The sequence below is a fragment of the Diadema setosum genome, chromosome 19 (assembly GCF_964275005.1).
Source record: "Diadema setosum chromosome 19, eeDiaSeto1, whole genome shotgun sequence".
NCBI lineage: Eukaryota > Metazoa > Echinodermata > Echinoidea > Diadematoida > Diadematidae > Diadema > Diadema setosum.
In genome coordinates this window covers 12,995,239-13,067,327 of record NC_092703.1, presented here as the reverse complement: position 1 = coordinate 13,067,327, position 72,089 = coordinate 12,995,239, and the positions used below count along the sequence as shown (strand labels likewise).

General features: G+C 38.4%; 2 protein-coding genes across 2 annotated transcripts; one reads left to right on the top strand and one right to left on the bottom strand.

The window, feature by feature from the left end:
* Positions 1–44,827: 44,827 nt before the first annotated feature.
* Positions 44,828–56,116, bottom strand: LOC140242278 (tRNA (uracil-5-)-methyltransferase homolog B-like). Its single transcript, XM_072322023.1, has 10 exons — positions 55,900–56,116; positions 54,726–54,858; positions 51,766–51,865; positions 50,884–50,954; positions 49,706–49,947; positions 47,976–48,155; positions 46,676–46,812; positions 46,375–46,494; positions 45,720–45,819; positions 44,828–44,961 (listed from the first exon to the last, which is right to left on the bottom strand). The coding sequence occupies exons 1-10, from the start codon at positions 56,076–56,078 to the stop codon at positions 44,841–44,843; spliced, it is 1,383 nt and encodes a 460-aa protein (XP_072178124.1). The 5' UTR covers positions 56,079–56,116; the 3' UTR covers positions 44,828–44,840.
* Positions 56,117–58,172: 2,056 nt separating this feature from the next.
* On the top strand, positions 58,173–69,572 carry LOC140242518 (chromatin modification-related protein MEAF6-like). The gene is made up of 6 exons (XM_072322254.1): positions 58,173–58,272; positions 59,678–59,790; positions 61,758–61,842; positions 62,774–62,807; positions 66,170–66,377; positions 67,606–69,572. The coding sequence occupies exons 1-6, from the start codon at positions 58,192–58,194 to the stop codon at positions 67,652–67,654; spliced, it is 570 nt and encodes a 189-aa protein (XP_072178355.1). The 5' UTR covers positions 58,173–58,191; the 3' UTR covers positions 67,655–69,572.
* Positions 69,573–72,089: the final 2,517 nt, after the last annotated feature.

The following is a 72,089-nucleotide window of genomic DNA, read 5'->3' as shown; positions in this document are numbered from 1 at the left end:
GTCCGTTTACATCATTACTGTCTTTGTGTGATGATAAATACATAACAATCTGCATGCTTTAGATATTGTGCTTAATAACAAAAACAGTGATATGCTACATCTAGCATTCCCCATCTCAGCGAGTGTTTTTCATTTAAGAGACACTTTTGTGAGTAATTTGAAGATATTAAGAAAGGTTTTAATGATATTCAATTCAAGTATGGTTCAAATATTGAATTTTTCAAAAAGAGGGAAATTTCTTTCTTTTTCATTCACATGCATTAAACTTCTCACAGGTGGTAAAAAAGAATGTTAAAAGAGTCTTGCCCAACAAATTGCAGCTCTTGGATATCCTGGAAGGAGTGGGACAGAAATGCAAATACTACGGAGTGTCCTAAAAAACAAGTAAAGAGGTATGAAGAAGTTTGATTTAGAATTTCATGCAGGTATACATTTCTTTTCATTTCATTTGGTCTATGCTAAAGCAAAACTGATGCATTTAATAGATTGATAATGCAGTTTTTTTTCGATTACTTTATTCTTTTAGAATTCAAATAGATCAAACAAAACCAAAGAAATTGAGCTCACATATCTAGTACTGATTTGCAAAGAACATTCATTGCGAATCTCCATTAAAACTAGTGGAAATACTCTTTAAATGAAATTATTCAGCTGAAATTTGTGTTTACTTGAGAGCACTTGAGAGCCAGAGCCAGTGTAGAACAGGTGCTAACAAGGTTGGAGGAAAGTGGACTTCGCCTAAAGCAGGACAAATGTGCCTTCTTACAAGATTCCATACAGTATTGCAGAACATCCTGTTCAGACTGTAAAGCAAGGCGTGAAGAATACTGCAGGAAAGGACCTGGAGATGACACTCCCGAGATTCTTATTCACCAACCGACTCGCACCACAGTCAACCACAGGAAAGTGTCCAAGCAAATTTTCTCTCTTGCTCAAAAGGAAAATGAGATGCCGATTGTACAATGTCAGACCCAACCTCAACAAATGGGTCAAGAAACGGCAATTTGAGGGGTATATGTACGTAAAAAAACAAAGAGAGCTTGCGGATCGCTGGCACAGCTATGAATGTGAACTGAGGAGGAATGTCAAAGAGTGCAAAGCAAAGATACAAGTATCTTTAGCATAAATTTCTGCAATTCCCTATGTCTAGGCCCCCCTAGACCTCATGCACTTCATAGTCTAACAGTGTCATGTTTAACATTTGGCCAGACTGTTGTAACCATGTGTATTATGAAAACATGATAGATTATATTTGGATTTTATGGTGGGACAGATGACATGAATGAAGGTTCATAAATTCTTATTCACCAACTGACTCGCACCACAGTCACCCACAAGAAAGTGCCCAAGTGAACTCATGTGCCAGTTTGCTGCCTTGCTGCAGACATGGCACCGTGACAACAATATTTTGCAAAGCAGCAAACAATTTTTTTGGTTTCATTGAAAAAATTGACACCTCATTTAAAGGGGGAGGATTGTAACATAAGGAGTCTGAAGTTCAGCCTAGTGTAAACATGCATACGTACATCGCATCAGCAATGCAAGCGAATCAGCGTTGTAGTGCAAGAGTGACTTCCCAATATGGCCTCTGGAAGAGTCGACAGTACATTAAACATGGCTCTTGGGTTTCATGAATTTGTGTCCGTTTACATAATTACTGTCTTTATGAGATGATAAATAACAGTCTGCATGCTTTAGATATTGTGCTTAATAATGGAAACAGTGATATGCTACATCTAGCATTCCCCATCTCAGCAAGTGTTTTTCATTTAAAAGGCACTTTTGTGAGTGATTTGAAGATACATGTATTAAGAAAGTTTTTAATGCTATTCAACTTTAAATATGATTCAAATATTTAATTTTTCAGAAGGAGGGAAATCACTTTCTTCTTCATTGACATGCATTACACATCTCACAGGTGGTAAACAAGCATCAAGAATGTTGGGAGAGTCTTGCCTAACAAGTTGCAACTCTTAATTGGATACCCGAGAAGGAGTGGAACAGAAATGCAAATACTATGGAGTGACCTAAAAAAAAAAAAAAATAGTGTGATGTACCATCGCCCCCCCCAAAGAAAAAAAAACAAATATATGTAAATCATAACCTCTCAAAATACCTCATATCATATTGCACATTTCAGTTGTGAGAATATTGGTTGAGCGAATATCACTAATTTCTGCCAGAGAGACTTTGGCAAGCATTCGCAAGCGATGAGAAATGATTGCACACCAAAGTCATGCACATTTACAGTATGAATAATAGTGAAAGGGCACCCTCTTTTGTCACATTAGGCACAGTCCTTACTGAGGGTCAATAAACTTTTCGGTAGCGTCCTCTCCTTAGGAATCCCGATCGTAGCAAAAAACAATCTTTTATCCTCATTACTCTCCCCTCTTACCTCAATTATAAGCTGAAATATGTCATTTTATATAAGATTCTGAGAGTCTATAAGATAAGGATGAAGAATGTTAATCGGGATTTAATGGCATAGTTTATTTTATATGGTATAATTCAAGAGATGCAAGAGCATCTCGCTCCGTGGCCGAGTAAAGAGCCGGGTTACGTTAAGGTTAGTGATGCGCCATTGTCGCATCGCAGAGCGAGTGACTGCGCTGTATAGATTACAATTGAGAGAGGGATGCGGTGTGTATCACCATATACTTTAATGATGAAGACCGAGGATCAAAGCTCATTTGCATAAACAAATTGGTAGTTTCCCGCTGTTTTTTTTTTTTTTTTGATCCACTCGTTTTACTCTATAATATTTTAATTGTAGGAGAGATGAGTGTGGCATTACGGTATATACAGATAGTTTAACAATTTTTGCATGGAATAGAGTGATAAATTTGCTGGATAACATATGAGAATTTTAACATTCGAAGAGTTTTTTTTTAAAGCTGGTTTATTTTATGAGGTAAACTTCTTTAGGCCGTCACTGGTCAGTTGGCAAGTCCCGATAATTATTTGCATATTAAGTGTCCATTCACAGAAAATGAAGCATTGTACTTTTAACCAATCAGAATCGATTACGGGAATATCGAAAGTCACATTGGATCCGCGGCAGGAAGTATAAATAGCGGAGAAAATTCCTCAGAAGGGTTCTGCTCTACAACTTCAAGGCCGTTTGTAGTTTCTTTTCAAGTTTGTGTCAAGCTCTTCCTGATAGAAGCGTGTTGCTGACGGCAAAAACAGTGCGTGTTTTGATAGCCATTCCAAGACTTTGCCACAAAGGCCCAAAATATTGTGATACTTGCGGAGATACTTGATAGCGTCATTTTTTAGTACCGGTATTCCTCGAGCAGAGATTCTGTGTTTTAATTCTTCTTCCATGTCATGATACTAGATTGAGAGATTGATTGTTAGGCTTTTTCGGACTGAACTTTCATAACGAAGTATGAATTCTATCAGTGTCTGCTATTGTGACTCACGCCCAAAGACATGATTTTGTAGTCACTGTAAAGAATTCCTGTGGTTGAGGTTAAACCCCCGTTTCTTTTCAGACTAGAGTTTTAACTCTCTGGTGATTGTCATAAAATCATGGCATCACATTGAATTCAGATTTAGTCCAGGACGTGACACAGTTAGGCTGACTGTTGACATTGTAGCTAAATCTTAGAAGCCTAGCCTCTTCCACATTTATTCTCATGACAAGTAGACATGTCATAAGATGGACTCTGTTAGTAAATGACAATTTACGAGTGGTATCCTTAGTCATTTCTTTTGTCTTTATTAACAACCATAACGTTATAACAGAGGTTAGCATGTTAGCTTATCCATGGAGCAGGATCTTTGACCCTGGAATAGACATGTTTTGATACCGTCATGATAGATTTATTGGCTACTCTGACATTTCGGAACCAATTGACAACAAGAACAAATTTTGATACAACGTTTTAATGGTTACTCAAATCCTGGAAACGATTAACAACAAGAACAAATTGTGGTGGCACATTTTATTGGTTAATCTGAAATTCTGGAAATGATTGGAAAATAAAAATGGTTGATATGTCATTTTGGCAGTGACATACGTGAACGAAGTTTACAGTGGAATGCAAATTATTCGAAGAATGGTGTGCCTCAGTAGTTAGTTAGTGGTAGGGTAAAACATTGTAAAACTGTCAGATGTATTTTGCGTTAGAATTTGCAGGAATTAAGTCGGTAGGTGATACTGAATGGTAAGACACAATGGCTGGTAAAGGTAAGTGGTACAAGTATTTGATTTAGCCCTTGGCTGCTGATGGTCGCCGATAACGAGAAACGGCAGCCGATCCCGAACAGGTAGCCCAATAGAAATCCTGAACAAGGTATGAGTAAATGGTCTTGCGCTGGCAATTCATCAACAATGGCATCAAGAATGGGAAGGCTTTGGCTTTGGCAAATAAATTGGATGTAATCCTGAGTAAGGAATGTTAACAACCATTGTAGATCGTATCTCAAGCCTGAACAAGGCATGACGAGATCACTAGCCATGGCGTGGCAGAGTGCAGTGGATGCAAGTGATGGCAGTTGATGAAGTTGGCAATAACCCCCCCCCTTTTTGGAACCAGGTACCCCCCCTTTTTTTTTGGAACTAGGTACTCCCCCCCTTTTTTTTTTGGAACTAGGTACTCCCCCCTCCCCTTTTTTTGGAACTAGGGACTCCCCCCCCTTTTTTGGAACTAGGGACTCCCCCCCCTTTTTTGGAACTAGGGACTCCCCCCCCCCCCCCCCCCGTTCTTCTTATTTTTTACCATGCCATATGTTTATTACACTTTGACTACTGTATGTAATACAGGTTATAAAAGCTATTAAGTAACCAGAAACTGGTTTTGGAGTAATGTTGAGTAAGATATTTGGTCAGTTAAAGTGAAACCTGAAGAGGTTAATAGTTTTTGTTTGGCATATGACCTTAGGAGTATCATGGAATTTCGACGCTCGAAGCTAGGGTGTAATGCGGGGCAGGTGGTCGGTATGGTTATGGCATGGCCATCGACGGACTGAGTGGTTGCATGTTGCATAGGATACCAGTTGAGTGGTACTACATTGTTATTGGTTTATTTTTATTAAAACCCGAAGAGGTGACAAGGAACGGTATATTCAAGGATTATTATGATATAGGATGCCTTAGCCAGGCAATCTTCTGTGAATATGCAAATATTCGCATCCAGTTATAAGTTGGCACTATTTTCTCAACACGACTGCGAGTATATAAATGCTTGATGAAGACACATGGAACGTTCAGTCCTATGTAAGCTTTCACAGCGAATACAGTACACATAGGCCTTATATCGAGTAGATTCGTCAAAAAAGAATGGGGTGCATGTCTCCTGCCACAAGACAGAGAGTCCTTAGTCTCTCTCGAGATGATTACGTTGGTGTAACTTCTATACAAGTTAAACTAGCGGAGCAAGGTATCACTGTAAGCTGGCAGGCAATATCTGCCTTCCTGAAGCAATACGAGTTAATGGGCTCCACAGGAGTGCAGAAGCGAAATCCCTGCCGTTCGAAGCTCGAAGATTTCCGTACGATAATCGACAACCTCTACAAGGAAAACGACGAGCTCAGCAGCAGGGACATTCAGCATATCCTTTTCAGAGACTATCATCTTGACGTGTCTTCATCGACCATCAGGCGGTGCAGGCGAAGCCTTGGCTGGGTCCCCTGCCGAGCTAAATTGTCACAGATCGTCCGTCGTGACAATCAATCAAAACGGGAAGCGCACTGCAAGAAGCTAATGAAAGACAAGGAATTGTTTGATGTCAATTTAAAGGACGAGTGTAGCGTACAGCTCCACCCAAATGCACAGTTGTGCTTGTGAAAGAGGGGGCAGGAGAGGAAACTGAAGGGAAGGCCAAAACATCCAGGAAAATTACATGTTTGGGCTGGAATTTCGCAGAGGGGAGCAACGGATATCCTTGTATTCTCAGGCATAATGGACTCTAATTTCTACTGTGAGGAAATTCTTCGAAAGACCCTGATCCCCTTTATAGAGGCGACATATCCCGATCATCATCGGTTTCAACAGGATAATGATCCCAAACACTGCTCAAAGTTTACGAAGGAGTTCATGAAAGTGAATGGGATTAACTGGTGGTCACCCCTCCGGAGAGTCCCGACCTCAACACCACTGAACTCGTGTTGCACCAGCTCAAGTTATGGCTTCAACGAACCGCCAAGCCGCAGACTCTGCCAGAACTCAAGGAAGCAATATACGAGTTTTGGAGAACAAAGATGACTCCAGATCTATGTGGCAGATACATCAACCACCTGCGCAGAGTCATACCTGTAGTGATTGAAAAACATGGACAGGCGTCAGGCTTTTAAGCCTTGAAACAACGGCTCTTATTAGAGCCACAAGAGATTCAAGAAAGAACAAAGATATACTCTCATGATACAACATAATATAACTTCTCTTTTCTACTTTCTTCCCTACACAATTTGTAGCATAAATTTCTGCAATTCCCTATGTCTAGGCCTCCTTAGACCTCGTGCACGTCATAGTCTAATAGTGTCATGTTTAACATTTGGCCAGACTGTTGTAACCATGTGTATTATGTAAACACGATAGATAATATTTGGATTTTACGGTGGGACAGATGTCATGAATGAAGGTTTCATAAAACTAAGCCCTTAATATGTTGTTGTATTCATATTCTCAGCTACAATGTACAAAACATACACACACATGAACACACTTTCAAATGCACAGCAGTCACAGACTATAATTATACATAAACAGATGTGCACAAAACTCATGAATTGGTGTCCGTTTACATCATTACTGTCTTTATGTGATCATAAATACATAACAATCTGCATGCTTTAGATATTGTGCTTAATAATGAAAACAGTGATATGCTACATCTAGCATTCCCCATTTCAGCAAGTGTTTGTCATTTAAAAGGCACTTTTGTGAGTGATTTGAAGATACATGAATTAGGAAAGTTTTTAATGCTATTCAACTTAAGTATGATTCAAATATTTAATTTTTCAGAAGGAGGGAAATCACTTTCTTTTTCATTCACATGCATTAAACATCTCACAGGTGGTAAAAAAGCATTGAGAATGTTAGGAGAGTCTTGCCCAACTAGTTGCAACTCTTGGATACCCGGGAAGGAGTGGAACAGTGTATACAAAGACTATGGAATGACCTTAAAAAAATTAAAAGATAGTGTGATGTACCATCCCCCCCCCCAAATACCTCATATTATATTGCAAATTTCAGATATGAGAATATTGGTTGAGCGAATATCACTTATTTCTGCCAAAGAGACTTTGGCAAGCATTCGCAAGCGATGAGAAAATGATCGTTCACCAAAGTCATGCACGTTTATGAATACAAGTGGAAGGGTGCCCTCTTTTGTCACATTAGGCACAGTCTGAGGGTCAATAAACTTTCCAGTAGCGTCCTTTCCTTAGGAATCCCGATCGTAGCGAAAACAATCCTTTATCCTCATCACTCTCCCCTCTTATCTCAATTACAAGCTGAAATATGTCCATTTATATATAGATTCTGAGAGTCTATAATATAAGGATGAAGAATGTTAATAGGGATTTAATGGCATAGTTTATCTTATACGGTATAATTCAAGAGATGCAAAAGCATCTCGCTCCGTGGCCGAGTAAAGAGCCGGGTTACATTAAGGTTAATGATGCGTCACTGTCCTATCCTAGAGCGAGTGACTGCGCTGTATAGATTACAATTGAGAGAGGGATGAGGTGTGCATCACCAAATACTTTAATGATGAAGAGGATCACAGTTCATTTGCATAAACAAAGTGGTATTTTTCCGCTGTTTTTTTTTTTATCCACTTACTGTACTCTATAATACTTTAATTGTAGGAGAGATGAGTGTGGATTAAGGTATATACAGATAAGACGATAGGGAAACAATTATTCACATGTCTCGCGAAGAAGATCGTAGAAAGGTGTACGACGTTTCGCTCGCTACTGCTGAGCTTCGTCAGGTACAATAAGACACGGTGGTGCGTGCACGCAAGTTATAGCGTGTATGCGGATGTGGTAGTGGGCACGCGGCCGCCGGAGCCGGGTCGGGCAGTGCGCCACACTGTGTCCGTTGTTTGCTGCGTTCATGTGGACCTAGTTGGCAGCACGTCGCCTCCCGCAGCGGGGCGGGCAGTGCGCCATCCTGTGGCCGTTGATTGCCGTCACGATTAGGCGGCAAGGCACGAACAGCAAGAGTTCAACCTGAACAGGACAAGGAGGAATACAAGTCCACGGTTGTCCTCCCCTATGTGGAGTCAATTGCTCCCGTTCTTTGACGCCGGCTGGCGAAACACAATATCCGAGTCGTCTACAAAGCCGACGCCACTATCAGAAATCACCTGGTTCGAGCCAAAGACCCGGTACCTCCCCTCAGGAAAGACGGAGTGATCTACCGTATACTCTGCAGAGACTGTGGAATGTGCTACATCGGAGAAACCAGCAGACCGGTAGGGGAAAGGTTATCTGAACACCGCCGAGACGTCACTAACTGCAAAACAGAGGCATCTGCAGTAGCAGAACATGCATGGAATGCCCAACATCAACCAGACTGGAAAGACGTGAAGTGCATGGACACAGCACGACACTGGTACACTCGTTGAGTGAAGGAAGCCATCCATATACGACTCAGTAAGGACAACCTAAACAGGGACGTCGGCATAGAGCTACCCGAGTCATGGATGCGTTGCATTCGTATGCACCAACACACAATGCACAAACCAAAGCCGCCGAATCGTGACGGCAATCAACGGACGCAGGATGACACACTACCCGGCTCGCCCCGGGGGACGACGTGCTGCCAACTAGGTCCGCATAGACGCTGTAAACAGCGGCCACAGGATGGCGCAATGCCCGCCCCGCTGCGGGAGGTGACGTGCTGCCAACTAGGTCCACATGAACGCAGCAAACAACGGACACAGTGTGGCGCACTGCCCGACCCGCATGCATGCACGCACCACCGTGTCTTATTGTACCTGACGAAGCTCAGCAGTAGCGAGCAAAACGTCGTACACCTTTCTACGATCTTCTTCGCGAGACAAGTGAACGCGAGACAAGTGAATAGTTGTTTCCCTATCGTCATAGTATTCACCGCGATGGTCAACATCTTCAAAAAAATCATGACATCACTTTGAATTCAGATTTAGTTCAGGACGTGTCACAGTTAGGCTGACTGTTCGACATTGTAGCTAAATCTTAGAAACCAAGACTCTTCCACGCTTATTCTCGTGACAAGTAGACATGTCGTAAGATGAACTCTGTTAGTAAATCACAATTTACGAGTGGTATCCTTTGTCATTTCTTTTGTCTTTTTTAACCACCATAACGTTACAACAGAGGTCAGCACAATAGCTCTTCCGTGGAGCAGGGTCTTTGACCCTGGAATAGACATGTTTTGATACCGTCATGATAGACTTATTGGCTACTCTGACATTTCGGAACCAATTGACAACAAGAACAAATTTTGATACAACGTTTTAACGGTTACCCAAATCCTTGAAACGATTAACAACGAGAACAAATTGTGGTAGCACATTTTATTGGCTAATATGAAATTCTGGAAATGATTGACAATACAAATGGCTTGTGACATAATATTTGGTTGATACACTGTATGTCATTTTGGAAGTGACATACGAGAACGAAGTTTACAGTGGAATGCAAATTATTCGAATAATGGTGTGCATCAGTAGTTAAAATATTGTAAAACTGTCAGATGTATTATGCATTTAGAATTTGCAGGAATTAAAGTCGGTAGGTGACACTGAATGGTAAGACACAATGGCTGGTAAAGGTAAGTGGTACAAGTATTTGATTTAGCCCCTGGCTGCTGATGGTCGCTGAACTCTTGCTCAAAAGGAAAATGAGATGCAGATTGGACAACGTCAGACCCAACCTCAACAAATTGGTCAAGAAACAGCAGTTTGAGGGGTATATGCACGTGAAGAAAAGGGAGCTTGCGGATGGCTGGCACAGCTATGAATGTGAACTGAGGAGAAATTCAAGAGTGCAAAGTAAAGATACAAGTATTTGTAGCACAAATTTCTGCAATTCCCTATGTCTAGGCATCAGTTTGCTGCCTTGCTGCAGACATGGCACCGCGACAACAATAGTTTGCAAAGTAGCAAAAAATTTTTTTTGTTTTGTTTTGATAAAAGATTGACACCTCAGGGTCACCTCATTGTAATATAAGGAGTCTGAAGCTCAGCCTATTGTAAGCACACATACAAGCAGTGCATCAGCGATGCAAGCGCATCAGTGTTGTAGTGCGCGAGTGACTTCCCAATATGATCTTTGGAAGAGCCGGTAGCACATTAAACACGGCTTTTGAATTTCATGAATTGGTGTCCGTTTATACCATTATTGTCTTTGTGTGAGGATAAATACATAACGATTTGCATGCTTTAGATATTGTGCTTAATAACGAAAACAGTGATATGCTACACATCTAGCATTCCCCATCTCAGCAAGTGTTTTTCATTTAAGAGGCACTTTTGTGAGTAATAAGATATTGAGAAAGGTTTTGATGATATTCAATTCAAGTATGGTTCAAATATTGAATTTTTCATAAGAGGGAAATTTCTGTCTTTTTCATTCACATGCATTTAACAGCATTTAAAAGTATGAAGAAGTTTGATTTACAATTTCATGCAGGTATACATTTCTTTTCATTTCATTTGGTCTATGCTAAAGCAAACCTGATGCATTTAATAGATTGACAATGCAGGTGGTTTTTTTCAATTACTTTATTCTTTAAGAATACAAATAGATCAAACAAAACCAAAGAAATTGAGCTTACTATATCTCTAGCACTGATTTACAAAGAACATTCATAGCGAATCTCTAGCGGAAATACTCTTTAAATGAAATTATTCAGCTGACATTTGTGTTTAGAAATGAATCCTCAATACAAAGAGCCCTTGAATGTGAAGTGATTGAAACACTCATATTCATGAATTCCTGGGTTTGAATATGGTGCCACTTCAAGTAAATCATGTAACCTAACTGTTACTCCAGGCCCACGTATACGCTGCATGCACATCATTGATTGATCGAGTGCATATTTGTGTACATGTGGTACCGGTACAGCTGGCCTGCATGGCCGGCAGAATGGCGTCCCAAACTCCTCGTCCAGATCAAAAAGAAAAGCCGAAGTTGCAGAACAATGGGCTTACAATGGAACAGGAAGATGACATTGTTTCCAGGTTCAGGGAGAACACCATATTATACGACACTATACATCCGGAATATCGTAATAAGTGTAAAAAGGACCGGCTGTTTCAAGAAAAAGAAGATCCAACAAAATCAGAAGAAAAAAGCCTGGCAGACTGGCGATAGTTACGAGTTCCCAACTGCAGCCAAAGAAGCCAGGAAATTTGTCAATGCATGTGGTTTCAAGGCACACAGCCGTAGACAAAGCGATGTTGGGTCCGTCTGTGGCACCATGCTCTAAGACATCCGTGAGTGTTTGTATCACACTGTTTTAGGGTTGAAAGACAAACACCTGAAACTAAAGTTGGCAAAGTCCGATTTTCATTTTGAATTGTAAACTGTCATCAGGTAGATCACTCTTTTTCCACCTAACATCACCCTGGTGTCATTAGGATTAATTTTTGATCATGTAGCATTGGTGGTTTCTTGAAAGGATTTCTGTTTCATTATTTTCAATGAAGCACCTGTATCACCATTTCTTGCACTATACAATTTCGGTAGATTTTATTTCCTTCACTTTAATAAGGACATTGTTACATGGATATTGCGCTGAATTTTATGTCACATTCTCTTTTAGGTAATGCATTGCCCTCAAGATAATTCTTTTTGGTTGATATAAGTATCTGTGAGTACATCATACATCAAAGGTTACTTTTTGATCAATCACTTAGATTCATATTCTCACCAACTGAATTCTTCTCAGATTGTAGTAAATTCTGCTGCTTTCATCCATGAGTCATTTTGATTTCCTCATCAAGTCGATAACACGACATGTACAAGTCCATGATGCATCATTCCATGTTTAGTCAATCATTAGATTTCAGGCTATATTTCATAAATGTATTCATGATGCCTTAAAAAGGGGGCGATTGGAGTATTTTTGTTTTTTGTTTTTTGGTGTGTGTATTTTCTGTTGTGAATTTGTAGTCTCTCTTACCAGTTCTCTCTCCTCTTTGTGAACACTAAGTCAGTACAATCACACAACCCAGCATGAGCAGAATCTAAAATGGAAAAAAAAAAAGAAGAAAAACACCAAATAAACCCATTACCGGTATTAGATATTGAGTTGAAAAAAGCAATTTTGTGAACAGGGCCTGGATGATTTCTCCATGTTGGATTGAACAATCATGTGTACTACCTGCGATTGCTATCATGGCTATCATCCTTCTATGTATTAAATCTAGCATATTCTCCTTGTCTGGAGAGAACCCTAACATTCCTACAGAAGGTTTTTTTTTTCCCCCATATCCAAGACGACATGCCACCATGCAAACTCATTGGAACGAATTCACGAAGGTGGAACAAAATTAAACCATGGACATTTGAAACCGTGGTCTGAGTAAACCTGGTACAAACTTAGACCACGGTTTAAACTATGGAACAATTCAAGAAGCAAGGTTTAGAAAAACCATGGTCCTAAATTATGGACAAAAATTGTACCATGGATTGTACCTTGGTACAATCCATAGTACAATTTTAGACCATGGTTTAAACCATAATTTAAAATTGTACCACGGAGAAAACACTGAACTAAGCATGCTCAGTACAATTTATCAAACTCTTACAAGTGTACTGAGCATGCTCAGTACACCCGCAGCTTACATGGTACAAAAACACACATAAACAAACCACAGATTACATAACACAAACTGCATTGTAGGGAAACTTGTGAAAATGGCCGGAGTAAAAAGCAGAGGACATAAATGGCAGATGGTGGAGAGAAATCACTTGCTGGAACTGATTGCCGAGAGAATTAGCATACTAGAAAACAAAAAAGCAGACATCAAAACAAACGAAGAGAAGAAGAAAGCATGGGAGGAAATAACAAGGTTGTTACAAGCAAAGTTTAGACAGAAATGGAGTACGACACAAATCAAAGATCAATGGAAAAGACTAAGGATAAATGCCAAGAAGGAAATGTCCTCGTTCCAGAAGGAGTGCCAAAAAACTGGAGGGGCCACCTCCAGTTCCTCCCAGTTCCACAATGATCAAGGACATGTGTCCACAAGATTTCTTGCAGATGAGCAACCCTTTCGATGATGACGCATCGGTTAACAACGAAGCGGTAACGGTGTTCGAGTTTATGTCGGGAGGTAACGGTGGCGGAGCAACGCCAACGGAATGCAACAAAAGGTCAATTATAAAATTAATTTTCTATATTAAAATCATATTGTATTCTTCAAGCTAGGTCTTTACACTCTGCCCATGATAAGAAGTAATTCAGAAAACAGCAGTACATTATAGATGGTGTTAATAAATCCACAGAATCTAGCAATAGCATTATTTATATCAAGCAAAATGATACATAACGTTCAGTTATCATCTGCACAGCTCCATCACAGCAGTGTGATCCCATGCATACTAAATCGTGTAGTGTAGAAATGACACAGCACGTACCTCAGCCGAGAGCTGCTGCCTAGTACTCTAGACTTGACAATGACATTGAAGAATGCGTCCAATTTGCAATCTAAGAAAGTTAACAGTCTTTATAAAGTTGTCCTTTTGCAATAAGGGTCTTCTCAATGCACTTACGGAAATATACCAGCAGATTTTATGCAAAAAAATTTTAATACAACTTTATCGGTAACTATGTCTACAAACACCCAGTAGTCAGAGTACGCACAAAACCAGCTTGTTAGAATGCAGCGATACTCTTTCTATGTACTAAAACTATTTGAAATTTTGGATCGGATCGATTGGGTGCACAATCACAACTTACGCATGAACGTACGCTTCACACTCATGTGATTACATTATGCAGTCTAGACTTCTACCTAGGAAATTTGATGTTTAGCTTTTAATTCAAACGCGTTCACAAGGACCAAAAACGCAAACAAAATTTTTTGCATAACTAATGTAAAGTCTAGAGTAGATGTGAACTTCATTCTTTGTACATGTAAGTCTCATAAGCTCACGTATCGTCTAGGTTGTGATCTTGCCTTAAAGCAATAGGAGGCGGGGAGGGGAGGGGTTGGTCAATTGTTTTTTCTCTCCCCCCCCCCCCCTATTCCCTAGGAATCTCATCGTAGTCTTTGTCTCAAATGTTCTAAGGATATTGTAGTTTGAAGATGTTCTTAGAGTGCACTTGAATAAAACAAATCAAATTTTCAGTCATGAATTTGTGTCGGCACTACGATAAAAGCTGATATCTTTGAAGCAAAAAATAAAAAATAAAAAAAAAATAAGCGAACCCAACATAAAACTTTGTAGTTTAATCTCTAATTAGACTGGCTATTTGTTCTGACTTCTTCCTTTTTTTCTTTTTTTTTTCAAACGGAACCAAACTTATTTTACTTTAAAGTATTAATATTTATAAGACATTGTTTTCATTATAATTTCATCTGTTCTCAAATGGCAGGCCTCTAGGAACTGTGTTGGTTGTTCCAGAAGAAGAAATTGAAGATGAACCTTTTTTTGAGGCATTGTCTTCTAACATTGAAAGAAGGTAAAAATTGAAGAAGAAAAATAAACATCTCCAAATAAAACCCACTGCAACATAGGGCCTACATACTGATATACATGTATCCGTATATATATAGACACAATTTGAGATGTCCCAGATGGAAGTTGCTGAAAAGTGAAAAAAAAAAATAAAGTGCTCTAATGCTTTCTATCATTTTGATATATTCAGGTTCTGGGATAGTTCCTCCTCCAATGGAAAAAAAGCATGCCGTATACTGCAGTATGTAAAGCATTGCAGATACTGGTATTTTCCATGGTAGGCAAGTTATTATGTAACCAGTGTAGTATCATTGCAAATAGGACTAATCATTTTCCTCTACTAATATTTCCTGATGACATTAAAGAGATAAAAATAAATGCCACACATTGGTTTGTGTAGTCCAATTCTTGGAACACTGAATGTGCATGGTTGCAATAGGAAAAAAGAAGAAGTAGCTTTCAAGAAAGAGAAGCACAACACAAACTACCATATCTCAAGAATGCATGTAGGTACAGAATACTGTATGACTATAGTAACACAATACAGTCCTGAGCTGAAATGGTTAAAGCATGCTACACGTATTTAATTTGACTTTGTCTGCTGTTGGTTTTTTTGACATATGCCATTATCAATTGAAATTTTATTTCTGCATTAGCCAATCATCAACATCTACAATGACAACATCTTTGCCTGCAAGTCACACTGGAACAGACGAATGCAGAACCCCTCTCCCATCAATCCATACACCAGTGCTCACAAGGTGAATTTGAGAGTAAAGCTGTATTAGTACATGAGAAATTAGAAACACTTTACCATCTCAAGTAGGCATATAAATGATGATGTTATTGGTAGAGAATATGATTTCAGTGACATAATGGACAACTAAGTTTGAATGGTTGAAGCAAGCTTTTTTAACATGACTTTGTCAGGCGTTGTTTTTGGCATATTACTAAACTGGCTTGAAAGGAATCCATTATTCAAGGCTCAAGCTATGTTTAACTAGCTGCTTTATATCTGTACATACATCACTTTTCAAAAACTTACTTTTCACAACTGTAGTGGGCTATCAATAATCTATATTAGGAAGGATCACCATCACAATTGACCAATATGATACACATTACTTTCTTTTAATATGGTATTCAATATATATTAATTCATGATATGAGTTAAAACTGAATAAGCTGACAAGTGTTAACCTAGCATCATGAATTATTCCGCACCTAAGCATCAATGTCTTCTCTCAGCATCAAACACAGGAAAATAGAGTTTATGTCACTTCCTTTTCTTTTAATATTTAAAATTTGATTGTTCATTGTCAACAGGTGATCAAGTTTCCTGAATCTGAAGTGCGGGAAACCCAGATAGGATTCTTCCAGCTGGCTTGATTTCCAAAGGTTGTTGGAGCAATAGATGGAATTCATGTCAGGCTCCACGGTGCCTTCCTTGGAAACGACAGACATATCTTCGTCAACCAGAAAGGGAAACATTCCACCAACGTACAAATAGTGTGACTCAAGATACAAACAGATACAAATGTTGTGGCACAATGGCCAGGAAGAACACACAACAGCAGAATCTTGAGGGTCAGTACATAACGTATGTCACATAATTCAGACGAAACTGGCTTGAAAGGAATCTATTATTCAAAGCTCAATCTTATGTTTAACTAACTGCTTTATAACTATACATAAATCACTTTTCATAACATACTTTTCACAATTGCAGTGGGCTATCAATAATCTAGATTAGTAAGGATCACCACGTAACTGACTGACATATCTTCTTTTGATATGGAATTTCATATACATTATTTTATGATATGAGTTAAAATTGAATAAGTTGACAAGTGTTAACCTAGTGTCATGAATCATTCCGCACCTCAGCATCGATTCCTCTCTTAGCATCACACAACAGAAAATAAGTTTGGTGTTATTTTTCTTGTTAAATATTCAAAATTTGAATGTTCATTGACAGCAAGTAATAAAGTTTCCTGAATCTAAGGTGGAAGTGTGGGAAACCCAGACAGGATTCTTCCAGCTGGTTGGATTTCCAAACAATGTGGGTGCAATGGAAGGAAGTCATGTTGAGCTTCACAGTGTCCCTCTTGGAGAAGATGAGTATGTATGTCAACCAGAAACATTCAATCAATGTCCAAATAGTGTGTGACTCCAGATACAAATGTTGTGGCACGATGGCCATGAACAACACACGACAGCAGAATCCCGAGGGTCAGTACATAACGTATGTCACATAATTCAGATGAAACTGGCTTGAAAGGAATCTATCATTCAAAGCTCAAGCTATGTTTAACTAATTGCTTTTTATCTGTACATACACGTATATAATATTTCAAAACATACTTTTCACAACTGCATTGGGCTATCAATAACCTAAATTAGGACAGATCACTAAGCAATTGACGGACATATATTATCTTCTTTTAATATGGAATTTGATATACTGTGACAGTGGTATCCCCCCTCAATACTTTTTTCCTTTACTCCATTTACAGGTTATACAGTTGTGTGTATGCCACATAAAGAGGTTTGATGGCAATTACATGTCTGAGTGTTGAAAAAGGCTATACTCGTAAGTACAGTGTATTACCCATACATGGCGATGTCATGACAATACGAGAACGTTGATGAGGTATTGTATACAATGGTAAACAATGTGCAAGTGTACTGATTTTAGCCGATGAAAATTTGGCTGCTAGGTATAGCTTCCATCATAGTAGAATGATGTCAACAAATAAATGTGAGTAGAAAGGGGTCAAGGTCACCTTCACACACTAGCGCGTGATTGATGCCGACGGCAAGGCCCCTGGGTATGCGTATCGCATATACACAGCATTGTTTAACACATGCGTGATTTTTAGCCAGTTACACACACGCATTGAGCTCATTTGCATATAGCTCACCCAGGAGAATTGAACTTGTACGCGTATAATCTTCGATCGCAAGGCGTACGTAGCATAAACTTCTGTGTAGAGTGAGAATATATCTCTGGCAATTGCATGAAATGCACAGAATTGCAGATTTCATTACCAAAGTGGACGTTAATTAGCCTCTTTTGTCTCAAATTGAACTTCAGAGGGATCCAAATGTCAATAATTTCGTCAGAGTCTGATTGGTTAAGTCTCTTTTTAGCAGCATGCTACTTTACTACTAGCCAATCACCGCTCCGTCTGCAAAAACTCTCAGCCAATCACAGTTAGTAGCGAAGGGGTGAGTGACTTGAGGCAAGGGTGAGCAAAAGGGGTAATGATGTTGTAACGTAACCCTGCCCCTGTTAGAGCTCATTTGCATAGAGCGTACCCTGAATGTTTTGCCTAGTAGGGTTATAATCATTGCGACGGCAATGATATGGAAGATGTTTTTGTTACAAACATCAAGAATTTGGAAATTTGGTGTCAAATGTGGAAATTTATATGCTAGAAATGTTCTAAAAATGTCTGTTTTGAGGAGTGAAACTGCAATTGCAGGATCTACTGGATTAAATCTCCCGCCTAATTATCAAACTTTTATTGGTCAGTTCTGCAGCTGAAGTGAAAGTGTGAAAAACATTAACCAATCAAAGTTCATTATAGCGATACATTTCAACCAATAAGCTTTCAGCATTAGTGAGTCCTTAGTCTCTCTCGAGATGATTACATTGGTGTAACTTCTATACAAGTTAAACTAGCGGAGCAAGGTATCACTGTAAAGCTGGCAGGTAATATCTGCCTTCCTGAAGCAATACGAGTTAATGGGCTCCACAGGAGTGCAGAAGCGAAATCCCTGCCGTTCGAAGCTCGAAGATTTCTGTACAATAATCGACAACCTCTACAAGGAAAACGACGAGCTCAGCAGCAGGGACATTCAGCATATCCTTTTCAGAGACTATCATCTTGACGTGTCTTCATCGACCATCAGGCGGTGTAGGCAAAGCCTTGGCTGGGTCCCCTGCCGAGCTAAATTGTCGCAGATCGTCCGTCGTGACAATCAATCAAAACGGGAAGCGCACTGCAAGAAGCTAATGAAAGACAAGGAATTGTTTGATGTCATTTTAAAGGACGAGTGTAGCGTACAGCTCCACCCAAATGCACAGTTGTGCTTGTGAAAGAGGGGGCAGGAGAGGAAACTGAACGGAAGGCCAAAACATCCAGGAAAATTACATGTTTGGGCCAGAATTTCGCAGAAGGGAGCAACGGATATCCTTGTATTCTCAGGCATAATGGACTCTAATTTCTACTGTGAGGAAATTCTTCGAAAGACCCTGATCCCCTTTATAGAGGTGACGCATCCCGATCATCATCGGTTTCAACAGGATAATGATTCCAAACAATGCTCAAAGTTTACGAAGGAGTTCATGAAAGCGAATGGGATTAACTGGTGGGTCACCCCTCCGGAGAGTCCCGACCTCAACACCACTGAACTCGTGTTGCACCAGCTCAAGTTATGGCTTCAATGAACCGCCAAGCCGCAGACTCTGCCAGAACTCAAGGAAGCATTATGCGAGTTTTGGAGAACAAAGATGACTCCAGATCTATGTGGCAGATACATCAACCACCTGCGCAGAGTCATACCTGTAGTGATTGAAAAACATGGACAGGCGTCAGGCTTTTAAGCCTTGAAACAACGGCTCTTTTTAGAGCCATAAGAGATTCAAGAAAGAACAAAGATATACTCTCATGATACAACATAATATAACTTCTCTTTGCTACTTTCTTCCTGACACAATTTGTAGCATAAATTTCTGCAATTCCCTATGTCTAGGCCTCCTTAGACCTTGTGCACGTCATCGTCTAATTAGTAATAGTGTTGTGTTTAACATTTGGCCAGACTGTTGTAACCATGTGTATTATGAAAACATGATAGATTATATTTGGATTTTATGGTGGGACAGATGACATGAATGAAGGTTTCATAAAACTAAGCCCTCAATCTGTTGTTGTATTTATATTCTCAGCTACAACGTACAAAACATACACACACACGCACACACTTTCAAACGCACAGCAGTCACAGACCATAATTATACACAATATACACAACATATTTCATTTTTAAGTCTTAACATCCATAAAATGTTTTCATTATAACTTTATTTGTTCTCAAATGGCACGCCTCTAGGAACTGTGTTGGTTGATGATGAAGATGATGATTCTGTTTTTGAAGAAGCGACTCTGTCTTCTGCCATTGAAAGAAGGTAAAAATTGAGGAAGAAAAATACAAATCTCCAAATCAACCCCACTGTGACATAGGGCCTACCTACTGACACACAAAATCAAGGTACAAATGAAGAATATAAATCATGCATATATACACATTGTACTGATATACAAATGTACCAGTACATGTATCCGTATATATTGACACAATTTGAGATGTCTCTGAAGTTGCTGAAAAGTGGAAAAAAAAAATGTTCTCATGCTTTTTATTATTTTGATATATTCAGGTTCAGGGACAGTTCCTCCTCCAAAGGAAAAAAACATGCCGTATCTGCAATATGTAAAGCATTACAGATACTGGTATTTTCCATGGTAGTGCAGAGCTATTCTTATGTAACCAGTGTAGTATCATTGCAAATAGGACTAATCTATTTCCTCTACTAGTATTTCCTGATGACATCAAAGAGACAAAAATAAATGCCACACATTGTTTTATGTAGTCCAATTCTCGGAACATTGAATGTGCATGGTTGCAATAGGAAACTAGAAATGTCGCTTTGGCGACTGGTATGCCTCCGCCATAATGCATGATTTTCCCAATAGGTCTAGATAGTACATGTGGACAATGTGTGATTACATTTTCACAAAATTGGCAAAATATTGAAATGACAAGTTTGTCACAAATGTGTTGAATGTTCACCTTCCTTGACCTAGGTTTAATTGGATGAATAGGACAGCATGTATCCAGGGATTTAAGGACTTTAACTCGACTTTGACCCATTCATACATTTAGGCATTGAGTAATTTTCAAGGTACAGGTGTGGAGAAAAAGTGCAATTTCTGAATTGAATAGTAAATTGTTACCATTTTCATCTGGCCCTTGACCCTAAAATTCATAAGATAATCACTTTCAGGTAGAACATGCATAATATATGTACTAAGTTTCAAGATAACTTGAGCCACTTCGAGATATGGAGGAAAAAGTTAGTTCAGCACTTTCACTTGATCTTTGACCTTTTGACCTTTGAGTCAAAAAAAGAAGAAAAAAAAAACTTTCCAGAGAATTTCTATTAGGTTACACATGCATACACCAAGTGTAAAAAAATAATAACCCTGCTGGCATTGCATAAATATGAGGGAAATAGTAAAATTTTGAAGTGTTGCACTTGACCTTTGATCCCTGACCTTTGACCCCGTGAACCCTACATTCTCTAGATAATCACTTCCAGTCAGTACATGTATATACTATGTTCCATGAAGATAACTTGAACAATTTTCCAAGGCACGGAGAAAAAAAAAAGTTTTGATATTTTTACTTGACCTTTTGACCTTTGACCTTTGACCTCATGACCCAAACTTTCACCAGAGAATCTTAATTGGGTAATACATGTATACACTAAGTTTCAAGAAAATATCTTCAGGCATTCAATAGATATGGCGAAAATAGTGAAATTTCATGTATTTGACCCTGACCTTTTGACCTTTGACCTTTGACTTCATGATGCAAACTTTCACCAGAGAATCTTAATTGGGTAATACATGTATACACTAAGTTTCAAGAAAATATCTTCAGGCATTCAATAGATATGGTGGAAATAGTGAAATTTTATGTATTTGACCTTGACCTTTTGACCTTTGACCTTGAGCATGTGCACCCAAAAGTTGATAGGCACAACTTCACCCCCTAATACACATACATGCCAAGTTTCATTAGGATACCTCAACAGGTTTTGATAGTTACCTTGTCCACAAAATTCATTACGGACGGACGGAAGGACGGACGGACGGACGGACGGACGGACGGACGGACAACCCGAAAACATAATGCCTCCGGCACCACTTCGTGGCAGAGGCATAAAAACTAGAAATGTCGCTATGGCAACTGGTATGCCTCCGCCACAATGCATGATTCTCCTTATAGATCTATAGTACATGTGGACAATGTGTGATTACATTTTCACAAAATTGGCAAAATATTGAAATGACACGTTTGTCACAAATGTGTTCAATGTTCACCTTCCCTGACCTAAGTTTAACTGGATGAATAGGAGAGCATGTATTTGGGGATTTAAGGACTTTAACTTGACTTTGCCCCTTTCATAAGTTTATGCATTGAGTAATTTTCAAGGTATGGAGAATAAGTGCAATTTCTGTATTGAATAGTATATTGTTACCATTTTCATCTGGCCTTTGACCCTAAAATTCATAAGAGAATCACTGTCAGGCAGAACATACATAATTATGTACTAAGTTTCAAGACAACTTGAGCCACTTCCGAGATATGGAGGAAGAAGTAAGTTCAACACTTTCAATTGATCTTTGACCTTTTTGGCAAAAAATAAGAACTTTCCAAAGAATCTCTATTGGGTTATACATGCAAACACCAAGTTAAAAAAAAATCCTGCTGGCATTGCATAAATATGAGGGAAATAGTAAAATTTTCAAGCATTGCCCTTGAACTTTGACCCCTGACCTATGACCCAATCAATCCCAAATTCCCTAGATAATCACTGCCAGTCAGTAAATGCATATACCATTTTCCATGAAGATACCTTGAACAATTTCCAAGATACAGAGAAAAAAGTGAAATTTTAACATTCTTACTTGACCTTTTGACCTTTGACCTCATGACCCCAAACTTTCACCAGAGAATCTTAATTGGGTAATACATGTATACACTAAGTTTCAAGAAAATATCTTCTGGCATTGCATAGATATGGGGGAAATAGTGAAATTTTAAGCATATGACCTTGACCTTTTGACCTTGAGCATGTGCACCCAAAAGTTGACAGGCACAACCTCACCCCCTAATACACATACATGCCAAGTTTCATTGGGATACCTCAAAAGGCTTTTTAGTTACGCTGTCCACAAAATTCATTACAGACGGAAGGACGGACGGATGGACAACCCGAAAACATAATGCCTCCGGCACCACTTCGTGGCGGAGGCATAAAAAAGTAGTTGTTTTCAAGAAAGAGAAGCACTAAACAAACTACAATTATCTCATGAATGCGTGTAGGTACAGAATACTGTATGACTATAGTAACACAATACAGTCCTGAGCTGAAATGGTTGAAGCATGCTACACGTATTTAATTTGACTTTGTTTGCTGTTGTTTTTTTGACATACGCCATTATCAATTGAAATTTAATTTCTGCATTAGCCAATCATCAACATCTCTGCCTGCACGTCAAACTGGAACAGACGAATGCAGAACGCCTCTCCCATCAATCCATACACCAGTGCTCACGAGGTGAATTTGAAGTAAAGCTGTACTAGTACATCAGAAATAAGAAACATTTTACTGTCTCAAGTAAGCATATAAATGATGATGTTATTGGTAGAGAATATGATTTCAGTGACATAATTGATAACTAAGTTTGAATGGTTGAAGCAAGCTTTTTTAACATGACTTTGTCAGGTGTTGTTTTTTGGCATATTACTAAACTGTTTTGAAAGGAATCTTTCATTCAAGGCTCAAGCTATGTTTAATTAACTGACCACTTTATATCTGTACATATATCACTTTTCAAAAACTTACTTTTTACAACTGCTGTGGGCTATCAATAATCTAAATTAGGAACGATCATCATTACAATTGACCAATATGATACACATTATTTTCTTTTAATATGGTATTCAATATACATCAATTCATGAATCATTAGGCACCTAAGCATCAATGTCTTCTCTCAGCATCAAACACAGGAAAATAGAGTTTATGTCACTTCCTTTTCTTTTAATATTCAAAATTTGATTGTTCATTGTCAACAGGTGATCAAGTTTCCTGAATCTGAAGTGTGGGAAACCCAGACAGGATTCTTCCAGCTGGCTGGATATCCAAAGGTAGTTGGAGCAATAGATGGAATTCATGTCAGGCTCCATGGTGCCTTCCTTGGAAACGACAGACATATCTCCGTTAACCAGAAAGAGAAACACTCCACCAACGTACAAATAGTGTGACTCAAGATACAGATACAAATGTTGTGGCAAGATGACCAGGAAGAACACACAACAGCAGAATCTTGAGGGTCAGTACATAATGTATGTCACATAATTCAGCTGAAACTGGCTTGAAAGGAATCTATTATTCAAAGCTCAATCTATGTTTAACTAACTGCTTTATAACTATACATAAATCACTTTTCATAACATACTTTTCACAATTGCAGTGGGCTATCAATAATCTAGATTAGGAAGGATCACCACGCAATTGACTGACATATCTTCTTTTGATACAGAATTTTATATACATTATTTTATGATATGAGTTAAAATTGAATAAGTGGACAAGTGTTAACCTAGCATCATGAATCATTCCACACCTCAGCATCAATTCCTCTCTTAGCATCACACAACAGAAAATAAAGGTTGGTGTTATTTTTTTTTAATATTTAAAATTTGATTGTTCATTGACAGCAGGTAATAAAGTTTCCTGAATTTAAGGTGGAAGTGCAGGAAACCCAAATAGGATTCTTCCAGCTGGCTGGATTTCCAAACAATGTGGGTGCAATGGAATGAAATCATGTCGAGCTTCACAGTGTCCCCCTTGGAGACGATGACTACATTTATGTCGACCGGAAAGGGAAACATTCAATCAACGTCCAAATAGTGTGCGACTCCAATTGCAAATGTTGTGGCAAGATGACCAGGAAGAACATATGACAGCAGAATCCCGAGGGTCAGTACATAACGTATGTCACATAATTCAGATGAAACTGGCTTGAAAGGAATCTATCATTCAAAGCTCAAGCTATGTTTAACTAATTGCTTTATATCTGTACATACACGTATATAATTTTTCAAAACATACTTTTCACAACTGCAGTGGACTATCAATAACCTAATTAGGAAGGATCACTAAGCAATTGACTGACATATATTATCTTCTTTTAATATGGAATTTGATATACTGTGACAGTGGTATCCCCCCTCAATACTTTTTTCCTTTACTCCATTTACAGGTTATACAGTTGTGTGTATGCCACATAAAGAGGTTTGATGGCAATTACATGTCTGAGTGTTGAAAAAGGCTATACTCATAAGTACAGTGTATTAGCCATACATGGCGATGTCATGACAATACGAGAACGTTGATGAGGTATTGTATATAATGGTAAACAATGTGCAAGTGTACTGATTTTAGCCGATGAAAATTTGGCTGCTAGGTATAGCTTCCATCATAGCAGAATGATGTCAACAAATAAATGTGAGTAGAAAGGGGTCAAGGTCACCTTCACACACTAGCGTGTGATTGATGCTGACGGCAAGGCCCCTGGGTACGCGTATCGCATACACACAGCATTGTTTAACACATGCGTGATTTTTAGCCAGACACACACACACATTGAGCTCATTTGCATATAGCTCACCCAGGAGAATTGAACTTGTACGCCTATAATCTTCGATCGCAAGGCGTACGTAGCATAAACTTCTGTGTAGAGTGAGAATATATCTCTGGCAATTGCACGAAATGCACAGAATTGCAGATTTCATTACCAAAGTGGACATTAATTAGCCTCTTCTGTCTCAGATTGAACTTCAGAGGGATCCAAATGTCAATTATTTCGTCAGAGTCTGATTGTCAAGTTTCTTTTTAGCAGCATGCTACTTTACTACTAGCCAATCACCGCTTTGTCTGCAAAAACTCTCAGCCAATTACAGTTAGTAGCGAAGGGGTGAGTGACTTGAGGCAAGGGTGAGCAAAAGGGGTAATGATGTTGTAACATAACCCTGCCCCTGTTAGAGCTCATTTGCATAGAGCATACCCTGAATGTTTTGCCTAGTAGGGTTATAATCATTGCGATGGCAATGATATGAAAGATGTTTTTGTTACAAACATCAAGAATTTGGAAATTTGGTGTCAAATGTAGAAATTTATATGCTAGAAATGTTCTAAAAATGTCTGTTTTGAGGAGTGAAACTGCAATTGCAGGATTCACTGGATTAAATCTCCCGCCTAATTATCAAACTTTTATTGGTCAGTTCTGCAGCTGAAGTGAAAGTGTGAAAAACATTAACCAATCAAAGTTCATTATAGCGATACATTTCAACCAATAAGCTTTCAGCATTAGTGAGTCCTTAGTCTCTCTCGAGATGATTACATTGGTGTAACTTCTATACAAGTTAAACTAGCGGAGCAAGGTATCACTGTAAGCTGGCAGGCGATATCTGCCTTCCTGAAGCAATACGAGTTAATGGGCTCCACAGGAGTGCAGAAGCAAAATCCCTGCCGTTCGAAGCTCGAAGATTTCCGTACCATAATCGACAACCTCTACAAGGAAAACGACGAGCTCAGCAGCAGGGACATTCAGCATATCCTTTTCAGAGACTATCATCTTGACGTGTCTTCATCGACCATCAGGCGGTGCAGGCAAAGCCTTGGCTGGGTCCCCTGCCGAGCTAAATTGTCGCAGATCATCCGTCGTGACAATCAATCAAAACTGGAAGCGCGCTGCAAGAAGCTAATGAAAGACAAGGAATTGTTTGATGTCATTTTAAAGGACGAGTGTAGCGTACAGCTCCACCCAAATGCACAGTTGTGCTTGTGAAAGAGGGGGCAGGAGAGGAAACTGAAGGGAAGGCCAAAACATCCAGGAAAATTACATGTTTGGGCCGGAATTTCGCAGAGGGGAGCAACGGATATCCTTGTATTCTCAGGCATAATGGACTCTAATTTCTACTGCGAGGAAATTCTTCGAAAGACCCTGATCCCCTTTATAGAGGTGACGTATCCCGATCATCATCGGTTTCAACAGGATAATGATTCCAAACACCGCTCAAAGTTTACGAAGGAGTTCATGAAAGCGAATGGGATTCTCCCCTCCGGAGAGTCCCGACCTCAACACCACTGAACTCGTGTTGCACCGGCTCAAGTTATGGCTTCAACGAACCGCCAAGCCGCAGACTCTGCCAGAACTCAAGGAAGCAATATACAAGTTTTGGAGAACAAAGATGACTCCAGATCTATGTGGCAGATACATCAACCACCTGCGCAGAGTCATACCTGTAGTGATTGAAAAACATGGACAGGCGTCAGGCTTTTAAGCCTTGAAACAACGGCTCTTTTTAGAGCCACAAGAGATTCAAGAAAGAACAAAGATATACTCTCATGATACAACATAATATAACTTCTCTTTGCTACTTTCTTCCTGACACAATTTGTAGCATAAATTTCTGCAATTCCCTATGTCTAGGCCTCCTTAGACCTTGTGCACATTATCGTCTAATTAGTAATAGTGTTGTGTTTAACATTTGGCCAGACTGTTGTAACCATGTGTATTATGAAAACATGACAGATTATATTTGGATTTTATGGTGGGACAGATGACATGAATGAAGGTTTCATAAAACTAAGCCCTCAATCTGTTGTTGTATTTATATTCTCAGCTACAACGTACAAAACATACACACACACGCACACACTTTCAAACGCACAGCAGTCACAGACCATAATTATACACAAACAGACATGCACAAATAGGATAAGCCAACTCAACATAATCCTTTGTAGTTTAATCTCTGATAAGACTGGTTATTTGTTCTGCCTTTTTCCTATTTCCACAAATCTTTTTTTTTTCTTTTTTTTTTACAGAACCAAACATATTTCATTTTTAAGTCTTAACATTCATAAAACGTTGTTTTCATTATAACTTTATTTGTTCTCAAATGGCACGCCTCTAGGAACTGTGTTGGTTGATGATGAAGATGATGATTCTGTTTTTGAAGAAGCGACTCTGTCTTCTGCCATTGAAAGAAGGTAAAAATTGAGGAAGAAAAATACAAATCTCCAAATCAACCCCACTGTGACATAGGGCCTACATACTGACACACAAAATCCAGGTGCAAATGAAGAATATAAATCATGCATATATACAAATTGTACTGCTATACAGATGTACTAGTACATGTATCCGTATATATTGACACAATTTGAGATGTCCCAGATGGAAGTTGCTGAAAAGTGGGGGAAAAAAAAATGTTCTCATGCTTTTTATTACTTTGATATATTCAGGTTCAGGGACAGTTCCTCCTCCAAAGGAAAAAAAGCATGCCGTATCTGCAATATGTAAAGCATTACAGATACTGGTATTTTCCATGGTAGGGCAGAGTTATTCTTATGTAACCAGTGTAGTATCATTGCAAATAGGACTAATCTATTTTCTCTACTAGTATTTTCAGATGACATCAAAGAGACAAAAATAAATGCCACACATTGTTTTATGTAGTCAGATTCTTGGAACATTGAATGTGCATGGTTGCAATAGGAAAAAAATAGAAATGTCGCTATGGTGACTGGTATGCCTCCGCCATAATGCATGATTCTCCATATAGATCTATAGTACATGTGGACAATGTGTGCTTACATTTTCACAAAATTGGCAAAATATTAAAATGACACGTTTGTCACAAATGTGTTCAATGTTCACCTTCCCTGACCTAGGTGTAACTGGATGAATAGGAGAGCATGTATTTGGGGATTTAAGGACTTTAACTTGACTTTGCCCCTTTCATAAGTTTATGCATTGAGTAATTTTCAAGGTATGGAGAATAAGTGCAATTTCTGTATTGAATAGTATATTGTTACCGTTTTCATCTGGCCTTTGACCCTAAAATTCATAACAGAATCACTGTCAGGCAGAACATACATAATTATGTACTAAGTTTCAAGATAACTTGAGCCACTTCCGAGATACATTGTATGGAGGAAGAAGTAAGTTCAACACTTTCACTTGATCTTTGACCTTTTTGGCAAAAAAATAAGAACTTTCCAAAGAATCTCTATTGGGTTATACATGCAAACACCAAATTAAAAAAAAAAAAAAAATCCTGCTGGCATTGCATAAATATGAGGGAAATAGTAAAATTTTCAAGCATTGCCCTTGAACTTTGACCCCTGACCTATGACCCAATCAATCCCAAATTCCCTAGATAATCACTGCCAGTCAGTAAATGCATATACCATTTTCCATGAAGATACCTTGAACAATTTCCAAGATAAAGAGAAAAAAGTGCAATTTTAACAAGTTTCAAGTTTCATTGGGATACCTCAAAAGGCTTTTTAGTTACGCTGTCCACAAAATTCATTACAGACGGAAGGACGGACGGACGGACAACCCGAAAACATAATGCCTCCGGCACCACTTCGTGGCGGAGGCATAAAAAAGTAGTAGTTTTCAAGAAAGAGAAGCACTAAACAAACTACCATTATCTCATGAATGCGTGTAGGTACAGAATACTGTATGACTATAGTAACACAATACAGTCCTGAGCTGAAATGGTTAAAGCATGCTACATGTATTTAATGTGATATTGTTTGAAGTTGTTTTTTTGACATATGCCATTTATATCAATTGAAATTTAATTTCTACATTAGCCAATCATCAACATCTACAAGGACAACATCTCTGCCTGCATGTCACACTGGAACAGACGAATGCAGAACGCCTCTCCCATCAATCCATACACCAGTGCTCACGAGGTGAATTTGAAAGTAAAGCTGTACTAGTACATCAGAAATAAGAAACACTTTACTGTCTCAAGTAAGCATATAAATGATGATGTTATTGGCAGAGAATATGATTTTAGTGACATAATTGATAACTAAGTTTGAATGGTTGAAGCAAGCTTTTTTAACATGACTTTGTCAGGTGTTGTTTTTTTGGCATATTACTAAACTGGCTTGAAAGGAATCTATCATTCAAGGCTCAAGTTATGTTTAACTAACTGACCACTTTATATCTGTACATATATCACTTTTCAAAAACTTACTTTTCACAACTGTAATGGGCTATCAATAATCTATATCAGGAAGGATCATCATCAAAATTGACTGATATGATACACATTATTTTCTTTTAATATGGTATTCAATATATACTACTCAAAAAAAGTTAAGGACCACTTTTTAACGTACATAAAGATGTAGAGACTAAAGACAGAAAATGCATTTGAATCCACATTTGTACCACTTCACAATGGGCCCACTTTTCAGGATATGCAATAATGCGAGAGACATCATGCAACACCTGAAACCACCCATGTGTGAAATTGTTACAGGGTGTTTGAGGAGATTCAAGACAGCCATATTCGGGTATTTCTAGAAATACAGCACCCGGTTTGAAAATTGTATACACACATTAAAAAGTGGTCCTTAACTTTTTTTGAGTAGTGTATATCAATTCATGAATTATTCCGCACCTAAGCATCAATGTCTTCTCTCAGCATCAAACACAGGAAAATAGAGTTTATGTCACTTCCTTTTCTTTTAATTTTCAAAATTTGATTGTTCATTGTCAACAGGTGATCAAGTTTCCTGAATCTGAAGTGCAGGAAACCCAGATAGGATTCTTCCAGCTGGCTGGATATCCAAAGGTTGTTGGAGCAATAGATGGAATTCATGTCAGGCTCCACGGTGCCTTCCTTGGAAACGACAGACATATCTTCGTTAACCAGAAAGAGAAACACTCCACCAACGTACAAATAGTGTGACTCAAGATACAAACAGATACAAATGTTGTGGCAAGATGACCAGGAAGAACACACAACAGCAGAATCTTGAGGGTCAGTACATAATGTATGTCACATAATTCAGATGAAACTGGCTTGAAAGGAATCTATTATTCAAAGCTCAATCTATGTTTAACTAACTGCTTTATAACTATACATAAATCACTTTTCATAACATACTTTTCACAATTGCAGTGGGCTATCAATAATCTAGATTAGTAAGGATCACCACGCAAATGACTGACATATCTTCTTTTGATATGGAATTTTATATACATTATTTTATGATATGAGTTAAAATTGAATATGTTGACAAGTGTTAACCTAGCATCATGAATCATTCCGCACCTCAGCATCAATTCCTCTCTTAGCATCACACAACAGAAAATAAGGTTGGTGTTATTTTTCTTTTTTAATATTCAAAATTTGATTGTTCATTGATAGCAAGTAATAAAGTTTCCTGAATCTAAGGTGGAAGTGCGGGAAACCTAGATAGGATTCTTTCACCTGGCTGTATTTCCAAAGGTTGTTGGTGCTATAGACGGAGCTCACATCGAACTTCACAGTGCCCCCCTTGGAGATGACAAATTCATCTTCGTTAACCGGAAAGGGAAAACACTCCATCACCAAGCAAACAGTGTGTGACTCAAGATACAAACAGATACAAATGTTGTCGCACGATGGCCTGGAAGAACACACGACAGCAGAATCTTGAGGGTCAGTACATAACCTATGTCACATAATTCAGATGAAACTGGCTTGAAAGGAATCTATTGTTCAAGGCTCAAGCTATGTTTAACTATTTGCTTTATATCTGTACATACATCACTTTTCAAAACACACTTTTCACATCTGCAGTGGGCCTTCGATAATCTTAATTAGGAAGGATCACCATCACAATTGACTGATATGATACACATTATTTCTTTTAATGTAGTACTCAATATATATCAGTTTATGATATGATTAAATCAAAATAAGTTGGTAAGTGTTATCCTATAGCATCATGAATCATTCTGCACCTAAGCATCAATGTCTTCTCTCAGCATCACACAATGGAAAATAGAGTTTATGTCACTTCCTTTTTTCTAATATTCCAAATTTGATTGTTGATTGACAGCAGGTACAATGTAATAAAGTTTCCTGAATCTAGGGTGGAAGTGTGGGAAACCGAGATAGGATTCTTCCAGCTGGCTGGATTTGCAAAGGTTGTTGGAGCAATAGATGGAACTCATGTCGAGCTCCACGGTGCGTTCCTTGGAAACGACAGACATATCTTTGTTAACCGGAAAGGGAAACACTCCACCAATGATTAAATAGTGTGCGACTCAAGATACAAACGGAAACAAATGTTGTGGCATGATGGCCAGGAAGTACACATGACAGCAGATTCTTGAGGGTCAGTAAGTAACACACAATATGCCACATAATTTTATGGAATTGGCTTGAAGGGAATCTATTGTTCAAGCTATGTTACGTAATGGCTTTATATCTTTCCATACATCACTTTTCAAAACTTACTTCTCACAACTGCAGTGGGCTATGGTAAATTAGGAAGGATCACCACGCAATTGGCTGACATATATTATCTTCTTTTGATATGGAATTTCATGATAATATAATAATATAAATAATATTATAAATTAGGAAGGATCACAATCAAAATTGTCCGATATGATACACATTATTTTCTTTCAATATAGTATTCAATATATATCTACATTTATGTTATGATTAAATTAAAATAAGTTGGTAAGTGTTACCCTATAGCATCACTAATCATTCTGCACCTAAGCATCAATGTCTTCTCTCAGCATCACACCAAGGAAAATAGGGTTTATGTCACTTCCCTTTTTCTAATATTTCAAATTTGATTGTTGATTGACAGCAGGTACAATGTAATAAAGTTTCCTGAATCTAGGGTGGAAGTGTGGGAAACTGAGATAGGCTGGATTTCCAAAGGTTGTTGGAGTGATAGATGGAATTCATGTCGAGTTTCACGGTGCATTCCTTGGAAACGACAGACATATCTTTGTTAACAGGAAAGGGAAACATTCCACCAACAAGCAAAGAGTCTGTGACTGAAGATACAAACAGATACAAATGTTGTGGTAAGATGAATCCCTTCCCCATCTAATCGATGGGCCGTGTGATTTGTGTGCATTTTGGGCTGCCTGAGGTTTGTGCAAGATTATTTAAAATGCCACTTTAATTATCTAACCGATGATAGTTTAACGTTGCCTTCATGCAACAGATGTTTAGAACAATGGTAGGTTACCATTGATGGCTAGGGAAATGAAGTAAATTACCATCACTTGTGTTAAAAATTTTTAAAGTATAGACGTATCATACATAAATGAATTATTAATATGACTATTTTTTCTTTCATAGAAAATGTGTAGTACTACAAGTTTAAAGTACAAGCAATCTGTTATGAGATTCAGTCGTCTTTTATATTTGAACATACAAATTCCCGGAGTCATTAGGGTCAAGTCAATGCTCAGAAATCAGAATTACATATTTTTGCATTACATTATGTTTATTTGCCGAGAATCAACTTTGCATTAGAACAATTTTCTTCAATGTGGAACAACCATTTTCTCCCAACTGAAGGCAGATCATCTCAACTACTATTTTATTCCCGGAGTTTATGTGTAATAATATTAGTATTGATGCAGGAAACTTGGAAATGTATGGTGCTGATGAGGATGGACCACCAAATCAAATCAAAACTGATAATAATGTCCAGGTGCCAGGTATTCAGTTTAATGTCAGTGATGAATGCATGAATGAGCTGTCCACTATAAATGTGTTAGAGAATGATAATAATAATGTAGTTACTATCAAGACGTGTTTCACAGCATTACTCTTCAAATCGATACATGAATGGTGTATGGGCTGTTACTCCTTCCTTCCTCTAATCTCTGGAAAAAAAAAAAAAAAAAACAGTCAGGGGCTGGACAAGATACTTTGCTCAGGGCATGCCCACAATATTTTGAACTTCACCAATTCCTGGGAGATCGCCATCTAACTCAGCCGCCATGCTTAGTTATGCTGCCGCGGCCTATTGTCGGGAAGAGATGAGTAAGTAGATTTTATCGTCAATACCAAAATTTACCAAGTGCATATGGTGTAAATATTTCACGTCAATGCAAGCTAGTATTAGATAACCTCAAACGAAATTGATTGCATGGACTGGCAAATCATACCAGCTGCCATGATGATTAAGACAACATGTCCTTTAATATAACAGACCTGTGTTAAATTAGTGTCATGAATCATTCCCCACCTCAGCATCAATTTCTCTCTTAGCATCACACAACAGAAAATAAGGTTGGTGTTACTTTTTTTTTAAATACTTAAAATTTGATTGTTCATTGATAGCAGGTAATAAAGTTTCCTGCTGTACATACATCACTTTTCAAAACATACTTTTAACATCTGCAGTGGGCTTTTGATAATCTAAATTAGGAAGGAACACCATTACAATTGACTGATGTGATACACATTATGTCTTTTAATATAGTATTCAATACATGTGTTACCCTAGCATCACAAATCATTCTGCACCTAAGCATCAATATCTTCTCTCAGCATCACACACAGGAAAATAGAGTTTATGTCACTTCCTTTTTTGTAATATTTAAAATTTGTTTGTTTATTGACAGGTGATCAAGTTTTCTGAATCTAGGGTGGAAGTGTAGGAACCCCACATTTGATTCTACCAGCTGGTTGGATTTCCAAAGGTTGTTGGAGCAATAGATGGAACTCATGTTGACCTCCACAGTGCCCTCCTTGGAAATGATATATCTTCATTAACCAAAGAGGGAAACTGTCCACCAACATCCAACTAGTGTGCAACTCCATACACAAACTGATACAAATGATGTGGCAAGATGGCCAGGAAGTACACATGACATCAGAATCTTGAGGGTCAGTAACTGCATGTCACATAATTTAGATAGAATTGGCTTGAAAGGAATCTATTGTTCAAACTATGTTACGTAATTGCTTTATATCTTAATATATATCACTTTTCAAAAACATACTTTTCACAACTGCAGTGGGCTATCAATAACCTAAATTAGGAAGGATCACAACGCAATTGACTGACATATATTATCTTCTTTTAATATGGAATTTAATATACATTATTTCATGACATGAGTTAAAATTGTATTAGTTGACAAGTGTTAACCCAGTGTCATGAATAATTCCGCACCTCAGCATCAATTCCTCTCTAAGCATCACACAACAGAAAATAAGGTTGGTGTTATTTTTCTTGTTAAATATTCAAAATTTGATTGTTCATTGACAGCAAGGAATAAAGTTTCCTGAATCTAGGGTGGAAGTGCAGGAAACCTAGATAGGATTCTTCCAGCTGGTTGGATTTCCAAAGGTTGTTGGTGCTATAGACGGAACTCACATCGAACTTCAAAGTGCCCCCCTTGGAGATGGCGAATTCATCTTCGTTAACTGGAAAGGGAAACACTCCACCAACAAGCAAACGATGTGTGACTCAAGATACAAACAGATACAAATGTTGTGGCACGATGGCCAGGAAGAACACAGGACAGCAGAATCCGGAGGGTCAGTACATAACGTATGTCACATAATTCAGATGAAACTGGCTTGAAAGGAATCTATTGTTCAAGGCTCAAGCTATGCTTAACTAATTGCTTTATATCTGTACATACATCACTTTTCAAAACTTACTCTCCACAATTGCAGTGGGCTATGGATAATTAGGAAGGATCACCATCACAATTGACTGATATGATACACATTACTATTTTCTTTTAATATATTACATGTATTCAATGTATATCAATATATTTATGTTATGATTAAAATAAAATAAGTTGGCAAGCGTTAACCTAGCATCACGAATCATTCTGCACCTAAGAATCAATTCCTCTCTTAGCATCACACAACAGAAAATAAGGTTTGTGTTATTTTTTTTTATATTTATAAAATTTGATTGTTCATTGACAGGTGATCAAGTTTTCTGAATCTAGGGTGGAAGTGTGGGAAACTCAGATAAGATTCTTCCACCTGGCTGGATTTCCAAATGATGTGGGAGCAATAGATGGAACTCATGCTGAGCTTCACGGTGCCCTCCTTGGAAATGAAATATCTTCATTAACCAAAGAGGGAAACTGTCCACCAACATCCAACTAGTGTGCAACTCCACACACAAATTGATACAAATGTTGTGACAAGATGGCCAGGAAGTACACATGACAGCAGAATATTGAGGGTCAGTAACAGCATGTCACATAATTTAGATAGAATTGGCTTGAAAGGAATCTATTGTTCAAACTAGGTTACCTCATTGCTTTATATCTTAATATACATCACTTTTCACAAACTTACTTTTCACAACTGCAGTGGGTTATCAATAATCTAGATTAGGAAGGATCACCATGCAATTGACTAACATATTGTGGCGAGAACACCCTGAACTTTTTTTTTTTCTTTAACGTGTATGTGTTACTACAACGAGACATGGAGAAAGACTATGTACGAGTTCATTTATACTGACCTACTTGCTAGATTGTGTACGTAGAACTTACGTGTGTATACGAACCCTCACACTGCTAGTCGACAGATACACTGTATACACTGCTGTCACTCATACAGCACATGAATCTAAGTTGCCCTGTCCATTAATGAGTAGGGTTGTAATGACAGTTAGTATACGGAGGGCCGAATAAGAGACTCATATTTATAGGTACTTACCTGCTTTTCTTGGCATATTTCCTGGTGATAGTTGTCATAATTTGCAGTCCCTTTTTGTATTGTCAACGTAACTTATTGTAATGAGCCAACCTTGTTACGGTCCTCTACTAGTAGTTTTATTCATGCCCTCTTTGTATTTCTTTCATCAGTAACGAAGCAGCGCCTTATTCTATTTCTTCACCTATTCTCTCACTCTATATCCTTCCGCCTGTTGCTATGTATACTTTCTTCTCTTCACTCTCCACCTCTTCTCTTCTCTCACTGCTTCAAAATGTAAGATGAATTGTAAAGTCGCTAGAAGTTTATACTTTGGCTGTGAATTGTCATAGAAGTCATTAAAGTTACTTTAGTCACGACAAGCATATAACTCATAGCATAACTGATCCGAGAACAGAAATCTGAAATTTAGTCATTGGTCGTTATTTCATTATCGAAGTTTACGGCACTAATGACCTACAGTTGACCTATCCTTAGCTGAATTTGTTTTGCTTGGATACGTGTTATAAGTATAGAAACGGTTAATGCACATTGCATTCAGCAACTTCATACATTTTATAAGGCCTTGAAGAATGTAGGGAATACCCTTTTGTTATGAACTGTCGGCCAGGAATATTTTAATAATTGAAGGATTTAGTATGTGTAGCGAATATTTGAGTGGTAACTTACCCATGTTGACAGAAGTATGAAGGAATATGGAGTTTGAATACGATATCTTGTCCTGTACGAAGAATCCAAACACTGCCGATAGATGCGCGTACCGCGTAGTGTTCATTCAGGATTACAGACCATCCCTCGTTCATTATCTTTAATATTTTGGCTGTCATTTTAATTCATTTCCAAAATTCCCTAAATTCTTAATCTTTTAGAAAAATTAGGTGGAAATACTCATACATAAAGAATACTTTGGCGATAGAAATAAATTTTATTACAAACTCCTCGGAAGCTAACTTGCAAAATGATATAAGTTTGCATGCGAGCTTTGGCTTCGCATCGCTGTTATGACGTAGCCACGGCAGAGTGTGTTTTGGATCCTTCGTGTGTGAAAATTACTGTTATTTTGTCGATTCTGGTCAAAAGTAGAGAAATTTGGTTTATCATATGTATCTGGTCATTTGATAAATAACTCATAATTTATTGTAACACGGAACCCATACTATGGAAAGTGATACTTGTCGAGATAATAAGATATTTGCGACGTCAAACTAGCACAAAATCTACAGAGTGTACAAGTTCAGCGCTTAGCGCATACCGTTCCGTGTAGCTACTCCGCGTAGTGATTCCCTCGACGTCCGCATTAAGCCTATATAAGCAGTAAAATTTTTCAGTTCGAGAGGAGACTCCCGGAGTCCGCTCCAGGTAACGAGCTACTCTCTGCTCACTCCTCAACACACTACTTTCTTTCTCCCTCCCCCTCCCCCATGTAGAGGAGACTCTTGGAATTCTACTCCAAGTATCGAGCATCTGCTCACTCCTCTACATATCAACTACAACCCCCCCCCCCCCCATGTCCCCATGTAAAATTTCAACATATGTTTTGGGACCTTTTGGTAAATTCAAATTCTATTAGAGTGTAGAGACATGCTTGGTATTAGTTTCAGGAAATGTTACTGTTAGGAATTCTGGCGAGTCATTAACCAAGTCGGAACAAAGGAACTTAGGCACATGTACAAATCAATATAGAGGATTCTATATTAGAATATACGAAGTGGTTTGTATAGGCACACATGAATAACTTGAAGATAGTTTTAATTACTGCAGGCGTTTAGTCTCATATATAAATGAGTATGTAACAGTGGCGATCTAGTTGGAACTCTGTAAAAGGAATATTAAACTTTGATTTTTGTTTCTGTTGAACCTGAAATCTGATTATTACAACCTTGTGTCTTTCTTTGTTTCTGTATACGACTCACTTGACTTAGTTTCTATTTTCACACACTACACAACCCATACACAACATACACATCTACTACACACACACACACACATACACATTGCACATATATTCCTCCCCTTGTATATTCCATCTTCCCTCCACGGTCATATACTTTGACCAAGAACTCATCCCCACCGAGACTATTAGTTTCCGAAAGGTCGATTACACTCTGTATATGTTTTTACCGCTCGGACATTTGGGCTTAACACCTCGCCCACGGAGTTGATCAATCTTTCTGGAAAACACAACATCTACACTACTAATACATCTCGGTTCTATTTTATATTATTCTGTGGTGGCGACAGTGCGCCCTCGACCAACAACAAACAACAACTAAGAAGGGCGCAACACACTAACAACAACATCAACAACAAACAGCCATCTAGTCCCCCACATTATGATAATTTTTCTTCATAGTTGCAAGAACCCCTATGTGTGTAATGAATCAGTCCATATGCAGCTGTGGGAAGGAAGTTGCGCTGGAGTAGCGCTGTGTTAGCGCATTCGCGTTACACTACCAATGAAGAAGTAAACAATACGCGTAAATAATGTAGAGTACACGCTTGTGTAAAGGGGCCGACGGGTATAAAAATGCGCATAAGCAGACGACTGTTTACTCGACACAGCTGATCGATTGCAGGCCAGTAGAGTTCAGAAGTTCAGAGCAGATTTTTTTTTTTCCTCTTACTCGGTGTACCCAGGCAACGTGAGTAAAGAAGATGGTAGGATTTATAGTTGGTGCTGATAGATAAGAGATAATTAAAGGCCCTTTAGATGTTAAACAATATATCTGAATGGTACGGGATATTAGTTCATGTGGAACGGGAATATTTATTGGGGTGAACGTCTTTGGGGTTTGCTGTTGTTGTATAATTGCTATATGTTATAATGTAGGTTGTATAGGAAGAGTGGTAGTGGTAGAGAATAAGAATAAATGGTAAAATTAAGAATTGTTATATAATTTGTTGTTATTATGATAGGAAATAATATTTTGGTTAAGATGATATGTTGTGTGGGGAATTTTTTTATGAAACTGCAGAAATTAGGATTTTTGACTCTCTTTACCATGTTTCGGGAAATTGTATAACACAGTGGCTTATGGAGTTGAAGAACAAAAATTTTAATTAGTAAAAATTGGGGGTAGAATTGGAGCTTAAATTATTCTACACAGTATGCTCATTGTGGTAGTACATTGTTTGTCCCTTATCTCTGAGTAGAAGTGGATTTATTTTTGAAGCTCTTTACCAGGTTTTGAGAATTAATTGCTGATTTGATGGGTGACCTTCCAAGGTCCAATACGAATTCCAAGGATATTTCAAACAGAGTTATAATTTATATATAGGAAGATACAGCTGGCTTTGCTGAAATTTATGATGCAGTTTGTTTAGAAACTCCATTGCTAACTCCAGTTAGGGATATTTGGAGCTATTTCCCATGTTTTTCTAGAATTATGATCTTTGGTAGATGTAAATGCCTTTTGATGGATGTTTTACAGAAGAAACATTTGATGTATTCCCGTGACCTTATTAGTTGATTTTATACTCAAATGTGCAATATGGAAGTATAACAACAAGTAGAATTATTTTAGTCTTTCTTATGTTTATTTGCCAGTCGAACCAGATAATTGACAACATGGAGGTGGAGTGGAGGGAGTACCCTCCACCTATTACATAGTATGTCTTTGATATAAACCAAGCGTACCATCGATAGGTGTATTTATAGGGTAATCATTATATAATTTTGTAAATATGTGCACTGTTGTGGTAATTGATCGCTACTAATTGAGCACAGAGATGCTCATCGCGTTCTTTTTATGATGTGCATACCCTTTTTGTGTAAATATTAAGATGGATGCTTAATGCATCATACAAGCTTAATGTCGAAGTGACAGTTATTGTGTCATAGATAGTGAACATGACCAAGGTTCTAATAAGAAGTATAAGATTTTAACTATCAGTAACTGGTTTAATTATTTAATATAAGGAAAATGTTAAGTAATACTCAAGTGAGGGAATAGGAACTGCTTCCCCACCCCTTTCCCACTCCCCTCATCTCCTGCAACCGTGGCCACTACGCGGATGAGCTGGGAACTGATTGGACTAGCTTGCGAACCAGGCGAGGCCTAGGAGAGAGTGACAATGTCAGGGTTTGCAGCCAATAGAGAGGGTCTCTCTGGTCTGGTAATGCAGTCTATATTGGGGGAAAACAACGAAGACAACAGATGGGTGCTACTGTGCCAGTGTCCGAGGGCTGGTGTCCACTACCTTTCCCACTCCTTCCCTACCCCTACCCCTTCCCTCCCCCACTTCCCTTTGGAGTGCCGACACCACCCACTGAGGGCAACAGTGACAGGGCTGTGTCTACTTATGTGTATCTGAGGGTTCATGGTGACAGACTAGCAGGCCTACTTGCTGCTGGACTGAGCTGGTGACACTGATGTCTACTGGGGAGCAACAAGAAGCTGTTTACCAGACTGAGTCCAGATCCTTTACCACCCCCCCCCCCCTCCAGCTCTTTCAATTTCCCCACCCTCAGTTAGTAGCAAGCTCCATTCCCGAACACTCTAGTAAAAGGTTATTTTTTTTTTTAATTTGGCCCTTCAGTAATAAAGACTCATAGTAGTCAATATATAAGAAAGTAAGCTAATTTGTTGAGATAGCAAAATTTCTTCTTTTTGTTTCAAGAAAGTCGCGGGACGAGTCATGAGCAAGTTGACGTGCTTAGAGGCTTAATGGAAACACTGTAGAATTTTGTAGGCTTTTTGGTGGCAGGGGTAATTTGGGAGTCATTAGAGACTCGAGGCCAAATTCTGCCTGAGAAGACAGACAGCGACGCGTGGCCACCGACATCGTGTGTGGGGCGCATAATGCTCTTTTGTGTGGTGCAGCAGTTTTATGTTAAGGATTGAAATCCGAGAGGGGTGACCGGAGTGGTTATGAAAGGATTTTATTCTTTATTGCTTTATTTCTTTATTCTATTGGAGAGAGTAATGTGCACTTACTGAGAGATGTTATTCGGAAAGAGACGGGTAAGAAGACTTGGAGTCTAAGTGAGTCTACTGTCTACAGGAGTTCGCTAGTAGGATGAGGTTCGCACAGGTTAGTAGGAACAAAAGCATGGAAGAAATTTCACTTTCTGACAACAAATTGGGTCTCAAAATGAGATGTCTTTAAATAACACTGTAGTGGAGTAGTATTTCTTACATAGTAGTCTCCATGATAAAGAGGCAGTCATTATACTAAATTATGGAGAATTATATTTACAATATTCATGTGACTTTGAATGTCACGAGTGGTCCAACTACAGTACCACGTCATATGTGGTACGTTCTGAGCTGGGATATCGTAGATTCGTAGTTGGGTCTACAGCGTTAGTGAACCTTGGTCAGATTAAGCTGGGAAAATACTCATATTCAAGTTGGTTTTTGTCTCTAAGAGAAGATGTTTGAAATGTTGTAAATGAAATGATTTGTATACTTGTAGAAACAGAATTTAGACTTATTAAAGTCTAAAAGTTACAAGTTAAATTCAAACGTTCTGACATCACGTTTGTAGTTGTACTGCCTGGATGCTGGAATGAATGCATGTAGACTTACGAGAACAGTGATCAGTGATTGAGGTTGTGGATATGAGATTTAATTAAGTATTGTAGATTAATAAAGACGCTGGACAAATCTATACACCACGTTCATATACTTTGAACAAACGAACCACACATCGAAGCCTTTTAAACACGTTACCAACAAACGCGAGGTCCTAGAACTTATTGGATAGCCTTGGTGATTGGAGGGAGAGTGAGTGCCTGAGATGTTTGGTATCTGTGTGAGTACACGCATGTAGAAGTCTAGCTGTGACAGTTAGAGACTGAGGCTCTACTTTAAATGCTTACTTACACATGATCAATGTTAATTTGGATACAGAGAAGGTTAGAAGAATTCTGGCTTAGCTTACCCTAAATGCTTGGTCGATTCTTTGGGTATTCCTCGTATATTAGATGAATAAGATGAGTGAATGATTGCCGATGCTGGTTTGTGTGGGCTGTGCTAGACTAGAGTACTCAACTGAAAGTGGTGCACACGTTATGCTCGAGTGGCGCGAACATATGCGCGCATGTGAGATGCAGTGTGTGCGTGCGCATTCTGTACCGACACTGGTGATGATTGATTATAGGCGTCAAGGTTATACGCAAGAGGAATACCAGTATGTAACATACACATGCAGCCACAACATTCTTTAGCATAGACATTGTTTACATATAGGACTCACTCAAGTTACAGCTCTCTCTCTCCAAACACGTTAGCTGAGGAAGTTAGTTCTCGACTTCTCAGCAGGGAGTGGTACACCCAAAAATTACCTGGTGGCAGCATACTACAGGATTAGGAGACGTGGATATTCTCAGATGTCAGTCTCTATTCCCCCCCCCCCCCCCCTTTCTTGTGTAACAATATTATGAATTCTTACATAGGATCTCTTTGTTTCACCTTGTTTTCTGGATATCTCAGCCATTTCAAAACCCATTTTCATCAAATAAACTCTTGATACCCCTTAAAATTGCATGCTCTTTGACATCTCAGAGTGGTTTCTGAATATCTCGCAAAATGTTGAAAGCTAAATCCTCACCTCAACCAGAACTGTACACACCCTTTAAACTAAGAAAGACCCCTCCAGTTTAGCCCTGAAACCTGACGCCTATCCTTCGAAGGACGAAGGGGGAACACCCGTTTCCCTCTTCGTGGTTTTCATATGTCAGATGTTACAACTACCCAATCCACAAGTAGCACCGTAGCAGTTATAGGAAAGGGAATGACAACACAAACAACAACAATGACCACGACTTTGACTTTGACTTCCTGCTCTCCGTCTGTCAACACAACAACTGTGATTTCGTCGGCATGTCCCTCCTTGTGCATCGATCATGAGACGCTGTCTTCGGATGTGACGAAATCAGAACGTAGCAGAAAGGATTCAACCTACTCAGGAAAGAGGGTAAGCTTTTATGATGCTACTGCTGCTGATGATAATAACAACAATAATGATAGTAATAATAGTAATAATAATAATAATCATAATGATGATGATGATGATGATAATAATAATAATTAATAATGATAATAAACAATGGAAATAATAATAATGATGATAACAAGAATAGCAATAATAATGACCGACAGTACCCAATTCAAAATAATGTGGATTCGATGTCCAAACTGGCAATGTCATCCGGCATAGGCATCTTGGTGACATTGTCGTGCAAAAGGCTTGACACATCTGCACCATCGTTACCAGATGGCAAAGTATAAATAACCTATCTAATCATCATTTGCACACTAGGTAGGTGGGCCAAGGTGTGTCACTGTCATCACTCAATTCACTCTTGATGTCAAACTCAGTCTTTCCGTACAACATAAGGTAAGAATTGGATGTTTTAATGGCTCAGCCGAGAAAGCCGATGCGAAGAAAGACAGGCCAGATAGTACATCTGCTCGCCTGGAAATACATGCTTTATGAATGACGGCCTCGATGTCCCGCTGCACTCGTAAAGGGTTTTGATCATTTCATGACGTCATATTATAGGGCTCGAAAAAGACGGCTGCTGTTCCGGAGCGAAAATCGGTGAAGTAAATCAGTCAGTTTTAACTTGTGATTTCTCAGTCGCACGAATATCTTTTAATAAGTCACATTAAAAATCTATTTTGGGAGACATTTCCCTCTGCTCGGACACCTTCTTTTTACATGATTTTCTTGATTTTAATTTCTTGTTCATCATACTTTAAGTACTGTAAAACATGATATATTCGCGGCACAAAATTTTCGCGAATTGGAGCCGACGGCCTTTTTCGTGGCATGAAATTTTCGCGAATTGCCACTGGCGTTCAATGCATATGTAGTGTAGACAAGACATTTCGCATGCATTTTAATTTCACGAATATTGGCGCTTGAAAAATTAAAATGCATGCAAACATTCCTCGTTGTACAATATTGTTAAATATACAAAATGTGAACACCAATTATAATAAAGATATTTCCAGACTAAACCGTCTGCAGTAATGGTTTACATTTTAGGCTTTATTGCCAAAAAAAAAAAAAAAAAAAATATATATATATATACGGTAGGATATATATATACGGTAGGATGTTTTGTGTTTCAACTGACCTACACATATGCATCAAAAGTGCTATCTTGAGCACTGTTTAAATCACTGCTCCTAAAGTCAACAGGACCTTTAAACCTGGCTACAAGTCACTTAGCCAACAGATTTCAGTGGTGCAACTCTACATGTTGCCCCATGTGCTTCTTTGAGTGTGCTAGAGACCTGACCACAATTACTTGGTGGAATCCCATAAAAAAAAACAACAAAACAGTATTCCTCTTCAGCCAAATGATTAACATTCACCCCTCCTGGTGAGAAGGGCTGCTCCTCATCACAAGGAGAGAGAGACAAGTCAGCGTGATACCAGACAAAGCTTTTCATTTGATTCTTGCATGCATCCAAAGTATCAACACTTCATCCTCTCTTGGTCTTCTTCTTGAACCCCCCCCACAAACACTTCATGAGCATACATATATCCTAGTATGTACACAGTCTTACATAAGTCATACAAGGTTTTCATAATACCTTGAAACCTTGGGACCAATGAAATTTTCTTGTTAAATTATAATCTTGTGTCAGGTATAAAAACAAAAAACTATAACAGAAATGGCACCTGCAAAATCACCTCATCTCATGAGTTATCTTGCCATATGTGCAACACAATACAAAAACTTATGTCAAGTAAGCCACTTGTTCTGCTGGAGAACTATACATGCAGCATTACATGTAGTTGGCCATCATCCTACCCCCCCCCCTCCCCCCATAGTCGGGTCACCTCTCAAACCGGATGACCAGCTCACAGTGATTGGTGTGGGGGAATAAGTCCACTGGTACTGCTTTGCTGGCCACAAAGGCAGGTCCCCGTAGTCTTTCTGTGGCTGGCCTGCAGAGGCTGTGAAAGCAAGAAAGAGGAATAGTGCAGATATATTAACCTCTCACAAGGCCATTCTGTAAGCTTCACGTTGTCAGCATATATCAACAGCACTTACTTTATTCCCCCAAAAAATTGACACTACTGAACTATGGAGAACCCTTTTAGCTCCAACAATGCTAAAGCCCCACAGATTGTAGGATTCAGACATTTTGGGCCTTGGCCCTGAGCACCTATTGGGTTCTTCTGAAAAAGTTGAGAAACATTGTTTCCCCTGCCTACAAGATTGATTCCTTCAAAGTTTGGAAATGTCGCAAAAAAAGGCTGCTGAAAACTGCTTATCCAATAGTGGCAAGCCAATGGAGTAAAATGGAGTCAAAAGGGGCCTGAGCTTTCGATCCTAGCAGAATCTTCGTCAGAGGCAAAATGACAAACAGGCAGGGAAAGCAATCACATATAAGGACTTCACACAACAAGAACAGTCAGGGACAGGCTGGGTACACAGAACAAAGAAAACAAAGGAGAGGGTGGGAGGTCATGGGCAAGGAGCCCAACAGGTAAAGGTAGGGAAGTTTGGAATATGTCTACATTAGTGTACTTTCAGAAAACAGATGTACAGACAACTTTTGATACTCTACAATTTCACAACTTTCTTATATCTAGTTTTTTGTTGTTGAATAAAATGACTAGATCTCTGTCTGTTTGATAGGATGAGAGTCAATGTATACATGAAGTGACATTCAACTTTTACAGGAGCATATATTTGTACTGTTACTCACTCCACAAAGTTGTTAAAAGCTGTCCCGTCTGGTTTGCAGGAGACATAGATGAGGCGCTTTACGGCAGTACAATTCCTGATGGCTTTGATGACTTTGGGGTCTGTGGGGTTGACAGGCGACAACTTTATTGATGATATTGGGGACAAGCAGCAAGACAAACCCCCCCCCCCAAAAAAAAAAAAAGAAGAAGAAGAAGAAGAAAGACAGAAAATGGGAATTTCAACATCTGCCACAATCTCTTTGTCAGATGTGAACCTTGTATCAAAATTAATTATGCATTTCATTTTCTTGGATGGAAATAAATTATAGTTGAATGAACTGAATGAATGAATAGAACAAAACTAAATGTTAGGTGCATTTTCTTGAGGAAATCAAGGGAAATACTCTTTCTATGGCAAGAGATAAAGTCATTTTCAGAGATATCAAAAAACAACAAAATAAAGCAAATGGTTTGCCAAGTGGGTCAAGTTTATAGAGAATGTCAGTGGTATCCAACAGATAAATCTTCAGTTCTTTGTCTTCTGACTGGTGAAAGTTACAAATTGCATGTGTTGTGATAATTCAATATTTGAAGTGAGGTTTGTCTACTGGTTTTGTTCCTTTGCTGTTAACTTTGAAACCAAAGATAGCTCCAAAATAAAGAAGACAGGCTCACGCAATCCTGCTCGAGCTGGGTTGACAACCATGACGACATCAGAATCGTCTTCCACGTTAGCCATAACCTTGGGTAGCACCTTCTCTGCAGCACCGCACAGGAATTTTGCATTGCCAATCTCTGTATAAAGATAGCACACAACACAACTATAAAAGCTTGGTACACTGAAAACAACATATGCATTTGGTTTCCTTACGATTTCTGGTTGCGTAAGACATAGTGAAAAGTGGTAGAAAAGTGGAAGGTAGATTAGAATATGATAAGAGAAAAGGATCTGCCTGCATGGATAACTCATACTCACCATTCACTTCAGCATTAAGCACGGCATCCTGCACAGCCTGTTGTACAATCTCGATACCAATGACCTCTTTCACCTCCCCAGCGAGTACCAATCCGATTGTCCCTGTCCCACAGCACACATCAATCAGAGTGGTGGAACTGCAAGAAGAAAAGACACACTAAATTAACCCATAAAGCTCACATTCAGAGAAGTATGTGAACACAGAATGCACTACTGTCAGAATAGTTTTGATTCTCTACTTTAGTCTTAAAAGAGTACCACCAGTACCAGAGTACCAGTGTACCACCCTTCCCGCTCCCCCTACATCAAAGTTAGCATGTAATCAGTCAAGTTTACAAAAAGTAGGCAAAATAATAATTCATAGGCCATAAGCATTTCTACACTGTATCAAAGTAATAGGATTTCTGGTGGACAAATGCCCTCAAGTTGATGAAGTGTTGATAAATATGAGATGAGGAAAAAGCGTATAAACTTGAGCAGAAGAGGAACAAGAATAGACTAAGCAAGCTACATACCTCGAAATCAAACAGATATTGACCGATTCTGTGACGCGTTATGTGTATTTTTGGCATGGGCAGCGCCATTACGCGGTGTCTCAGCCGACCCCCCCTTCCCACTCCCCACCCCTCTCCCTACATTAGCACGCGCGCAGAATGAAAAACTGATGCATGGTTGCTTTAGCCAATGGGCGTCTCGTACTGAGTGCGCAAATGCTTACTCAGTGCGCGAACCTTTGTTACAAGTGCGCGATAAACATGTTGCCCGTGGGGTGGGGGAGAGCAGGGGGGTCGGCTGAGACACCGCAATTTGAGCTCATGGCTGCGCCCAGTGCCATAAAATGTCTGCTGCCCTCAACGAACCCGAATCGGTCAATACACAAGAAGTGATAGAGAGAATGAGAAACACAAGTAGCTATTAATACAGTAACAGCTGCATATCTGGAATGAATTCTATTCTATTCAAACACTATCTGTACAACGATGATTTGTCCCTATCTCTGTTTTGCATCTTCATCTTCCCTTTGTTTATTACTGTATACTATATTCATCTATGTTCAGGACACGCTCACAATTTTCTACTTTTAGAAATGTAACCCCAGCATGTTCAAAATTATTGCAATTGTTATTTGTACTAATGTATACTGTTTGTTGGAAATAAATGTTATTGAACTGAACTGAAGACTTATCATTACCTTCTTTTTTTTTTCATGTATTCATGTGCATTTTCACTTCCATTTATATACCATTGGTTGTCATGCAATATCAAACCCACAGCTTTATCTCCCCAAACTGGAACTCACGCATTGGCTCCACACATTTCCTTCACCGTTGAGTACAACACCTCTGCAGCTGGCGTGTTGACTTGGAAGAAGGACGACGGTGAAATGCGAAAACGCAGATCGAACAATTTCTCGTAGATGTGCGCACAGCCATGCAGGAGCTCGAATTGTGATTCTTCATTTGACATTCTTGTCCTGGTGCTGGATGATGGATTACAAAAAATACCCCCAAAAAACTAAATGCAAAATTGAAGATGATAAGTCTTTAATATGGGGTGCATGCATGGTTTAATTTAACACTTTTCGTGCAAGGGATTTTGGACAGTGTATACCACACTTTTGGGTTCTGTGCAGACAGATACTCACAGCATGTTTAACCCTAAAAAGACTGGGGGGGCCTAAAAGGCCCCCCCCCTCGACATTTCGCGCGATTACTCTGCAACGCGCAATGCTCTCGCCGCGATGCTCTATGACTTTTTTCTTTTGAGTTTCCCGCACATTTTGACACCAAATTTGTGTATAAAGTCAATGCAAATTGAGTTTTTTCACATGGCTCATATAAATATGCTTATTTTTACTCTCAATGGCTAAAATTAATTTGTTTTAGCAGTATTATGCTTCAAAAAGTGTCCGCCACAAATTTTGTTAAAAAAAAACAACAAAAACAAAAGGTCGAAAAAACAAAGAAATACATAAGAAATTCATAAAATAATAAAATAGATAAGAAATTAATTTTGATACCGAATTTTTTTTCAAGTACATTTGCTAAGAATGCCACTAAGAATATTTAGACCAAAAATGAGCACTTTTGGAGCTTTATTTACTGATTTAGATCAAAAAGTCTGATTTCTCGCATAAATTAGCATAATTAATCAAAATAAAATAAAAGAAAACTATTTTGTAAAATTTGAATATGCGATCTTGTAGATTACATCGCACACTACCATTGTGCAAATTTTCGCGGCGATCGCGCGATCCACGGCCGAGATCTTAAGGGGGGGCCCTTTAGGCCCCCCCCCCAGTCTTTCGAGCTACCAAAATAGCCCAGTCTTTTTAGGGTTAACATACATTTAATAAATGGCTCAAGTTAAAATGTGTTGCCACAACATATTCTATCATTTCTGTGGACTGATTAATGTTAACCCACTGATATCTTGTATGAAATACAACCTCTCATCTGAAAGCAAAATTGATTAATTCACATCGTAGCTCAAGAGGATAACTTTCTGCAACCCATGTAAATATGGTAGAAATTACTCTGTCCAGGAACATGCAGATGATGCTCAGTGAAAATTTTCACAGCCATTCTTCTCTCCAGTATGAAAGGAACCAATCAAAGTGGAGAAACTTTTTTTTTTGTCTGAGTGAGAATTGTGTCTTTTTTTTTAAACAGGTTGAAAACAAGTGACAAACAATACAATATTTGAAGATAAAGGTATATTCTCCATTGCTTTGACATTGACAGTGCCTTGAAAATTTATATACAATTTGTACAAGGCAATCGATCTACCAGTATACAGTGGACTCCCATTATAACGAAGTCCTTGGGACCAGCAGTTTTCTTTCGTTACATCAAAATTTCATTACAGCTGAACAGATAAACAATAAAAAAACATAGAGTCAATAATGTTGCGACCTGACTTTTTATTTCATTGCAACCGGAATTTTGTTATAACTGTGTTTGTTATAATGAGGGAGTGCACTATACTAGCAAGATTGCAAAATGAGCACCGAATTCATTGTCTCTCTACCTTTGTTGAAAATAAAGAGAGTCCAACCCACAGTGTCTCCCTTCTCCCTGAACTAGGTACTCTTGCAAGGAGTCCTTGACTTCCTGAACTTTGACCTTGGTGAGGTGCTGGGGGTGAAAGGTCACCACCGCCATGAGCTGGCCCAGCTGGTTGGAACGAACGAGGATGTTGCGCCAGTGGCCCCCATCTTGGAAGTCGTGCATGGCTTGCAGAGGGGACAGTCGTAGGAAAGTTTGATATGCCTGGAAGGGGTACGTATTGTTCAATTCTTTTATCAAAGGTGCGTACAATCCAGTTTCATTTTTCAAGCGCACAACTGAACAAATTAAATGAATTGAAGGTGACATAATTCTTCCAACTGCCTTACATTTTTTTTTTTAAAGTTATGGTGTCGTCAAGTCCCCCAACTTTACTTTTTGTGTGCCCTGACCCTCATGTTGTCTCCATTTATTTCATTTTCATTTTGTGTAGCATGTACAGTACAGTGTATTCCTTTGTAATGTTCATTCTGGTTTTTGTTTCATGCTTGTAAAGTTTATGATATGTACCGGTATCCTATATTCTTTACCTGGTTGAATAAATAATGATAATAATAATAATAATAGTAATAATGATAGTAATAATAACAACAATAATAGTAGTAATAACAAAAAAAAAATAAAAAAATAATAATAATAGTAATAATAATAATAATAATAATAATAATAATAACTCCTTTTAAAAATTGTTTGTCAAATAGACTTGTCAGACAGATATACTGTATATGCCGAATATTTCGCGAGGTTTTTATTTTCGCAAATTTCGCGAGTCAGGTGCTATTCGCGAAATTAAAGACACGCGAAAATATTGACTCTGATCCTGAGGTGAATATGACGTACGCGTGTACACTTCTCCGTTCAGTACAGACCTCCACAATCGCGAATTTAACCACTCGCGACATCGTCGGGAATTCCCGATTCGCGAAAATTTAGACTCGCGAAATATATGGCGTATACAGCATTTATTTTGTATGCCACAAATAAAAATGTGACAGGAAATTGAATGCAGTGGATTTTCCCCTCTTAAATTAGATCGTCTTTTCACTGCTACAAATGCTTTGTTGTCACAGTAACTCCATAATTCCTCGTAAACAGGAGGCTACAGCCTTGACGGTGGAAAAACAAAGAGGATAGTCGTACCTCTGCAACTCTGATGTGTTCCGTCTTGTCATTCTTTGCATAGGTTGGTGGGATACACATGACTGTCTTCTCTAAAAACAAAAACAAAGGTCTAGATGTCAAATTAGTGTTTGCATTGAGCACCAACACTTATACTGAGTGAACTTGCCAAGCTGGTTGCAGGAAGGATGATTTCATATAAATAGAAAATAATAAGAGTCTCTCCTGATTGGATACAACTAACATGTGCTTGATTACTTTCATATCGAAAGCTGGTTGTGATTTAGGTAGGTTTCATCGCTCTGACTGTATGGCTTTCATGTCTGTATAAACAAAATAAACTAACTCTAAAAACAAAATGCAACCTTCATGTGCATCTGCTAGTCAGTGTCTTTCATAAAAAATAAAGGCTCATGCTGAAAAGCAACTAGCATTATCCATGAAAGTATAAACACAATCTAAAAGTTTGTTGATGATAAAAATAACTGTATAGATGTCTATTGCTCATAAAATCAATATGTATAGTGATTGATTGGAGTTATACCTAAGATATGTCACAGTTGTTAAGTAGAATGGATATGTGTTTGTAAAAGATCAGCAATACTGCCTACTTAACACTGTAAATAAGGTTCAGCTTCACACTATTATTCACTGAAAAAAAAAGATCGGTTTGATAAACAAACATAAGCAAGATAAAGGTAGTCATATAAAATATAAAAAAACCCAGCTGACTTTTAGAGTTAAAATATTGATAAATTTGAATGACATGCCACTCATAATTAACAATAATGTCACCTTTGAATTAATTCCTTTGTTTTATATCTGCATGACTTGGGTTAATAGGCCTACAGTCCAAATTAAAGAAAGAAAATGCATTATTTCTTATGTTTATGTCATGCTTACTTTTCCAGTCACCGACGTAATATCCGACAGTCTTCGGATTGCCATCCGGTCCAGGACCTATGCTGAAGTCAGACTTGTTGCGATACCTTTCTGTCACTGGCTTCAACAAAAAACAGATGTCGGGAAGGAACTATGATTCTAAAGATGCACATAATTATGGGATAGGGGAGGGGGCTTGAAACTGAAGCCATGGTACAGTGAAACCCCGTTATAACGAGTTCGGTTATAACGAGGAACCGCTTATAACGAGGTGATCGCGTCGGTCCCGTTTTCCTTTGCGTGTAAACCTATGGCAGAACGAATCGGTTATAACGAGTTCGGTTATAACGAGATTCCGGTTATAACGAGGACAATTTCGGTGCATCATGATAAAGAAAAACATAAGCAATTTGATCGGATATAACGAGGTTCCATTTCTTGACTAAATTGCCGCTTTCAAACATGGGACAAACGAAACCCTGAAAACCGAAATCACGCTATCCACGTCTTTTTCCGTTTTGCAGAGAACCGTTCCTTCCATGTTTTCTTCTAAATCACGCGATAAGACACAGGAATGTCTTCCGATGTTCCTACTAAATCATTAAACATAATCATTCGATTTTCTTTTCCGCGAGATACACGTGCCTGATATTAGGGCAGACCACACCGCAACGAGAAATAAAAAAGATAACGCATTCAAAAACTTTTCATGTAGGGACACTTGTGGCCAAAAATGGACAATTGGAATGCGTGTGCAACTCATTAATTATATCCTTTCCATTTTTAGTTCCGGCTTCCAGTTCTTTTGCTGCTTAGCAAATATGAGTGTGGATGATTAAAGCCGAAATAATTAATGAAATCATCGCGATCCCGTCGGGTGACAGTAGCGTAAAAATAGTTGAATAACGCATGTTAACCTACTTAATCGGTGTTCAGAAAAAGAAACAAACGCATTTATTAATTTGAATAGATCTGGATTTGTTCATTATCATTTAACAAATGACAATCTTGAGTGTGTATGATTAAAGCCGAAATAATTAATGAAATCATCGCGATCTCGCCGGGTGACAGTAGCGTAAAAACAGTTGAATAACGCATATTAACCTACTTAATCGGTGTTCGGAAAAAGAAACAAACGCATTTAACAGTTCAAGGATGTATAAAACGCGAAGAGATTTTCGAAAGAAAGTAAAGAACGCATTTTTAATCCCGTCGGACGCACGATCATACATTGTATAAAATTACAGCCGAAATGATTCATGAAATTATCGAATTCCCGCTGGGCTCCAACAGTGTAAAATACCTCTCAAGTTAACGGTAAATAACGCATGTATGTTACTCTGAAATTATCGCGGTCCGCCAGGTGACAGTAGCGTAAAAAATAGTTGAATAAGCATGTTAACCTAGAAACAAACATATTTATTAGTTTGAATAGATCTGGGTTTGTTCATTATCACAATTTTAACACTGCATTTCACAATGAAGATTTTTCTTTCTTTCAGAATGGTCTATGAGGTACAGATTTGCGTAAAAAGGATCACAACGTAACCTTCCACATTCAATCCTGTCGCATAATTTTCAAGAACGGATTGACAAAACGCGCAGAAATTTTCGGAAGAAAATAAAGAACGCATTTTTAATCCCTTCGAGCGCAACGATCATAAGATTATATTGTACAAGATTACAGCCGAAATGATTCATGAAATCATCGCATTCCCGCTGGGCACCAACAGCGTAAAAATACCTCGCAAGTTATGGTAAACAACGCCTGTATTTTACTCTATTTGCGCTGGTGTTAGGAAAAATTAACAAACAAGAATTACGATAAAGAATTATCTCATTTCAACATCTACTTTTTCGTCTAATTCACAAATAATTTCCCTTTATTATCTCAATAATAATGATCCATAATTGTGTAATAACAACGCAAAGGATGGGTATATTCCGATGTCGTGCTTATGTTTTTCTTTGTTTTTGATGCGTACGGTTATAACGAGGTACCGGTTATAACGAGGTAATATCGCCGGTCCCACGGACCTCGTTATAACGGGGTTTCACTGTATTTGAACACTCATACCGCATGTAATCTATGGAATATGAAAATTATGCCTGATAAATTATTAAACAATGGAGAGTAAAATCCATTTAAATCCAAATGTCAGCTCAGAGATAAAACTGAAGGGGTTACTCCTTGCTTGTTCATAAATTGATATAGACTCTTTTCTGGTCTTTAATTGGAAGCCAATATCACATACCCAAATGCCCACTGGACTCCAGGCATTTAAGAGTCAGTGCCTGTATCAGGTAAGGTCTCCTGTCCACAAAATGTTATGAAAACTTGCCTGCTTGCCTGAAAGGAGAAGCAATCTCATAGGTAAAACTTGGGCAAGGTATTGCCAGTATGCACCCCTTTACCTTCACTGGTTACATGCCAGACCAGGGGATGGTTGAAACATTGAGAGAGGGTTCTTTAGACCAAAAGACTACAGATGTACTTGGCAAGTTCAGTGCAATTGAAAACTAGAAGTAAAGAAGATAAGCCTTTGTAAAGGAAACAACCAAGATAGCGTAATCTTTTCGTACCTGAAAGCTTCGGACAGAATTTTACTGGAATTTTGGTTTCTGATCATTTGTACATCCTCATTAAGAGCTAGTTTCTGAGATACAGTAATTTTAACACAGGTCTTATTAAAAACACTTTGGGTTGGCCTGATATCTGCATTGCAAACCTAAGTATTTGCAATTCTAAACACAGGGGTGTGTTAATGACTGTTGCTGAATGTGTTATGTTGCTGATAGGTGAGAGCAAATCGCTCAATATAAGAATATAAAAAAGTCCACATCATACATTCAAACAATGTTTGCACTCTCACCGTTTGCATATTTGCAAGAGTGGGGGTCAAAGCTTTGTACGGAGAATTTTTCCAAAGCTTCACACATGAAATAGCGGAGTGCTGGACATTTTTTATGCAGACACTCACCGAGCCTTTTGTGTTTCCTATATGGCAGTAGACTCCACCACGATTGCTCATGTGATCCAGTGTGCGACATTCGCCACATTCCACTTCCAGGTCCACGAGTCTGGCAGCGAGTTGCTGGAGTAAAACATGGCTTCTGCAAAGACAAGAATGAGAACGTCTGGTGAAAAATGTGAAAAAAAAAAATGGTGTGTTGTGCTGTGATGTTAGCTGAGCATGATCAGCCTGCCTCGGTGAAAAGCATGGAAAGGTAACGGCACTGGCCACCCCATCATGTACGCTGTTAAGTAGTGTTACTGGTTATAGTGCCACAGATCAAGTTCATGGAAAGGTCACACAACTGACCTCACAGAGATGTACATGTACCTGGTACTGTTGAATGCATGATTAAGCGTGGAAAATGACCGGCATAGGACATAACAATGGACAGAACATGAGAAAACAAAACATGTAGAGAGGTGATGAAATATATTCAGTGCTGACTGTATAAGCACAAAATGCTTTATCCAACAATCACAGTGGCAACTAGTATCATACAGATCATTTTTACGATGGAAAAAAATCTTCCCAATTGTGAATAATCCCTTCCCTTTGAAATTCTGCTATTTTCATTGACTGATTTCCAGCAACAATAGAAAATTTAAATGAGAACTTAGCTGTTTGAAATTTAAATTGTATTTTATGAGGAAGGCGAAGGAAGAGACTACGATGCATAAAGAGTAATAATGGCAGAAAAGGGATTGACACACACCACATTCAGTCTACTCTTTTATACAGAATACCATCTCAGAAGGGGAAGAAAGTTAAAAACTGTACCGGTGCTCAAGTTTTATCACAATACATGTTTTGTGTTGGGTATATGTAATTTTGTAGAAATATCATTCTACATTTATGCGACACATGCTCACTGGATACTCGGTGCAATCATAACAATAAATTTGACATTCCCTTGAATAGAAAACCAAACGACATCAAGGACTTTGACCCTTTTGACAAAGTTGTTTTAGTTTGGCCATTCTATCATCACTTACATATTAAAAGAAGACCTTGTGTAAGTTGAAAGAGAAAATTCACAGAAACATTAACATCAAAACAGTGAGGGGTTGAAAACTGTTGAAATCACAAAACTATTGAAAAATATGGAGTATTCTGAAATGTGCATTTATTGTGACCTTACCTGATGTATTTAAGTTGCAACTGTCTGGTGTACGGTATCTTAAGTAAAGGAGAGACAGCCTTCTTCAGCATATTCAGATAGTCCCCATCAAGCCCAGCTGATGGAGTGGTCAACCACCTTGTATTGTGATGACGCTTGTTGCCTACAGACAGCACAAGTCTGCAGATGCAGACGGCCATCGACCATCTATAGTCAGCTTGTAAAGTGTGCGAGACTCGTCTAGACCACTGGCACTGCATGTACCGGGTAGTTCCTGTATTTGGGGTTGTAAAAGTGCATACAAGGAGCACAATGTCCTACAGACTCATTAAAATACTCTTTAATTATTAAGTCACATACCCAACGAACATGGTATAGATCTAGACTCCAATTTAGCAATTGACAAGTTAAATTAGAATCTAAACCCATTTCCACACAATACTAGTGTAGTATTGTAATTTTAGCATATGTTATGGACCTAGTAGGTTGAGGTAGTCAAAAGTGCCATTGAAGCTCAGCTTGCAATATATTGTTGATACTGACTTGGCATATTTTTTAGATGAAATCATAATTTCTTCCATGATTGGATTTGATATTCCATAATTTGGAAATGTCAGGTGTGGTCATCTGTAAATAGGGTAGGTCTAGCCACAATTGGAGAAATGTTATTGAAAAAAAAGAATGAAACTCACTCCCAGCCACCACCCAGAGCATAGTCGACGACACTTTCAAACTACAAGCAACTAACTTTATCCATAACCAAGATTCATGCTACTTTTAAGGACTAACAAAGCGATATTGCTCACTCCCCCTTGGACTGCTTTAGTGGTTTCCATTGCATTAGTACGTAGATATGCCAGGAAAACATCACTTATGGAGGGGTTATAGCGAAAAAAAAAAAATTTGGCGCGCTGGCGGCTCACACTCACAGACATCGCCGCTTCGCGCCTTGTGGATGATGCTCTGCATCATTGTTGGGTCAAACCCAGGGACCGTGGAGCCGGGGCGGGGGCTGCAGACCCCATGTCTGTTAAATTTGGGCAAAAAAAAAAGAGAAAAAATAGCATGCAAGTATGCTTAACGTTAGGGTATCGCAAGCTAGCAACCCTAAAAACAAAAAATCTCCCTACTGTGGGAGGGGGGGATACCCCCTCACATTCTCTCCCCCCCCCCCTCGCTCACTATGCTCCTGGCCCTAGCAATACCCAGCTCAGCCCCTGACCCCCCCCCCCCCCCCCCCCCCCCCCCCCCGGCCCCCTTGGCAATTTTAGGCCACTGAGGGCCTTGGAAAAAAGCTAGATCCGACCTTGACCGAAAGATCGGTCTGTATCTGGTCGTCGGGGAAATGTTCCGCGGAGACTGCGTCTGGCTTCACGGATCCCCTCCTAGGATCTAGGAGGGCCGACCCTATATGACAGAGAGGAGAGCGAGCGATAACGTCAAAAAAAATAAAAGACTCCTCCGCTCTGGACCTGTGGACAGACGGATCTTTCTGTCTAACGTCATGTAAGATCCGCCCCTGCCTCCCCTAACGTTAGACTCTTTTACTGAATTCCTGGATCCTCCCCTGAATAGGTCTAGGGCCTAGATCTAACCACGTTAGTTAGTTTACAGTGTAACGTTAGTACGTAGCCTGCCCAGACTGCTGTGCCGCTGTCGCTTTGCGACAGCGGCTGCATGTAGTTAACAGTATAGTAGATATTTTCTACACACAAAAACACCTTGTTAGCAGTAAACTAGACCTATGGTCTAGGGTCTGTATCAATTAAAAAACACAAGGTCCTGGCCTTGAAGTCAAGAGAAACCCCGGGCGCTCCTTCACACTCCCAGTCACACAGTTCAAACTTCAACGCTTCGCTTTCGGGCTGGTCGCAGCGCGCAGTTGTAAGTAAGCAGAGGGAGAGAGACAAGGTGATTTCCCAAGTCCAAGACAAATAAATCATAATACAAACTTGCACTCTGGTGCTTCATGGACTGAAAACTCTCAGTCTCATTTCATACCTAGAGTCTAGTTAGTTATACCTTTGGAATATTTCACTCAGCACGTGCACATTTATCTGGGATCCTGCTGCCTAAGCAGACGACTCTGTAAAGACATCGGCGGCCGCCTCATCAGTCCTCTTCGCAGTCCTCTTACTTATTACTTTGAATATTAGCGGTACGGTAGTAGTGCATGCATCCATGCATGCGCTGCATACGTACGTGGTGCAGACGACACGGTCGTGCCGTACAGTGCGCGTGCAGTGCATAGTGACATCGACAGAACACAGCGCCATCTCGTGCGCACGTACGGGTCAAGTCAAGTCAAGCAAGATGTCGTCGAAAAATGCTCAGCCACAATCTGATACGAGAACAGAACTGGCCGAATTAGTGAAAAGGAGAACAGAAATAGCGGTATGATTAAGATTCTGTGAATATTAGAGGTTTTTGTAGTCGTTTTGTGTACACTGTAAGTGCAGGATAAGTAAATGATCGGAATAGGCAGTGGTGGCGGGCAATTTTCGTATCGCATCGTACTTCACTCTGGTCTGTGGCTCTGACGTCATGTTTTATAGACCACTACATGCAATACACTGCATTGCACATGCACTACTAGCAACGAACTGCATGCACAAGAGTATCGTATCCGTAGATGCTGCACTGCAACTAACTACACGCAGCCGCTGTCGCGATACAGCGGCTGCGTGTAGCTACACTGCAACACGTTCGTGGTGCAGCTTTTTTTGCACCTCAGTCGTTACGCAAGTAGATCTACCGTAGCTAGATTTCTACTGCAACTTTAATAGTTTGTGTGGTAAGACTTGTAGATGTTGTTTGGTAGATGTTCATAACCCATCACAGAATGTTTATAACTTCAGAGGAGCTGTCTGTCTCGGGGACTGTCAAAGCATCATTGACATGTCATGAGTTTGAACTTTGTCTTTGATTTGTTTTTATTTGTGTGCAATAATTTAGAGTAAAACCCCCAATTTTCGGACACTTAACTAACGTTAGCTTTTTTGCAATATTTGTTCAACTCAAATAATACTCCACAAAATCATATCCAGAATATATTAAACTATTTTTCCCAATTGGCAATATTGATTTTGTTAAATATATCATCACAATATGTCACAGAATCCCTCAAATATTATCACCTTGTCAATTCCCCAAAATTGGGACAGCCGCTCCAAAATTTGGACACGCGTGCAATGTCAATACGCATACAACAAGGCCGCTGAAAAATGAGCGCGCGCCATACCTTGTTGGCGCAAGGTTGCATCGGGGACGTTGCGGCGCCCGTTCGTGTCCAAATTTTGGTGACTCTGCACTTGCATTCAGCCCCTGTACATTTATTCACAGCATCAGCGCGTACAGAGATTCCGTTTTTCTTTTGAGTTTTTGAGGATACCATCACACACTGAGCTTGCGATAAGCAAAAACTCTCGCAACAGAACGGCGTAATTTTCAATTTTTAGCGCTTTTCTGGCGACCCTGATTCTTTCCACGGGACCTAATTCTCGCGCGCTTTGGAAAAGTTGCAGCGACTCTGCGTTTTTGACGGCAAAATTTGGGAGTTTAGATGGATTTTTAGAGGTATTAAACTCAGGCACTTTCCTGTGGTGAACGAGTGTGCTAGTGTGTGAAACGATGCGATATGCGTGTGTTGTGACAGTAGAATTTGCTGGCCTGTGATTTAATAAATGATAAGTGTCCGGATTTTGGAGGCCGGCCGAAAATTGGGGCTTTTACTCTAGTTACTTTTTGGTCTTTTGCCAGATTCATTTTGGGATTTGATATTTCATCCTCTCTGTTGCAGGAAACACTTGCCAATCTTGAGAGACAGATCTATGCATTTGAAGGCAGCTACTTGGAGGACACGGCAATGTATGGAAACATCATAAGAGGATGGGATAGATACCTAACAAATAAGTAAGTGGCACTGGTGTAGAACTGAATGTACGTTCCTGTGTTGTGTAGATGAAGTGTGAAATGAGCTTTCTAATTAAATGAAAAAAAAAAAAGACTGAAGAGATTGATTAAAAAGTAAAATGGAATGATTCTTTTGATGTTACCGACACAATGAAAGTCAGGATTCTGTCAGGATAAATAGGAATAAGTTCTGAATTCAAAACAAGAGTGGAATGTGACACTTCACCGATCAGTTCCCAAAAATGAAATGAATTGAATGTTTACATTTTCTCGTGAATGTTACAAAAGTGTGTTGAGAAGCATGTAAATGCCTGTGATGAAAGTGGATAATTCCATTAAAAAGGGTCCCACTAGTTAAATGCCCCTTTTATTTGCTTCATATTGTCATTGCTTGAAAATTACATACCCTAAATCAATTTTACTTCTGAATATTCTTATTCAGGTAAGTATCTTCCTTTTCAAAGTAAAATATAGAAATTTCTTCTTCAAAGTTCCACATGAATTTTGACAAAAAGTGCAAAATCACAACGTTTTTGGGCAAAATTGTGTGATATTTTACTGTAACACCAGTTAGACAGATTTACAGCTTGTTTGTGGATTAAACTCTATTTTAAGAGGTCAAAAATGATAAAAGATAAGCAAATTTTGAACACTATAAATATGATTAATGCATCATATAGATGATACACATTTGCGCACGTAAATCCCAAGAAAGACGTTTCATGTGTAAATTTTGGTGTCCCCATAATTGCTTACACGAGAAACCTTAATTTATGAGTGTGGAATCCATATTCAGGACCAGTGTTGAACTGTTTGTTGTTATTTTGGTAGCAATCACATAGCTTACAAGATTTCAAGAGAAAATTGGGGTAAAAAAATAAATTTGAAAAAAAGACCAAATTATAATTTTCACACACGTTGCTTTGGTGCCCCCCTAAATATTACGTTGGGGCACGGTGATAGCTAATTTTTTTGTGTCTTATCACAACAATAATTGCTCTTCATTGGCATGTTTTACAATGTAGCTGTGGTTTCTTTGTATCAAAAATTGACCACTCTATTAATTTGAAAAAAAAAAATGCAAAAGTAATATTTGGTGTCCCCCTTACACAAGAAACATTAAAGATTCTTTTTCCTGGCCAAAAATAGGGGTTGTGTCATTTTTTCAATAGTATAGTTAATTTCTTACTTCAGAATAATCACTTCTATTGAAGCAAACATAGAACTAGTTTGAAATATGTGGTAAGGTGCCAAAATGGATGGTTCACCGTGTAAGGGGGACACCAATGGTGTCCCCTTTACATGGTGAACCAGTTTTTCCCCATACACTGCAATTTGGTATGCTGACTTCCTTCAATTTCAGTTTAGAATGTTAATTTTCAGTCAGTTTTCAAGGGACTTTACACTTACTCAATATGAATGTTTTTTAAAGTTATGTTGAACAAAAATCTGATTTTCTGATTTTATTGGCAAAATAGGCATGTCACAAAGTGGGTCCCTATTTTATGGAATTACCCACAAAGCATGCTTTTCAACGAACTGTGCTGCTTGCGGGTCATAGATTAAAGGTCCTGTTTACCTTTGGAAGCAGTGATTTAAAAAATTTTCAGGTATCACATTTGATGCATATGACTCTATGTGTAGGTCTGTTGTATCTCAAAACATCCTACCATATAAAATTTTTACAGTAAAGCCTAAAATATAAGGAGATGTCAATATTTTTCTCATTAAACTGTAACTGTAGACGGTTTAGTCTGGAAACATTTTTAAAATTACTACTGTTCACATTTTGTGTATTTAACAATATTTAACATTGATTATAGAAATTCAATTTTTTACAGTGGTTGTTTTTATCCCTAACTCACATTTTAGAAAAATTTTAAAGCACTAATGCTGGGTTTTTGTTTCTTCTGCAAATGGTAAATTATGACTTTAAGCTTTGCATGTAAACTTGTTTCCCTGTACAGGAATACAAACAGCAAAACAGACAAGAGAAATCGAAAATTCAAAGAGGCTGACAGACTCTTCTCCAAGTCCAGTATCACTTCTCAGGTATTGTGATTTCAAATTGACTTTTATAAATTACTCTGTAATAGTTGTGTAGAAATCCCACAGTGCTATTGCACTACTTTCCAGGTGTTCAACTGTGATTTCCAAATGTCGCACATGTCGAGGGTAGTCAGTCAAACTTAAGGTTAATATAATTGGCTGATGCTATAAAGTGGCACAAGAGGCATTTGTGTCCAAAATTCCTACTTATCTTCTCCCATCCATCCATACCTGAGAAAGCTGGAAAGTATGATAGTAAACTTGCCACATGTATGACCATTTGAAATATATAGATTGGTGCAACGTTGTTCATTGTTAGTAAGAAGATTTATAATTCAAGAAATGGTTCTCCTGTGGACTCCTGTTATAACGAAGTCCTCGGGACCAGCATTTTTCTTTTGTTATATCGAACTTTCGTTATAACTGAACAGATAAACAATGAAAATACATAGAGCGGATAATGTTTTGGCCTAAATTTTTACTTCGTTGTAACCGGAATTTCGTTATAACCGTGTTTGTTATAACAGGAGTGCACTGTATATGTACTGTGATACACCAATAATAAAGCAAATTCACCTACACAGGTGGACTTTTCTGTAGATCTAACAAGGATGAAGGCCAGAATTTGAAAGTATTTAATTTTGCTGTGAATCTCAAAATATTGTTATTTTGAAACAATGTTAGGCACTGTGAGTATAGAATATGATAAAACAACATAGTCCGTAATAGAGGTTTATTATACCTTCTGAAAAAAGCAGACCGAGTGCCTTACAATATTGCCAAGAGATGGGGTATATGATTCAAAAGACTGATGCTTTGACATAATTCATTCGTGACACAATGTTGATGTTCACCTCTCCGTCAAGTGTGTGTAGTAACTGGGATAATTATTTGACCTCTGCCTATTTTTGTTTTGTTCTCTCCTGCTTCACAGGCATCACTTGGCCTTACGGATTCAAATGACAAAAGTAAGTGCATTTGTAGCGTGTAGTGATGTATTAATGTTGGAGTATGTTCATTGAAAATTATGCCGGAAAAATGGGGGCAAATTTCAGTATAGTTATGATAACATGAATATTTGAAGAGTTTTATCAGAAAAATGAGTTAAATTCATTCTTGTTAATCCAGCTATTTGCAGTTGAAGTTGTTGAAAAACATAGGAAGTGATAAGTAAAAATGAAATATTTTTAATCATAACTTCAGAATGTTCCAGATCATGTAACAAGTGAGGTATCACATGAGAGGTTTTATTTTGTTATACAGTCAAACTCGGATACCTCGAATTCGTCGGGACTGAAGAAAATGGTTCGATGTACGCGAATTTCGAGGTACGCGTACGTCGAATTTTCTTCGACTTATCCGATGTTTATCGATGTTCGACGTTTATCGATGTTCAAGATGGTGTCTATTATAGTGCCTACTGATTGTTTGCATGCTTGTCAATTTGAATTGAATCAACTTTTATATGAATGAATTGAGTGAAAATCGGAAATGAAATCAAAATTTCAGAAATAAAGATTTTGGTGGCCCGATCGCGCCACCAAAAAAAAAAAAAAAAAGTCGGATGTTTGCCTTTACTTTTGAAAATGAACAATGGTAACAATCGGCTACGTAAGATGCTAAAATAAATGTCAGAGTTTTGCGTTTAATTGTGGAAATGAATGACGGTAATATTCGACTCGGTATGATACTGAAAAATGTCGGATGTTTGCCCATACTTTTGGAAATGAATAACGATAAGACTCAGCTCCGTATGGTGCTAAAACTAATGTTAGATATTTAACTTTGCGTTCGGAAATGAATAAGGATAACATTCGGCTCCGGAAGACACTGAAATAAATGTCGAATTTCTGCTATGACGTTCAGAAATGAAAAACAATAACATTCAACTGCGTACGATGGTTAAATAAATGTCGGATGTTTCCTTATACTTTCGAAAGTAAATAGCAATAGCATTTGGCTCCGGAAGATGCTAAAATAGATGTCAGATGATCGTTTTTATGTTCAGAAGAAAATAGCAGTAATATTCTGCTCCATCATGTCCATATGATGCTAAAATAACTGTCTGATGTTTGCTTTTAAATTTCGAAATGAATAACAGTAACATTCAGCTGCGTTTAATGGTAAAATCAATGTTTGATGTTTGCTTTGACGTTCGGAAAAGAGTAACAATAATATTCAACTCCTGACAATGATGAAATAAATGCTGGATGTTTGCTTTTATGTTCGAAAGTAAATTGCAATAACATTTAGCTCCGGAAGATGCTAAAATAAATGTCGAATGTTTGCTTTGATGTTCTGAAGAGAATAACAATAATATTCAACTCCGTACGCTGATAAAATAAATGCCGGATGTGTGCTTTTACGTTCGAAAGTAAATGTCAATAGCATTCAGCTCCGAAAGATGCTAAAATACATGTCGATTGATTGCTTTTACGTTTGGCATGTTTGGAAGTGAACAGCAGTAACATTCTGCCCCATACGATGATAAAAATATTGGATATTTGCTACGGTACATTTCAAAATAAATATCAGTAACATTCAGCTATACGTTTCATGGTCCAAAATGTCTGATGTCTGCCTTGACGTTCAAAAATGAAAAACAGTAACATTCGGCTCCGTGCGATGATAAGTTAATTGTCAGATGATTCATTTCACTTTCGGAAGTGGACGCAGTAACATTCGGCTCCGTTTGATAATGAAATAAATGTCGGATGTTTGAAATGAATAACGGTAATATTCTGCTCCGTACGATGCAAAAATAAATAACAGATTGTTGCGTTAACATTTGGAAATGATTAATGGTATTAATCCGCTCAGTTAGATGCTAAAACAAATAGCGGATGTTTGCTTTCATGTTTGGAAATGGATTAGGATAGTATTCAGCTCCGTAAGATTCTAAAATGAATGTCGGTTGTTTCCTTTTACATTTAAAAATGAATAACGGTAACTTTCGGCTTTTTTACAATGCTAAAACAAATGTCGGATGCTAACAAATGTCAGCAAATGCTCCCATTTTTCTTTTCAAACGTAAGTTTTGACCTCCTCAATATATGGGCATCAACTTTTATAATAATATCTACACTTGTCAAATCTTTAAACACAGAGTAAGATGAATGAATTTTCTATTCATTTGTTTTAGACATGGACATCTGTATCACTTCAATAATGCTTAATATTAATTTGTGTATGTTTAGTAGGACCGATTTAGTTTTTCTAATGTTTTTCCTGATTTTTTTTTTTGTCACCAGATTTTACTTTCGACCGCCAGAAAATAAAAATCAGTGATATTGGTGGCGCGATAAAACTTAGTGCGGAGCCCTGTGTATTCTATTCTTCATTGTGATCGGCCTATACTTCCAGATTTTCATTATCGCATTGCTGGAAAAAAAAAAAAGTTTCAGTGCTTGCGTTCTCGGGGAAGTAAACTTCGTGAAAGGCTAAAAAAAAAATAGTTTAAAAAAAGGCACTACGAGGGAGATTGATGTTTTGACAGTGGAGCGTGATTAATGGCAAAGATATAACTGTCAACGTAAGCAGGTGCGCCCCGACGGTTGAGAAATCTACGCGCACGGTATGACTGTCTCCGTCAAAAATCAAAACACAGTGGTTAAAGAAAAGCAAATGATGGGGCAGCGCGTAGTGCTATCGTAAAGCACTCCATTGGCACGGGTGCTATGTGCATACCATGTACGTGTGTTGGTAGGTGTTGGGGATTTTCCTTGTCAGCTGTGTATCGGGTATTTCTTCTTGGGCGCGCGATTGTTCTGGTCTCAGAATATTTACAATCGAGTGTGAAAACAGTGACATGTCTTCGCTGTCCATGCGCGCTTAATCGGAGATGCTGAGTGATGTTTACAATTTCGATTCGAGCAACATGCTGGGAAAAACAATAAGTTAATTAAGATCGGGACATTAGATTTCCCTTCGAGGTAACCGAACTTCGAGTTATCTTTTTCGAGCTACGCGACTTTCATTTTGCCCCCGAGGTAAGTGATATTCGGCTTATCCGACGTCGAGGTATCCGAGTTTGACTGTATCTAATGATGGACTTCATTTAACAAATGTTGACAAATTTCACTTGACCCATTTTGCGATCACATTCTTCACTGTCTCTCACTCCCTACCTGTCATTTAAGAAGCATTTTGTATCATCAAGATGATAAATGCAAATGTCTGCTGGAATGCCATTCTAATCCCTAGATTAGTTACTATTTTCTTATTTCCTCTCTGCTTTGTCTGACTGTTTCTTGCCCACTCTCCCTCCCACCTCCCCCTTACCTCCCCCCTCAAATATATTTGCCACTGATTAATTTCTATGTATGCTTAGAATCAGAGGCCAAGGATGTGTCCAACAACCAAGACGGGCTGGTGACAAAGTTGGAGAAGGACTCCGCGGACGGACACAGCAACGGAGAGGCTGTGGATTCCAAGGAGAACCCGCAGGCTGGCAGCAGCAGTAGCAGCAGCAACCACACCGGCAAGGTCCACAAGAGCTCACATGGCCACAAGAAGAGGAAAAACAAGAGCAGACACCGGTGTGTGCCCATACCCTTCTCATCATGTTTCAGCATTTCTTTTCTTTTGTTTTGTGTTTTGTTAAAGACATTCTGACATTTGACATTTGTTTGTTTGTTTGTTTTTGTTGTTGTTGTTTCTTTTTTTTTGGGGGGGGGGGTGGGGAAGGGAGGGTAGGGTGGGGAGAAAGGCACAAGTATAGAATCCTGCTGTAGTACACCAGTTTGCAGTACCACTTTGCATGTGAGCAGAAAAAGGTCATGCATCTGTGATATAATAGTGGTTATTCATGTGATCCTTATAAATGGTGCTTGCCCAGCACAGTCACCTGACAGCAAACCTGGTATGTGGCATTATTTAAAAACACAGAGGTTGTTAATGCAATGCTGCTCACTGGCACTAATCCGCAGTCCCTGACCAGTAAAAATCACTGTCGGACCTGTAACTTTTTCAGGAATGGACCACTTAAAAAAGTGAAAACCAGGTACCTACTGATCTGACAGACAGGTCGGACCAGTAGAAAAAAAAATGGGCTGGTGTGCAGCCCTGGTTAAAGCATTCAATGCAAAACAATAAAATAAATTCATTATGCTTCTCCAAATGCCAATTGACAGACCATTCTGGTCACCTGTTGTATGCAAGTTCATTCTTTGTTTGAACATGAATTCCATAAATTGTTACATTGGGCAAGCTTCTGCATAATGCCCCTTTGACATTGAGTAAAGTGTCTACTTAACTGAAAAAAAAAGAAAAGAAAAAAGAGAGGTCACTTGTTCCAATGCGCACATTCCACAGATTATTACGAACTGGCTTATGAGGTACAAACAAACCCTTGTGTTCAAATATATGGACATGCGTACACATTCCAACAAATCCCCTATTCATGCAGTTTTTGCAAAATTGATAGGATTAAACTACTTTTGATAGAGACTAAGAACAGAATCACAAAGACAAATTGTACAATATGAATGTTTTGTTTCAGATACAGCCTCCTTGAAATAGCCTTTGATGAATTTCACCTTACATGTGCATGCAGCCAACCAGCTGATTGCTTGGAGTGTCTCATTTGTTGTACTAATTAATGTGATTTCTAGAATTGTTTTATACATTTGTCTCATTAATATTCTGATGATTGCTGACATTAAAGTATTGTGCATTGTACATTTTGTTAATGATATTCAAGATATACCAAGATGCAACCATAACATGTCTCGCTCTCTCTATTCATTTCATCCTCTCCTCCCTCAGGATTGAAGGCAGAATGAAAAAGAGTAGGCATTCAAATGAAGACTACTGAACTGTTCATTCCAGCAATATCAGAGAGACAAGGCATCCTTTGCTGTTCCGTAGTGAGCAGACCACACGCCCTGAAAGCAAAGCAGTGAGGTGATGCCTGTAGAACGTGCTCTGTGACCAATGAGACTTGACAAAAGGGATGGAACAATCTCTGTGAGCTCCCAACACCTGACCCCGGCTCCTGAATATGGCATATGTGAGGTTATCATAGGTGTGAAGTGGCCCCCTTTTGGAGACAGGCATCCTTTTCCTTTGCTGTTTGAAGTTGATAGTCGATAGTCGATGTAGAGAATGCCACGCTCTTCTCCTTCATAGAGTGCATCGAGATATCCTCCTCGTAGTTGATGCTACCTCCGATGACTGGACAGCACCCGTGACGCTGCCCATGACAAATTTTGTGTTGTCTTTACCCCCAGCTCCTATTATTGAATTGCTCCCATGGAGTGTCTCCAGCCTCGAATCTGTAGCAATTTGAGTCCTTTAAACTGGAAAAAATGCAAAGATTTGACGTCAGTGCACACATTTTTAAAATGTATCTTGTAAAGTATTCAAATTTCCTAAATCTTTGCGGCTGCTGTCAAGTTTTTGTGTCTTTTTCTAGTTTCCTGTATCCTCTCGACACATTAACAGAGATTTCTAGATTTTCACTGTTAGCACAGGAGTTGTGTGACCGATGATTCTAGTGAATTCAGTGTATGTCATTCTTGTTCCTTTAGGCCAGTGAATATTTACTTACTTGTCTTTAGTTACTGTAGATGCTAACATCTGCAATTACAAACATTTAAGAAGATGAAGGTCTCTGCAACCATAATCGTTGGGTTTTCTGTCTCCACACGTAGTCAGTGTGATGCACCCATGAGTGAGACGCCCTACCTGTCCTGTGTCTTATCTGAATGTATGGTACTTTATTTTTGAGTTTGGACAGCTTATGTCTGCTTATCAAAATAATGATACTGTTGATGATTACGCTATCTAAATGTAAATCTTTCTCGGATAAACATCCATAATGAGGCTGCTCTGAAGTGTTAGCATTGCCTTGCAGTTGCATGTAGACTTGTAGGCCTGCCATAGGCGTGAAAGATCATGATGATACATGACAACATACAGATGTGTGCTCTCTTTTTTTTTCATGTACACTTGAATTGTTTTAAAACCATCACATCGTTTTCTTCCAGATGTTGGTAGTCAGATGCACAGATTTTTTGACCTGATAGAGTTTTTGTTTTGTTTGTTTTGTTTTGTTTTGTTTTGTTTTGTTTTTTTAATGTATAAATGATTAGAATGGTTTGCATGAGCATATGCATCTCAACTTTTTCCATGAATGAATAGTTCAAACTATTGTCCAACATGAGGGAAAAAGAGAGGGCCCATAGCTCTCCCTTGTTTGCAATTATTACCACTATGAAAAATGTGCGATTAGCAGGTAAGCTTCATCAAAAAGATTCAGAATTGAATCTGCACATTCCGCATGGGACTAGTAAGTGGATAGTGCATAGTAACCAATGAGTAGTAGCTCTGCAAAGCATCTAAGAGGAACACCTTGTGAGAAAAGTTACTGTAAAACTTGTTCAATTAATTTTTGTTAATATTTGCTTAGGAATGTGAAAATGTACGAAGCTAGATATGAAATCAAATTTCAAGTCTAGAATAATTGCAGTGAACAGAGAGACACACAGCAGTTACCAATCTGGCTTAATTCCAGGCTGGAGCTTTGCTTTCACAAAATGTCATGCTCGGTCAGTGTGCTACTCAAGAAATTAAAAAAAAATATGTTATGGACAAAATGTTGCCTGTAAGGATTCCCTTGTGTAAAGATCCACTCTAGTATTAAAGGGAAGATAAACCCCAAGAACAATGTGGATTGAGTGAAAGCAGCAACATTAGTAGAACACATCAGTGAAAGTTTGAAGAAAATCGGACAGTCGATGCAAAAGTTATGAATTTTTAAAGTTTTGGTGTTGGAACCGCTGGATGAGGAGACTACTAGAGGTTATGACGTATGAGTGGACTACAATATCAAGAAAATATAAAGAAAATACTACAAAAATCCATTTTTCATGAAAATTACAAATTCCATCAACTTGATATTGACATATGTTAAGGGTAGCAATTATTCCCCCTGCTTTCTGAAAACGGTTGGTCCACTGCTCTTTCATAATTCTAGAAAAGTGAATTTTTGTTGAATATCCTCTATATTTTCTTTGAATTGTTGTCCACTCATACGTCATATCCTCTAGTAGTCTCCTCATCCAGCGGTTCCAACACCAAAACTTTAAAAATTCATAACTTTTGCATCGATTGTCCGATTTTTCTCAAACTTTCACTGATGTGTTCTACTAATGTTGCTGCTTTCACTCAATCCATATTGCTCTTTGGGTTTACCTTCCCTTTAAGGAATTTAGTTTGAAATTGTCGTATGGCAAATCTCTGCTGATATATACTTTGTTTCTAACTCTGTGGAAGACAAGTAGGTAGTAGGAATGATTGAATGAGCATTAGTTTCTGTCATAGTGATGGGCATAAAATCTGTTGTCTTACTGCACTTTCACATGCCAAGAGCCTGTTCTTTCATATCAGGCATTTTTACATTGTACAAATCTTTTCTTAGAAAATCATTTAGGATCAGTGGAAGGAGTCTCATACTGACCAGATAGAGCAGAAAATAGGATGTCTCTATATTCTCATGGACTATGTCAAATAGTTTGCATCAAAGACAAAAAAAAGACCCATTGTGAATATTAATGTTTCCATGTGCAGGCTGTGGAGAGATAATGTAATTATGTTGAAAGATTAAAGCGCACTGTGCACTTTGCGTTGTTCATTCCCGTGTATGTGACCCAAAGAAGTCTGTAGATGTTGAACTGGATATTGCAAAGAAATTTGCTTTATTTTTATTTAAAAAGATGAGCTTACGTACCTTGTACACAGTCATGAAAATAAAGAGTCAATGTGCATGAACATATTTTTAAAGAAAGTGTGATGAACATTTATTGCTTTTTATGGAGTTAACTCTTTTCACAGATATGGGGTGGGGTACAGTGCACTCCCACTATAACGAACACGGTTATTACGAAATTCTTGTTACAACAAAATCAAAATTAAGGACCCTCTACACACTACTCTGTTCTGTTATAACAAAATTTTGTTATAACAAAAGAAAACCTCTGGTCTGGAGGATTTCGGTATAACAGCAGTGCACTGTAGTGACATACACGTATACTTTGCAAGTAGCCTTTGCAAGTAGCCTTTGCCTCTAAAGTGTTATCCTCCTATTTAAAGAAAGACATTTTGAACAGATACAGTTGAACAAAATTGAAAATTTATCATAAAAAGTTAGACTCAAGATTTTAAAAAAGGTGCCCAACGGGCACTGAATAATGATCATCGTCTTTACATTAGTGTGATGTATCGGATAAATCTTGAAGGTGAAATACATGTAAATGTTGACAAATTGAGTGCCATCAAACAGTGTAAAATTTGCTTTGAAATAAATAAGAGCATTAAGTTATGGAAGTTTTTAATTTTCAGTGATACATGTACATGTATTACTATCATACATTTTACATCTCAATTAGATGAGATGGTACTGTATATGCACCATACATTTTGCAGCATTATAATTTTCAGGAATTTTTTGTGATACAATGTATTTGCTAAAGTAATGACTTGCAAAGTATTGCCTCCTGTTACATAAATGCATTGTATATATCCAAGGTGGGAAAATCTAATGTTTCACTTCAAAAATTATACGCATATGTAATACGTGTACATGAACTAATTTTGTCAGAGGTTCAAGATCCCAAAGTCAATCACCCACAAAATTTGCAATGTTAATATTTACTCCAATATAGATCCGTACACATCATCTCCTCTATACAGTCTACAAGTATTTCCTCTTTTTTTTTTTCTTTTTTTTTTTTTTTAAGAAGTAAACAAATAGCATCCATCATGTCAATACACTGTAAGATTTGTAATAAATTCTTTTGATGGTTTTTAAAGGGAAGATAAACCCCAAGAGCAATGTGGATTGAGTGACAGCAGCAACATTAGTAGAACACATCAGTGAAAGTTTGAAGAAAATCTGACAATCGATGCAAAAGTTATGAATTTTTAAAGTTTTGGTGTTGGAACCGCTGGATGAGGAGACTACTAGAGGTTATGACGTATGAGTGGACAACAATACCAAGAAAGGTTGTATAAAGAAAATTCTACAAAAATCCATTTTTCATGAAAATTACAAATTCCATCAACTTGATATTGACATATGTTAAGGGTAGCAATTATTCCCCCTGCTTTCTGAAAGAGTTTGGTCCATTGCTCTTTCATGATTCTAGAAAAGTGAATTTTTGTTGAATTTTCTTTATATTTTCTTTGTATTGTTGTCCACTCATACGTCATATCCTCTGGTAGTCTCCTCATCCAGCGGTTCCAACACC

Coding starts and splice junctions, on each gene's coding strand:
- LOC140242278 (XM_072322023.1), bottom strand. CDS start 56,078: ATGGCCGTCTGCATCTGCAGACTTGTGCTGTCTGTAGGCAACAAGCGT. Junction 49,948..50,883: donor AACACATCAGAGTTGCAGAG/GTACGACTATCC, acceptor TACCCCTTCCAG/GCATATCAAACTTTCCTACG. Junction 44,962..45,719: donor GCTTTTAACAACTTTGTGGA/GTGAGTAACAGT, acceptor TTGCTTTCACAG/CCTCTGCAGGCCAGCCACAG.
- LOC140242518 (XM_072322254.1), top strand. CDS start 58,192: ATGTCGTCGAAAAATGCTCAGCCACAATCTGATACGAGAACAGAACTG. Junction 58,273..59,677: donor AAAGGAGAACAGAAATAGCG/GTATGATTAAGA, acceptor TCTCTGTTGCAG/GAAACACTTGCCAATCTTGA. Junction 62,808..66,169: donor TACGGATTCAAATGACAAAA/GTAAGTGCATTT, acceptor ATGTATGCTTAG/AATCAGAGGCCAAGGATGTG.